At 42.6% G+C, this 72089-nt stretch overlaps 1 non-coding gene across 6 annotated transcripts; it reads left to right on the forward strand.

The window, feature by feature from the left end:
- The first annotated feature begins 11575 nt into the window (after nucleotides 1-11575).
- LOC106803738 (solute carrier family 66 member 1 like) lies at nucleotides 11576-34413 on the forward strand. 6 transcript variants are annotated; one of them, XR_015554526.1, is made up of 8 exons: nucleotides 11576-11685; nucleotides 15512-15825; nucleotides 15916-16000; nucleotides 17149-17214; nucleotides 22033-22123; nucleotides 24455-24523; nucleotides 29428-29520; nucleotides 31449-34413. It is a non-coding gene; the product is annotated as a solute carrier family 66 member 1 like (transcript). The 6 variants fall into 6 exon arrangements; XR_015554524.1 differs by lacking the exon at nucleotides 11576-11685 and adding an exon at nucleotides 11728-13171; XR_015554525.1 differs by lacking the exon at nucleotides 11576-11685 and adding an exon at nucleotides 11728-12193.
- The last annotated feature ends 37676 nt before the right edge of the window (nucleotides 34414-72089 follow it).

Below are 72089 nucleotides of genomic sequence, written 5' to 3' on the forward strand. Positions count from 1 at the left end.
TATGAACTCTACGGGAGTTGATTGCCCACAACACATGACTATAAAAATACTACCACACCTGGCATAGCTACTATAGACAGATGCCCCACTTGAGACTGGGCAGGGTTCTGGGTAGCCCGGAGTTAGTGGTTAGCCATCCAACAACTAAAGAGGTGAGTTTATGCTCTCTTCTATGTCACTGCTCCCTGCTGTTGGGTTGAGAAGAAATGGAAGTGGCCCTCCATATGGGACCCTGTATGCTCCCTAGGACAGGGCAGCTGAGGAAGCAGATTTGGGGAGGAAGAAAGCAAACACCTGAGAGGAAGCCTGGGTATCCGGGTGGGTTTGCTGTGGTAATGATCTATCCAAGGCAATTTCTCTTCTAGGTAAAGAAATGTGATTCTAAGGCATTTGGAATCCTAGGCCAGCAAAAAACAAAACAACAACAAAAATGAGAGAAAACAAAAACTACCAACTTTTAAAATTTTACTGTTAGAATATTTTTACAAAAAAGAAAAAGCCATAACCAAAAATTTCTATATATTTTCTCCATGATTTCATTGGTTTTCACACACTCTTCCCAACTCTACTCCCACCACACCTCCACCAAGTGATGGGGGATACTTCAGAAGACCATTATCTCAGAGGAACAGCCAATTCTTTAAACTGAATAAATGTAGTTTTAGGAACAGCTACCTACAGAGTCCATATTTTTCTCACTTTGATTTGGACCAGTGGAAGTTCTATAATACATCTGTATGGGATCACCAATTGGGATTTGGGAGCCAGTGATTTTGAGACTCCAGCTCCCCTGAGGGAATTTGAGATACAGTAGCAGACTCACTGCTGGAAAGAGTTGTCTATACTCACTGTCTCCTCTCCCTCACCTTCCCTTCATCTTTCACAGTAAGGGCTTACCTCTGCTGTCACTTCACTGAAAATGGTCTCCCTAAGCTCACCAGTGACTTCCTATTGGCCCAATCAAATGGGCACTTCTCAGACATCTTTCTTCATCTCACTGGCACAGGAAAGTGTTGATCAGTCCCATCATTCTTTTATTTTTTCTCTAGTATTATTTTATTTTACCCCAGAGAAGTAGGTTCCATTTTTTCTGACTTTTCACACATAACTGAGCCAGACAAAATTTTAGCTACAAAATATTGAGGCCAGCCCGGTGGCATAGTGCTTAAGTTTGTGCATTCTGCTTCGGCAGCCTGGGGTTCGTGGGTTCGCATCCCCAGTGCGGACCTGCGTACCGCTCATCAAGCCATGCTGTGGCAGCATCATACATATAAAGTAGAGGAAGATGGGCATGGATGTTAGCCCAGGGCCAACCTTCCTCAGCAAAAAGAGGATTGGCAACAGAGGTTAGCTCAGGGCTAATCTTCCTCACATGCACAAAACAATTAATAATAAGATAGATACATGTTTTGTATGGGAAAACATTGGAAGACTTTTTTTTTTTTTCCCCCTATGTGGTAATATATGTAACATTGCCAGGTACAAATGATTTAGGAAAATGAATATTTTTTTTTTTTACAATATTCAGAAGAATGTGTTTTATCTTTAATTGCTTACAATGAGAAAGACATACCGAATAATGGCTTTTATCAAGCTCTGAAAGATTATTTTTTTTCCTTGCAGCTTACTGAATTGAATTGAACTACAAAATCAAAAAAAAATCAAGTTCTAAAGGCACTAAAAGCAAGATATTTATGGACAGTATTTCTGTCCCTATTTCTCTAAAGATAGCACTACAACTCTTATATCTTCACTCTATTTCTTAAATTTATGTTTAAAATATATCTTTGTAGCTGATCTTCCTTTCCCAAAATGGTATTTTCCATAATGCTGACATATAAAATGTTCTTTTTTTGTACTGTACATTTTAGAGTTTGGCACTATCATGGGGATAAAACTGGTCTTTTCCTCTCCTTAAAGCCTTGGGGTTTTAAGAGCTAAATCATTAAATAATCAAAGTACTGAACATAAACTTATCCTTACTACCAACCTAAGAGTTTATTCACTTAATTTTTAGAAACTTTTCTAAGATTTAAATAATCTCTTTGTAGAGCCTTCCCTCATCCTTGCACATAGTAGGTACTCGATATTTATTTATTGACTTGCATCCTTCAAGGGATGATGCTACATCTAAACTCTTGATTTTATCTTTCATTTGTCACTTTTCAGTCTGCTCTATATTAAGGTTATTTGTATGTATTTCATATCACTGATGATCCTGTCAGTTTCTTGAAGTAGGAATCATGTCCTGTATATTTTTGTCTACTTCATAGCACCTAGCACAGTTCCTTTCATGCTGCAAATGTTCAATAAATATTTGAGCTGAGGGGAAAAAAAAGGCCAATACAGGACCTTATGAAAACCTATAGCAAACTTCAAACTGGCGAAATATTAGAAAAATTCTCTTTGAAATCAGGAACAAGGTATGAAGACCTGTTACCACCCCTGTACTCAGTATTGATAACTGAACTGGAGATTTAGGTTGGTGCAGAGAGACAGAGAAAGAGAGATGGAGGGAAGGAAGGAAGGAAGGAAGGAAGGAAGGAAGGAAGGAAGGAAGGAAGGAAGGAAGGAAGGAAAGAGGGAAAGAGAGAAAGAAAGAGAGAGAGAGAACGAGAGAGAGAGAAAGAAAGAAAGGAAGGAAGGAAGAAAGAAAGAGGGAAGGAAAGAAAAGAAAGAAAAGGTATGATGATTGGAAAGAAGGAAAAAGTGTAATTGTACACAGATGATATAATTATCTACATACAAAATCCAAAAGGATTCTAGATAAGACATTATAATGCATATGCGAGTTTAGCAAGGTTGCTAGATTTAAGATCAACATGTGTAAGTCAACTACAGTCCAAAACACTACAAAAGATGTAGAAATACATTTTTTAAATTAATTTTTAAAAGATAGCTTTTATAATAGTAGGGATAGATAGAAAGCATTAAAAATAAATCAAACAAAAATGTGTTAAGAGTTTAATGGATAAAATTATAAAATTTTGTTTATAAGTCTTTAAAAGTTGAGAGATATACCATGTTTGTCTTAAAGTTATTTGTACGTCTTTCATATCAGTAATAGGAAGACTCAATATCACAATATTGTCATTTATATGAATTCAATGTCATTCCAATCAAAATCTTAACTAGAGTTTCCATGGATGTAGACAAAATGGGAACTGACCAGATTATTGTTTCTAGTCAGGCTGGTGTAACAAGGACCAGATTTATCCTAAACCAGAAAAACCGAAAAATGGACACAGTGTGTGAAAAAATGGTTTTCATGACATTGGACCTTAGGCAATGAAGGATAGTAATTCCTGAAATATGGGAAACAAATGCAATGAGGCTGATGCCTGCCCCCAGATTATGGCTGTGAGAGAGTTTCCACACCAGGTTGCAGAGATGCAAATTCCAGGGCAGTCAAGTGGACTCTCTGAGTTCAGGAGGTGGAGCTGATAGTCAAGAGAGATGAAGGTGGCTGGAATGTGCAGACTGAGTACCAGAGAGGAGAGAGCTTTGGTGGCCCCCCTCTCTAGGACCTGTGAGTATAATAAACTTTTTTTCCTGAGCCTCTCCTGTGTCTCCTCTTGTGGCTACACCTGACTGACCATAACATAAAAGAACATAGAACACAGGAAATCCCTGGCTCCTTCATTCTCTTTCATTGGTTCACTTGTCTATCACTCCGCTGATTACACACTAACTTTATGATTAAAGCTGTGCTAATTAAGACAGTGTCTTATTGACAAAATGATAGACAAGGGAACTAGTGAAAAAAATGAAAGAGCCAAAAAAAGTCCTATCAATATCTGGAAACAATATATTTCATATCTAGCATTGCACACGAATGAGAGAAATAAGAACTATTTAATAAGTGGTGTTGGGACTAATGATTAGTCAAATGGTAAAAAGGAAAATTGGAACTTCTGCTCACATCATAAACAAAATTTATTTATAAGTAGATTAAAGATTAAAATGTAAAATTTTTTTCTTTAATTTTTAGAAGAAAATAAAGAAACATTTTGAACTTGAGGTAGAAAATATTTATTAAGATAAAAAACATAAACTATAAATAAGTTTGACAAATTCAACTATACTACAATTAAAACTTTTGCTAATCAAAAGATAACATAGAGTAAGAGAAAGGGCAAATCCCAGCCGGAAGAAAGACATCTTCAACACGTACAACTGGCAAATGATTAGTAGCCAGGAAATATAAAGAATCACAAAGAACAAAGCAAACAACCCAATTTTTTAAAAATGGACAAAAACGATGGACCGTTTACAGAAGATGAAACACAGAAGGTCAATAAAGACAAGAAAGATGCTCACCTACACTATAACCAAGAAAATGCAAAAGAAAGCCACAATGGGAAGCTATTTTTCACTCATCAAAGGCAAAAATCTAAAAACTCTCAAAATACCAAGTGTTGTTGAGGAAGTGGAGTGAGAGGGACCCCATTGACTGCTGGTAGAGCATAAAATGGTGCTGTCACCTTTGAGGAAAATTCAGTAATATCTTGTAAAGTTGAAGAGGTACATACCCATGACCCAGTAATTCCACTCCCCATCAAGAGCCCTAGAGAAATACTCATATGTATGAGCCAGGAGACATACAAGAATGTTCACAGCATCATTTCTGTAAACCCTTCATTTCAACATCCCAAAAAGAGAAGGAAAAAAAAAAAAACATAAACAGAAGACCGGGTAGATAAATTGTAGAATATTCACAAAATGAAATAGTATACAGCAGAGAAAATTAATGAATGAGAGCTATAACTTTCAATGTGGATGAATCTCACAAGTGCAATTAAGCAAAAACAAGCATGTATAGACCATGAATATTTGAAGAGACTACAGTTGCTTAAGCCTTTCTCTACTTCCTTATTTGTAATAAAAGATCAATATTACTTGGCAATTGCTTCTCAGAGTAAAGAAGACCTTGCAGCTTGGTGTGGTCTTGTGATTTAGTTCTGGCCAATGAGCTGTAAGTGGAAGCAATGACTAGGACTTCCAGGAACTTCTTAAAGGAGTGTGTTTAGCTGCTAATAACCCTTTTTTGCCCTTCTGCCTTCTTCCCTTCTTCTAGCCAGCAATGTGAACACAAGGCTGAAACTCCAGCAGCTAACTTTAGACTACAAAGTGACGTTGAAAATGGAAGCCATGAGCTAGGATGAAACAGATTCGTAGGTACCACTATATTGGCCCTGATGGCCTACCTCTAGATTTCTTTTATGTGATGGGGGAACAAACTTATATTCTGTTTAAGCTGCTTTCTTTTTGGTTTTTCCTGTTACGTATATTTGTTACATCTGATACAGATGTAAATAAGGTTTAAAAACATGCAAAGCAGTTAGCATGTAGCAAAGGAATGGAAAGCATGCAGTGGTAAACAAATAATTTAGGATAGTGATTACTTTTGGTGTGTGATGGAGGGGGAGGAGATGGGACATGTGTAATTTTATTTTATTCTTTATACCTAAAATACTGGCATAATACTATTTATGGAGCCGTTTGGAGATCTTGGAGTATAAAACATATGGAGTTATCATTACAGACTCTAGATTCGATATGCCTCCCTTGATTTTCGTTTCCCTTCAGTGACCTGAGTTGGACGAACAGAAATAAACCTGTTGATTCTCTTGACTCTTTTCCTTGAAGGCCCAAACAGTCACCCTATCTACGTCCTCTCCTCTTCTCTTGCCCCTCATAGATATTCAGAGAAGCCTTCCTTTGGCCAGAAGTCTTTCCAGTCTTATATTTTCATACTTCCAAGTGTCACCTCAGCCTGTATTCCTAGAGAGAAACGGGAGGAGAAGGAGGAGAAGACTCTATCACATCTGCACCTTGGGGAAGAGTTTGTTTCTACTCCATTTTAAGCTTTCCTTGTCTTAGATGGCATCATTCCAAAGAGCTGAAGAAGAAGGGGCTTTGCTACGGGGCCAGCTGTGCTTAGTGTTTGTCCTATCAGGCTGCTGTCTCCCCACCATGCTAAGAGGATGTCAAATCCATTGGGCATTTAGGCGCATGCCAAGAGCAGAACAGCTTCAACAAGGACAGTGTAGCAATTTCCCTCTGGAACATTTCACAAATGGGTTGATGGAATTAGACAGCATGCCTTTCTTAGACTTTATAGACACGACCGCTTATATACAGATGAAAGTGGTGTTTTGGGGAAAATGCCAAGTTGCAAATATGAGGTGGAGAATATATTCCATTAACCTTGTATCTATAGGCTGTCTATTAATTTCAAATGATAAAGGGATGTCAGATAAAGCCAATTAGCATAAAACACTCTTAGTCAGCTTTGCAAACCTTCAACAAATAGCAACAAGGGTGAAGGACATTTGGGGATGGAGTTTTTCCAAGAGACTATTAAAAGTGATTGTGTCTTCGCTTTCTTTCATCTTGTATATTCTATGTGCGAGTCCTAAGGCAACCACTAAGTGATTTCCTAAATCCACTCTCCTTCTTGTCTTTTCTCTCCTTTGTGATTTAACTCCCTGAATTTCTTTTCAGAGAAGAGAAAAATGGGGAGACATTCTTCTGGGCAAGGAAACAGACGATTTCACCGGACATCCAGAATGACCAGGAGTCCTTTGACCTGCTGGGAAACTGCCACTTTTAAATTCATTGTGCAACTGTAGTGATGAGGTTTCTACTTGGGGTTATCTTAGTGCTTAAGAGTGAGCATTGAGGTACAATAGCAGGTAAGCACTGTGCAAATCGGGTTTGTGTGGCGGTGGCTCTGTTTTCCAACTACATCCCTGGGCATACTATTGCAGGCAAATATTTAAAAGTTCACCTTATGCCTGTCTCTGGGCTGATCAACGTGGAAGACACAGGAGGCATCTAAGACACGGAATTCTCTACTGCTATAAGGAAATTAGGGGCAAGGATCATGCCTTACTCACCATTGTTTCCCTAGGGTCTGGCATATAAAGGGTGCTCAATAGCAATTTTTGAGTGAATAAACCTATATACATCAAACAATTAAACAATGAATGATAGTACCAAATAAGATAACTACCAAAATATGATACTAACCATAAGAGCTATAGAAGTTCCAAGAAGAGGAAGGTCATGCTCAGAGAATGTGACACAGAAGAAGTAGAACTTGAGGAGACACTAGAATAATGGTTACAAGAGAAGAACAGAGGGCATTCCAGGGGACACGACTGAAATGAGCAAAGGAATGGAGGTAGCCATGAATAAAGGATGCTTGCAAGATGAATAAAATAGGCTGTGTTGGAAGTATAAAGTACTTCTTTTGGGAAATAATAATGTTAATAACAACAAGCACTTTTCTAAGCACTTTACATCTAGTATATCATTTAATCCTCACAATAACCTTACGAGGTAGTTTTTAAAATTATTTCCATTTTATAGATGAGGAAAATGAGGTAGAGAGAAGTTAAGTAACTCATCCAAGGTCACTTAGCTTATTAGTGGCAGAACCAGAATTGAACTTGCTATGGGCTGAACGTCTGTGTAGCCCCCAAATCCATATGTTGAAGCCCTAACCCCCAATGTGATGGTATTAGGAGGTGGAGTCTTTGGCAGGTGATTAGGTTTAGATGAGGTCATGAGGGTGGGGCCGCTGTGATGGGATTAGTGCTCTTATAAGAAGAGACTCAAGACAGTCTTCTCTCTCTCACTGTCTCTCTGTCCCTGCCTCGTACCCCACCCCTGACCCCTTTTCTCTCAGTCTTTCTCTCCGCACACACCACAGAGGAAAGACCACGTGAAGCCATAGTGGGAAGGGGGCATCTGCAAGCAAGGAAGTGAGCTCTCACCAGAAGCCAAACGCTGTCAGAAACTTGACCTTGGACTTCCAGGCTCCAGAACTGTGAGAAGTAAATTTCTGTTATTTAAGCCACCAGTCTGTGGTATGTTATAGCAGCCTGAGCTGACTAAGACAGAATCCATGCAATCTGGTTCCACAGTCCGTACTCTTAAGCAGCAGGGGATAAGAGATTGCTACCCTTATTAAAGCAAAATGCACGCCCACCAAGGCTCAGCCCTGGAAGATGGGAGGAGGTGGTGGGTAAAGCATCCCGACCTTTCCCATGGTGTTTCCCCTTGCCTGCGGAGTTTCCTTGTGTAGATTACCATCATCTTCTGGCCAGAGAATGCTCCACTAATTTAAGGGGCTAGCTCAAGTGTAGACAAAACCCCTTTTCTGTTTTAGTGCAGCAAAATCAGCTGAAATTCACAAAAGGAACTGACAAAGTATGAAATGTAAGCAAAAATAAAAGGAAATACAATAGGAGAGGCAAATAAAGTTGGGCCTATGAAGTATGGATTCCTGATCATATTCTATTCTGTGTATTCTCCAAGTTTATACCAATCCGAAGTTACTAATGCTGCAGATCCAGAGGGCAGGCAGGTGCAGCCTCCTGAGCTCCCAGCCACAGCCCCAGGTCTGTGTCAAATACCAGCCTCCACATCTCAGTCAGCCACTTAGAAATGTCCATGGACCCTGGTCCTGGCCAAGAAAGTGGTCCTTTCTATTGTCTACTCATGACCCTTCCGCTGGTGGCACAATGGCTGTAATGACAGAAAAATGAGTATTTTCATTCAAGTGAAACCAGCCGCCTTTACCAAGCCAGGGTACGAAACCTTATAGTCTCAACAGAAAATACGTCCTTCCCACCCATAAACTCATGAAGGGAAGGTAGGGTGGAAACTGATCACAGGGCCTACATAAAGTGGCCAGCTCAGCCCATTTTCACAATGAAAGTTCTGTGTCTTGGGAAACCCCTCAGTTCCAGGTAAACCAGGGCATCCAAAATCATCCTACACACTTAATTTTCTCCAAACAATAGAGGAGACTTTGATGTCTTTGGCCCCACAATATAGGGAGACAATGTTAATAATTACAAAAACTATAGCTAGCATTTGTTGAATATTTACTATGTACCAGGGGCTTTCCTAGTGCTTTACATTTTAATTTATCACAAAAGGTAAATATTTGTAGTACTTAAGGCATTGGTACCTGCTCTAACAAACTCCAAAATGTACAATGGCTCAAACACAATAGAAGCTTCTTTATCCATCCGAGTCCAGAATGAGTATTTCTGGTTAACCGGCAGTTCTCTAAATGGAGATCCAGGGGGCCCAGGCTCTTTCAACCTTGTTGCTCTTTCATTTCCAGTGTGTGGCTTCCTAGGATGTTCTGGACACTGACATCTAGCTGGCAAGTGAGGAAACAGGTACAGAAGCTGCACTTACTTCCAAACCACGTTAACAGAAAGTAACACACACCACTTCTGCTCAAATTTCATCGAACTAACCACATAGCCCCACCTAGATGCAATGGTGGCCAAGGAAATGTAGTTCCTGGCCAGGAAGCCACTTCACAGAACAATTCTACACTATGGAAGGGGGACAAGAATCTTCTGTCCTTGAGTATCCTTATTATCTCCATTTTGCAGTTGATGAACCTGATGCACAGAGAGACACTGCATCTCACTGTCTGAGATCACAGTGGTAGAGTGCATTGTACTCCTTGAAAACAATCTGTATCTTAAAAATTACTGCATATTCCTGGGTATTTGCCTTGTTTGTAATTGTGGATACCTATTGCTAAATCAGGCACTATTAAGTGCAATGGGAGGAAAATGTGGATGCCAAATTCAGCTGAAAAGTAAAACTTAATGAGGACTGCCCCATCTGTGTAGCCTCACATCCCCCACCTCTGTTTGGAAATGTGTGGTTGGTTTTGATTGTCATGAACAGTGGCATACTACTCTAATTTAATGATCATGCTAGAGTTGCTAAATGTTCTATGATGCCTGAGATAGCTTGACACTATGAAGAACTGCCCCATTCAAAAAGCCAGTGGTGTCCCTGTGTGACAATAGACGAATGCTGTCCCTTCTATGGGAGGCTCACATGTCAGGGTGGAGAAAAGATGTGTGTGCCGAGAACAAGCTAGTAGAGTGTTTAAGATGGAGCATGGATTCCAGGTTTGGAAGGTTTCTGCCGAGTTCTGTCCTGCCACTTACCAGCTGGGTTAGGGGAAGTTAGGTTATGAAAATAGCTCAAGAGAAGGAATGACCATCTGAAGTGGAATAGGGGGCAGAGAGGAGAGAGAGGCTACCTGGGAGAGATTGGCTGTATATGGATACAGGCTAGGGTTATGGTGAGGGATGAAAGTGAACCTCATTCAGCAGAGAGGCAAGGAGTCAACCACAGACTCCACTCTGGATGCTCAGTCTTGAGTGCAGGCATGTATAGCATGGCTGGAGGGAAAGGTGGCAAGTGACTGCAGCTTAAGGAGGGTGGAGAGAACAGTTACTGTGTTATGAAGTTAAGCCTCTCAGCTTTTTCGTCACTGTTGCTTTTGGTTTCTCTCTCCACAAAGTGCTGGTGTGAACTCTCGCTCAAGTGGGATGAGGCGTCTGGACTCTGATGATGAGGATGATGACTGCAACATCTGTGTGCCAGACAGGCGGAGTTTTAGGGGCTTTTGTTATGTTCTGCACCTGCCTACAGGCCTCTCATTTAACCCGCCTCTGGAGCAGTGTCTAGCACAAGGTAGGAGGTGACTTACTGATTGTGAAGGAGAGCATGAATGAGTGTATGAGCGAGTTCTCAGGATAATCTGTCCTCTCAGTACCCATTACTGTCTCGGTTTTCAGGATGAGGAAGCTAAGACTGCTAAGGTTCAGTACCTTTGCTAACGTGAAAGAACTATTATAAATGGCACGATCCTAATTTCGTCCCCAAAGACTCCAGCGTGCAGAACTGTGTGTAAAAAGTGTGAATAAGAAAATATTAGTTTCCAGTGGCTGCTGTAACAAATTACCACTTGGTGATTTAAAACGACAGAAATTTATTCTCTCATAGCTCTCCCGGTCGGAAGTCAGAAATCAGGTTCCCTGGCTGGAGTCGAGGTGTTGGCAGGGCAGCCCTCCCTCCTGGGCTCCGCTGCTTCCTCGCCTCTGCCAGGGTTGGGCGGCTGCGGCTTTCCTTGGATCTGGCCACGTAACTCCAACTTTGCCTCCTGCGCACACTGCCTTCTCTTCTAGGTCGAATCTCCCTCTGCTTCCCTCTTATAAGGATATATGCCACTGCATTTAGGGCTAACATGATAATCCAGGATAATCTCCCCATCTCACTCAAGACCCTTAATTTAATCACATCTACAAAATCCGTTTTTGTCATATAAGGCAACATTCACAGGTTCCAGGGATTAGTGCCTGGACATTTGTGTGCGTGGGGGGATTCTTCAGCCTACCACTGAAAGCGTAGCTTTTAACCGTATGTAGTAAAAAATGTGTAGGTGTGCAAGGGTGTGAGCGCATTTGTGTTTCCAATGTGTATGTGTGTGAATGTGGATGTGGGTGTGAGTGTGCGCTAACGTGTTCGTGGGAATGTGTGAATCAGGTGTGACTGTGTTTGAGTGTCATGACTGTGTGAGTTCGGCGGACAGGCGGCTGCACAAGCGTGTGCCCTCGCCGGCGAGTGCCCGTGTCTGTGCGCGGTGTGAGCGCGGCGTGCGCCGGGACGCGGGGCGGGGCAGGGGGGAGCGCTTCCGCCGCCGCGGCCTGCAGGGGTCACTGTCTGGTCGCCGCGTGGCACCATCCCGTGCCCCTGCTCGACCTCTCCGCGGCCGCTTGGGTCGGTGGGCCTAGGAGCATCCAGCCCGGAGCGCGGGGGCGCGGTGGAGCCGGTGGCCGCGCGGTCCAGGTGCGGGGCGGGTGGGGCAGCGGCTGCGTCCGGGATTCGGGCGGAGCTGCGCAGCGGTCACCAGGATTTCCGGGCGGGTGCCGGGAGTTTATCCAGGAGAAGAAATGAGGCTGGACCAAACCTTAAATCCTGCTCCGGGCGACGGCAGCCGTTGCGTAGATTTCTGCCCACTACTATGGGCTTGGAAGAAAATGGGGCGCACACCAGGAGTCTGGAAGAGGACCCTGGACATCCGAGTCCTGAAATCTAAACTTTACCTGGGAAGGGGGCGGTGTCGCGAGTGGCGGGACCCCAGGAGGGTGGTGCCTGTAACCCCTGACCTTGCTGGGTGGGGGCGTGCCTTCCTGGGGCGGCCCCGAGGGGAGGGCGTGTGGTTCCCGCCCCGCGTGCGGGTGGACGGCTCGCCCTGGCTCGGGCCCTCGGGAGGAGGCTGCTGCGCGCGGCTGGGCCTCTTTTCAGTTCCTCTCCGTGTCTGAGGTTGGGCCCCGACGCGGTACGTTTCTTTGAGGTTGGTAACCTGCCCCTGGGTTTGCGCGGGTAATTTGGGTATTCTGATGGGAGGCCCAAGACCAGCTTTGTGCAGAATGACCCCCAGTCCACTCTGAATCTCGCTCGTGAGCGTCTGAGAATACCGGGGTGGCGGCTTGTGGAAAATTCAGATTCCCAGGCCCAGATGCGGGTCCAGGGGGACCAAACTATGAGAAGTCTGGTGTGGAGACATGGAGTCTTGAGCCCGGTAGGACTCCTGGAGCCCTATCGCCTATGTCGATCACTTGGCGAGGGGGGAAGAAAGGCTGCTTTCCCCGGGGAGTCTAGGTCCTGTGTCTGACCTCTGGGCAACGGTGTCGCCTAGTAGGGCTTGCAGGAATTGAAATTTGAGCGTACCCTGCCCCCTGCTTACTGGCTCTGTGACCTTGGGCAAGTCACTTCACTCCTCCAAGCCTGACTGTTCTCCTGTTTCTGCAGGAACTGGAGAAGATAGCTTCTGGAAGTATCTCCTGCAGGGCCTGGCATTTAGCACTTGATAAATGCTAACAGCCTTGTCAAGTTACGTGGTTATGTTATCGAATAAGCCCTCACACGGGGAAAGGTGGAAGGCGGAGAAAGAGGAGGGGATGTGGAGTTAGGTCTCTTTCCTGGCCTGTGAGTACTTAACAACTGTAGGTGTTGAGGGAGGGGCCGTCTCACCTGGTGGCCTTTAGCAGGATCTGGAGGGCTGTGGGTGCCTTCAGGGGATGGAGGTATGCAAAAAGTGTGTGACTCTGTGTTGAGTTATTTAGGCAGGAAGGCTTTCCAGCACCAAAGAGGCTACATGGCTGGTTCTCTGCATCATAAACTGCCCAAGCAGTTTCTAGGCTAATACTTCTCAAACTTCCCTCCCTCAGAATACTAGGAGCTACACCCAGTGACATCTGCCTGCCAAAATAGGCCAGGGGTGTCTCTTCCAAACCACGGGGAAAATTCAGTTAACAAAATGGTCTTGCCTGTAAGTATTTCCTTACATGTTTCCTAAGGCTCTGGTGGCTGTCACACGTGTTGGCTTGTGAGTGTGGGCAGAAGGCAGAGTGAGTAATCAAGGAACAGATGACAATGTTCAGAAGCCACTGCCTGCATGGTGTGACAGCTGGCTTTTCTTTCATGCTCCAGCTTATGATTTTTATATTGCAAACATCTAATTTAGTCCTATTTCCTGCTAGCAAAGGTACTTCTCATTCATGCAATAAAATTAGATACCTTATTTTTCATGGTGTTCTTCAGAGACATTACCATGACTTTGGGGCTTTGCCTCCTAAACCAGTTTGGGACCCCAAGCTCTGGAAATGAGGAGTAAAGCCTGCTTGAGAGATGTCGTGATCCCTTCTGGACCGCTTAGGAAAGACACTCAAACTCTCCCAGCCTCAGCTGGAGCATTTACAAATTAGTACTAACAATTCCTACTTTTGTGAAAATTGGAGAATATAGATACAAAGTATCTAAAAGTGCCTGACACGTAACAGGTGCTCAAGAAACAGCCTGAACAGAGATAAACAAGAAAGTGCCCACTGACACAGGGTGTGAACTACAGCAGTGCTTCTCACACTTCAGTGTGTGTAGGAGTCATCTGGGGATCTCGTTAAAGTGCAGTTTCTGATTCTGTAGTTCTGGGCTGGAGCCTGAGAGTCTGCATTTCTAACCAGCTCCCAGCTGCTGCTGCTGCTGTTCGTCTGCAGACCACAAGTCAGTGTCAAGGAACTAGACTACATTATATAGCAAGGCACAGGTGGTGGGGGCTTGAGAGATGGGCTTGGCCAACCAGCGCCTTAGCAGATGCTCTAGACACGGGATAGAGGATTAATTAGAGGAGAGGTCAAGGAATAAGGACGAATTTTTCATTTGGGAATGTTTCTTTTAAATTGAATTTCACTCCTGAGTTCACCAGGCTGACGGTTTTTGTTTTTTCCTTCTGTTGACTTGTATTCATATGGAAATTAATGTAGTTCTCGGCATTCCTTTTACAGAGTCCCGGATACTCCATGTCATCAAGCATGGTGGGACTTCTAAGACTTGACTCCTGTTGTCTATAGGACATGGCACCAGGGGAGGACCCAGCCTATTGAGTCCCACTGTGTGTCAGGCACAGTGCTCACTGCTTTACATGTGTTTTCATGTTACTCTTCACTTTATAAATATAGGGATCGATGCTCAGGAGTTATACTTAATAAAATCACATAGACGTAAAATGGCAGAGCCTGGATTTAAACCAGTCTAATTTTTATCCCCAAATCCAGGCTCTACCCTCTAAACCTTATTTCTTTATCATATGCCTCTTTTGCAGAAATAATTTCCTTATGACATTTAAGCAGCTGAGTATCATTTGGTGACTTATTAAAAGTAGCACCATGACCCCCATTGATTCTGCTGAGCCATGTCGGTTTTGCATGGCGGATCAGAGAGAGAGGGGAGAGCAGAGTTGGGAGAAGGGTTGGTCTCTGACTTTGAAGACTCTGAACTTGCTGTTTCCCTTATTCTCACACTGAGAAAGACATTGATGTGTACCTAAATGTGGGTGAACCTAGCCATGGATGTCTCAGAGGTAGCAGTCTAAAAGCTTCTAGAGAAAAGAGAGAAATTAGCAAAGCAGAAAAGGTGCCTACAGTCATTTAACAAATGGCTTTAGTGAAGTGAGGAACAGAAGTTCAAAAAAGTTCAATTCTCCTCAAGCAAGTAGCAGAGATAAGATTTTTTTTAAAAAGTTTGAGTAAACAGGATGAATAGGAGAGCGGAGAGTCGTAATGGACCAGCTCTACTAAGAGCACACAAAACCACGCCTCCATTCAGAAAGTCACGCCTCCCTCACAGGTTCCTCTGCACTCACGCTGCAGAATGTGTGACTCTGTGAAAACTCAAATGCCAGCGGGCCCGTGGGGCGCTTGTCCTGCCTTGGAAGCTGAAGCTGCTGCCCGGCTCCCCGCCACTGTCGTGAAGAAAGCTGCTTCAGTCGCCAAATGCCCTCATTTCCGAGAGAAGCCCAAATTCTCTGTTTTTATGTGAAATCTCTTTGTCTTTAAATGTTGGCAACAAATTAAAAAATATTTACAACTAGAGGCCAAAAATTATCAGCTCCAGGTGACATTTGAGCACAGTTCTCTGTTATTGTGTCCTCAAAATAGATCTTTTAGGTTGTCGGGGGCACCTTGCCCCAAATCCTGGTTCCTGAGCACCTCTCCTACCCAGGCTGGGCTGTGGGGCAGCCGCTCCACTTGTATAACTTGAGATAAGACCCTGTAGCAACAGGCCGTCTGATGACTCTCTCAGGCACAGGTTGTATCTTTATATCCCTCTCAAGAACTGGAATCGCTAGCCCGGAGCTTCGTGCAGTGCTGATGAGGCGTGTGTCGGGACACCTTGGAGTGAGGAAAAGTGGAATCCGGATGACTCGCTTATGCTAGACTGTGGCCCTAGACATGGCATCACTGACTGCTGGAGAGAAACCTTAGGTGCCTGTCCTGCATTGTCTGGCACGGACAGCTGTGTGCTTGGCAATTTGTATGTGGCGGTCAGACACCACCAGCTCTCCAACCTGTACGCTATTATGAATTTGAGACTTTGAGAGAAAAGAGGACATTGTGTGCTGGAAAGTATTTGATCAGCATAGCTCAGGTGAGGAATAAGGTATGAAATATTTTTTGCTACAGAAATTCTTTATCTGATACTTCTAACTTGTCTTAATTGGTGTCTTCCGTTCAATAGACACAGTTCGCTGTTCTCCTGTGGTCTGAGGAAATTGTGAAAGCGAGTTCTTTCAGCAAGTGAGAGGATCAGTCCAGAATTTCCAGTGAGTAGTGTTTACTTTTTTGATGTTTGGATAGCTTTGATCATTCGTATAATGATTGCAGCCTGCCGAGATTTAGAATCTCTGGGAAATACTGATGTCACAGCTCCACGTCCCTGTGGAGGGAGTGCCGTGGGGATCTTTACAGAAACGTGTTTACACTTTAACTGCCAGCAAGTTTTAAAAGATGACATAAAGTGTCCACAACAACAACAACATCTGTTAGGCCGCCCTGCCTGGCGGCTGCTTATTTTGTAAGGGGGTGCTCGTCAGTCAGAAAGCTGGACTGACCTAAATACAAGAATATTCTTTGATGCATAATTTACATCTCAGATTTATTTCTGAGCACAATAGAATGGTGTTAGATCCACACATTTGGAACGTTAGTAAGAGCCTACTGATGACGTATTAGGTGTTATTTGCCTCAGCCTCAAATTTACTGGCTGTGATGGACTGATACTGGTGTGTGAGTTGTGTGAGATGTGTGACCTTTCTCCTTTTACACTGTTTAGAGAACAATTCAGGGGAGTTTATAGGAAATTAAACCGAAGACTCATGTTTTCTAATAGTTTTGTTTTTACAGTAAAAGATTACTGAGAAGTTGAAAATGGAGAGTGAAATGTGTGTATGTATGTGTATCTCAAAGCTAAATGTGATTTCAAAAAGAAAAATACAGCTTTTGATTATTAACTTCAAACAAAATCCTATGGGATTTTATAGATAGGGGCTAAATTTTCATACCAATAAAGTTGATAACATCTGTTAAGGTGATTAATAGCTTCTTGCTGCATTTTGTTTGTGGGAGAGTGAAATTCGTGAGAGATACAGTGATGAAACATGGGCTAAAACTTCTAGAAAATCTATTTTTCCTCCTTGCTCTAGTCTTTTCTTTAATATATGTGTTAAAAGAAGTGGCATGTTTGGGAACGGTCAAAAAGAAGAGGTTTCAATCTTCAAATTCTAAGACAAGCTTCCAAGACACTTAGGCATGAATTGTTTTTCCTCCCTGAGTCTGGAATGTGAGTAGGCTCTACCTTTAAGCTCTCTTTTGGATACCCTTTCATTTGATCACACTCATTTTCAAAACACATTCCTCAGGACCTAAGCATGTAGCACTTTAATAAATAAGATAGGCGTCTGTATCGTTTCAGATTCCAAACCAGCAATCGTGCTCCCTGCTGTGGGGGATCTGGAAGTTGGAAGTGGTGAACAGAGAGGTAAGCTGATTTGCTTGTGTGATTTTTTTCTCAGTATTAGCATTTTAGAAGCTAACCACTACCCCAAATGCTACTAAATAAAAAATCAAACACACAAGGGTCTCCAAATGCATCACCTTCCCTAAACCAGCAGATCTTCAAAAGTGGCCAATTGTTTCCAGGCCTTTTTCTAAATTTGGGAGAGAGATGTGAAATAAAACTTTGCTTTTTAGGAATTTAATGGCCAAATTCTATTCTAACCCTTCAAAAAACCTTCTCAAGAGTCCTTAATTAGAATTGATTTCTCTGTCCTCTATATCCTTCATACCATTACAAAAATAGTCTATTCTGTTAGAGAATAGAAAAACAACAGAGAGAATCAATGAAGCAAAACTTGGTTCTTTGAAAAGATCAACAAAATTGACAGCCTTTAGCTAGACTGACCAAGAAAAAAGAGAAGATGCAAATAACTAAATCAGAAATTAAGTAGGTTGTTACTTCCAACCTTAGAGAAAATAAAATGGATTAAAAGAGAATACTGTAAACATCTGAAGGCCAACAAATTAGATGGCCTAGATGAAATGGATAAATTCCCAGAAACACACAAATAACCAAAACTGACTCAGAAGAAATAAAAATCTGAACAGATCTATAACAAGAGATTGACTCAGTAATCAAACCTCCCAACAAAGAAAAGTCTAGGACCAAATGGCTTCACTGGTATATTCTACCAAACACTTAAAAAAGAATTAACATCAATCCTACTCAAACCCTTCCAAAAAACTGAAGAGGAGAGAACACTTCCAAATTCATTCCATAAGGACAGTATTACCTTAAAACCAAAACCAGATAAAGACTCCACAAGACAAGAAAACTGCAGACAGTAGCGCTTATGAATATAGATGCACAAATCACCAATAAAACACTAGCAAACTGAATCCAACAGCATATTAAAAGGATTATACACCATGGCCAAGTGAGATTTACCCCAGGAATGCAAGAATGGGTCAATATAAGAAAATCAATCACTGTAATACACCACATTGACAGAATGAAGGGAAAAAACCACACTATCATCTCAACTGACACAGAAAACATATTTGACAAAATCTAACACGGTTTCATGATAAAAACACCCTGAAAACTAGGAATAGAAGGGAACTTCCTCAACATGATAAAGAACGTTTATGAAGAACCCACAGCTAACATCATACTCAGTGGTGAATAGCTGCTTTCACAACTACTGTTCAGCATTGTGCTGGAAGCTCCAGCCAGTGCAATTAGGCAAGAAAATGAGATAAAAGACATCCAAATTGGAAAGGAAGAAGTAAAAGTATCTCTGTTTGCAGATGACGTAGTCTTATGTATAGAAAATCCCAAAGAATCCACTCAAAAAAACTACTAGAGCAAAGTTGCAGGGCACAAGATTAACACAAAAAAATCAGTTGTGTTTCTTATACACCAGCAATGTACTATCCAAAAAGGAAATTAAGAAAACAATTCCATTTACAATAGCATCCAAGGAATAAAATACCTAGGAATAATTTTAACCAAGGAGGTAAAAGACTTGTACACTTAACTCTATAAAACGTTAGAGAAGCCAGGGTCCTCACACTGGTTTTAACATATCTGTTTATGCTCAGAATGTGACAGGAGAGAGAAATAAACTTTCACTTGTTTTAGCAATTATTAGGTCTTTGATATAGCAGTCAAGCCTTTATTCTAACTAATACAGGAATCTCTAGTTTGCTTATGTAGCTGCTTCCAGCAGTATGTCATCCATGGAAGTTTATATTACAGAAGGAGTCAGGATGACTTGGAAAAACCAATCACTATCTTGTCTTGAAATGAGTCACTGCGAATGGGACAGCCAGTCACTCTTTGCTAATATCCAATAACAAAAGAGAATGAGGCACGTGCCAAAGGAACAATTCATTATAAAATCAACACGTACTGGGTGCCTGTCATGTTCTAGGCAGGGTGCATGGTGCCAGGCGTAGAGTGGTGAGCAAGAGTGACATAGTCCGCGGAGCTTGCGGTCTGGCTGGGAGGCAGGGTCCTGTGGGAGCACTCAGTATGAGTACTTTACCTACTTTGGGCCCAGGGAGGGAGAGGGGTGTGCAGGATGATGTGGTGCTTAGAAAACGCTGCTCAGTTCTGCCTGCAAACCACACAACTTTAAGAAGTTGAGTGTAACTGCAGAGACATGATCTAAGCTTCTACTATGTGTGAAACTCTGTGCTAAGCCCAGTGAGGGATACAAAGATAAATTGTACACATAAATGAATTACAAACTAAATTTAATAAAGAATGGACTGTGGTTAAGCCTCTTAAAGAGACACAAATAAAAAACTATGGAAGTGAGGAACGGTGATCATGGTTTAGAGTTCCAGAGAGGAGGAAGCTATGTAGAGAAACAGCTCCAGAAATCTGCATATGGGTCCGCCTGAGTCTTGGTTAGAATATTAATCCAAAGTAGGGCAACACTCCATGAGGCCAGGCAGAAAGTGCTGCCAGGGAGAGAAGAACTACCTGGGAGCTATTAACTGAAAAACTGCTGGAGCTCACATGGGGCTGGCAGATGCTTGAGCTCTGACTGGGCAGGGCAGGGGGATCTTGTTGAACACCAGGAACACTCAGTACAGATCCCAGAAAGGCCATGCCTGAGACTAGGGGTAAACCTGCCTTAGAGAATGTCTGAAATTAAGAAGACTGACCATACCAGGCCATGGTGAGGACGTGGAGCAACTGATTCTCATACATTGCTGGGGGGAGTGTAAGATGTTTCAAGCACTCAGGAAAAGGTTTGGCTTTAAAAAAAAAAAAAAAAAAGTTAAGCACACATTTACCTTGTGACCCAGCAATTCCACTGGTAGGAAATGAAATTATTCCCATACGAAGAGTTGTACACAAATGTTTATAGGAGTTTTATTCAAAATTGCCAAAAATTGAAAACATCCCAAATGTCCATCAATGGCTGGCTGCCTAAAAATTTGTGGCTTAGTCATACAATGGAATCTACTCAGGATTAAAATAGAATGAATGACTGATATACTAACAAAATGGGCAAATCTCAGAAATATACTGAGCAAAAGAAGCTAGCCCCAAAAAAGTAAAGACACATTGTATTTGTAATAAATTCTAAAATAGGAATACTAATCTATGGTGTGAGAAAACATTAGTAGTTGCCTGGGCTGGGCATGCAGGGTGGTGGTATCACTGGAATGGGGCACAGGGGGAACTTTTTGGGTGACAGAAATGTTCTATATCTTGATTGAGGTGGTAGTTATATGGCTGTGTATATATGTCAAAATTCATGGACATATCCACTTAAATTGGGTGCATTTTATTGCATGGATATTATACCTCAACAAAGCAGTTTATTTATTGAGGTGAAATTCACGTAACATAAAATCAACCATTTTAGAGTGTAAAACTCAGTGGCTTCCGGTACATTCACAATGTTGGGAAACCATCACTTGTATCTAGTTCCAAAACATTTTAATCACTCCAAAGGAAATCCTCATACCCATTAAACATTTCCCCCTCATCCTGGCCCCTGGCAACCACCAACCTGCTTTCCGTCTCAATGGATTTACCTATTCTGGATATTTCATATAAATGAAATCATACAATATGTGGCCTTTTGTGTCTGGCTTCTTTCACTTAGCGTAATGTTTTCCAGTATCATGCATGCTGTAGCATGTATCAGTACTTTATTCCTTTTTATGGCTGAATAATATTCCATTGTATGCAAATACCACAGTGCCTTTATCCATTCATCTGCTGATGGACAGTTAGGTTGTTTCCACCTTTTGGTTCTTGTGAATAGTGCTACTATGAATATGCATGTGTATGTATTTGTTTGAACACATGTTTTCAATTATTTGAGGTCTGCACTTAGAAGTGGAATTTCTGGGTCATATGGTAATTCCATGTTTACCTTTTTGAGGAAATGCCGAGCTGTTTTAGAAAGCAACTGGACCATTTTACCTTCTCCCCAGCAATATGCAAGTGTTCTCATTTTTCCATATCCTCGCCAACACTTGTTATTTTCCTTTTTTGTTTATTATCGCCATCCTAGTGGGTGTGAAATGGTATCTAATTGTGGTTTTGATTTGCAGTTCCCTAATGACTAATGATGTTGAGTGTCTTTTCATGTGCTTGTTGACTATATCTTCTTTGGATAAATGTCTATTCAAGTCATTTGCTCATTTTTAAATTGGGTTTTCTTGTTGAATTGTAAGAGTTCTTAATATCTTCTGAATATTAGATCCTTATCAGGTAGTATATGATTTGCAAATATTTTCTCTCATTCTATGGGTTGTCTTTTCACTTTCTTTATAGTGTTCTTTTATGCATAAAGGTTTTTTAATTTTGATGAAGTCCAATTCATCTATTTTTGTTGTTGTTGCTCATGTTTTTGGTGTCATCTACAAATCCATTGCCAAATCCAAGGTCATGAAGATTTAACCTTATGTTTCCTTATAAGAGTTTTACAGTTTTAGCTCTTCTATGTAGATCATTGATCCATCTTGAGTTAAATTTTGTATATGGTGTGAGGTAAGGGTCCATCTTCATCTTCTGCATGTGCATTTCCAGTTGTCCCAGCACCATTTGTTGAAACGACTATTCTTTCACCATTGAATGATCTTAGCACCCTTGTCAAAAATCAGTTGCCCATAAATGTATGGGCTTATTTATGACTTTCAATTCTATTCCGTTAATCTATATATCTATTCTTTTGCCAGTACCACACTGTGTCAATTACTGTGGCTTTGTCCATAAGTTTTGAAATCAGGGAAATGTGATTCCTCCAACATTGTTCTTATTTTTCAGGATTGTTTTGACTATTTGGGGTCCTTTGCAATTCCATATGAATTTGAGCATCAACTTTTCCATTTCTGAAAAAAAGGCAGTTAGCATTTAGGTAAGGATTGCATTGAATCTGTAGATTTCTTTGGGTGGTATTGCCATTTCAACAATATTAGGTCTTCCAATCTATGAAAATGGAATGTCTTTCTATTTATTTAAATCTTTAATTTCTTTCAACAATGTTTTGTAAGAAAACATTTTTTTACATAGTATTCAATTTTTTTTTTTTTTTGAGGAAGATCAGTCCTGAGCTAACGTCCAATGCCAATCCTCCTCTTTTTGCTGAGGAAGATTGGCCCTGGGCTAACATCTGTGCCCATCTTCCTCTACTTTATATGGGATGCTGCCACAGCATGGCTTAACGAGCGGGTGCGTCGGTGTGCACCCGGGATCCGAGCATGCGAACCCCGGGCCGCTGAGGCGGAGCGCGTGCACTTAACTGCTGTGCCACTGGGCCGGCCCCCCCATAGTATTTAATTTTTATATTTAAGTTTTATAGACTTGGAAACAATTTTTAGGCAAACTTCAGTCTGAATCAAGATATTCTTTAAAGAGGAAAGACTTTATTCTGAAATTAAATTGTATTTTCTTGGAAAATAGCACCATTGATTATCTAAGCTTTAATGATGGAACTGCAGGTACATTTGCTTGCTACCACCATCTCTTCAGTAGAGGATAAGAAGGCTTCAATAAATGGGACATCATGGATTTGACATCTCCTACAGGAATGTGTGTCCAGTTCCTGGGAATACTGGAACATGTTTATAGGACTGGTTTCCATTGTCTGTTTTCTGTTTTCTACTCTACCATAAGTTAGGGATCTTGGGGGGCTGGCCCTGTGGCCAAGCAGTTAAAGTTCCAGGCCCTATGCTTTGGCGGCCCGGGTTCGTGGGTTCGGATCTCGGGTATGGACCTACTCATCAGTCATGCTGTGGAGGCATCCCACATACAAAATAAAGGAATACTGGCACAGATGTTAGCTCAGGGTGAATCTTCCTCAAGCAAAAAAAGAGAATTGGCAATGGATGTTAGCTCAGGGCGAATCTTCCTCACCAAAAAAAATAATAATAATAATATCTTGGATTTCAAGTCCATAATTTAATACTCTTGTCCATAATATTCTTATATATTTTAAAATATTTAAATATTCTTATTTTAAATGTTAAATATTTTTAAAGTATATTGGGCTTGCTGTTGGACAGATGTTCTCCTTGTGTTGTATATTTTGAATGTACTAGAGATCATCATTATAAAACATTTTGGAATATTACAGCAAGGTTGTTGATATATTGCACTGAATGCTTTTTTCTTGATTAAGATATACAAATGTTTTATATTTAGTAAAAAAAACTGACACTAAATCATATGTGCTTTATCTCTTCACTATTCTATGTTGAATTCCCTTTGAATATGTTTTTTGATGAGAGGAAAATTTAAATCATCTGTGGTTAGATATTGTATTATGATGTTCTCTCCTAGTCGACAAGGGGATGCTTTTCCAAAGAGTCCAAGAAGTTTAGTTCTGCAGAGCAAAGTTGTCTGTCTTTGCTGAGTTTATTTACAGTTAGAAGTCAGGCACCAACCATATCTACTATAGAAATAATCTCAAACAGTAGAGAGCTGCCTCAAGGGAAACTGTAAAATGTTATACATACCTAGAAAAGTCATCTGTTTATAAAATATTGTAGAAAGGGACAGAATCTAGTCGGTCCTCAGAGGCATTGGAAATCTGAAACAGGAGGAAATGCATTTTGAAGATCACATTAGTGTACTATTCACCACCACTTCCTGGAGGAATGACTCAGCATTGAGGTTCATGGTCCCAGATCTGAGCGCCGGGAATATTCACTCTCAGGTAGTTGATGTGGTACTGAAAGGCATGCTAGGAGTCGGGAGACTGAGGTTGATGGCCAGTTCTACCACTCGCTCGTGATCATCACTGAAGCTCACTTTATAGAAACTGAGGGTCTGAGAGGTTAAGTAATTGTCTGATTTCCCACAGGTGACAAGTCATGGCTTCAGGTTTTTCAGACCCTAGAGCCCAAACTTTTTTTACTATTCCACACAAGAGTCAAGTAGATTTTCACACTTATTTCACTATGTATACTAGAACACATGGGCAATTCGATTAGAAGTGATTTTGTTTAAAAAACATGCTGGTTTAAAATCTAACCACTGGTATAAATTTGAACCTGTGGTCTTATTTATGTTTTAGTGATAGGTCTAGTCTCTATAATTACCTGACTTACTATCTTCCCCCATTATGAGGCCAAGAAAACATATCATGTACTGAGAACACGTATATGAATTTCCATACAAATGGTCAAAGAAAAGCAGAGAGAAGAGGCAAATTAATGTTTTAGGATTGCCACTGTGTTTCTTTTAGATCCTGAATCTGTTTGCTGCCTGCTGTAGATGAAGAAGGTTAGAGAACAGTCCTGGAACCTTCACTGGGGTGAGCTTCTGGGGTGTTTCATTGCTGTCCTTCACCAGTTTTGTTTGTAATTGGTGCTGACTTGCCTCATTGAGTTCTGTGCTCCCAGTGTCTATTTGTCACTTGTCACTTTGCAGCCAGCTCTCCGTGGCCTACAGAACTGGACAGGTGGAGGGAGCACTTTCTGTGGGCTTTCTGCTGTGCTGGGTCAGTGGAGGCCTGACAGGTTTCAGAGGCTGCTACCTGACTCACCACACCTTCTCAGGATTTATCTTCAAAGAGTGAAGGTTCTGTGTTATCTGTGCATGGAGGGCTTCATGTATAGGCTTGCCAGATTTGGCAAATGAAAACAGAGGACACCCAGTTAAACGTGACTTTCGGATAAGCAGTGACTAACTTTTTAGTATAAGCATGCCTTAAATCTCACATTAGAATCCCGTATTTTATTTGACAGCCCTCTTAATGTTGTAGCTTGTTTAGAGCAGAATAGAGGCCAATCTGTTCTCAGATATTCTTTCTGTTTTAATCCACGTCTAGTTTTAATTTCTTGTCTTCATCCAGTTTTAATATTTTCTTGCGTCAAGGTAGCTGAATGTGATATGTAGCTGTGAGGGGCTATCTTATCGTCTTCTACACTGAGGCTGAAGAATGACCCCGTGCTGCCGATGGATGGTCCACAATGAGAGGAATCATTAAAAATAGAGTTGCTGGCTACAGGCAAACATCTCTGCGACAGTATTCAAATGGAAAAATAATTAAAGTGAAGATTTTCAAGCCTTTAAAATATCTTGTGTTTAATCATGTAAATGGCTTTGTCCTGTTCATACACCATATTACGGATGTTGGATGATGGTGGCTTTGGATTTACATTCAGGGATGTCCATCCTTATGTACCTCTCCAGATTTTCACAGCTATCTTCTATGTGAACATGGATATAACCATGCTCTCACAATTCACATACTACAAGTTAAAGAATCAGAAGGAAAAATGTAAGATCGGGAACAGTTCATTCTAATGTTTCTATTTGTAATTGACATTTTCTCATTTAACAACCAATAGAACATTTTAGGGTTATTTTCAATGAGATAAGGCATATCATTGATAAGACATAACATTTCCTTAATCATCCCAGTGAGTCCTTTGAGAATTTTTGGATGTGGCCCATTTAGATACCATGTTATTACCTTTTATTTTAGTTGGTCTGTGTGATTGAAAAATAAACAGAAATGATAAATCAGAAAAACTTTGGCTTCTCTAGGTAAGAGAGGTTGGCAAGAAAAGTCAAATCTCTTAGAGAGATTTCTGTAGGTGGTAAATAGTACCACTTTTTCTCTCCTGGCCACTCGAGAAGCACATCCTCCCCAAAGTAGTGCCTGCCGGCAGTTCCCGAGTGTGACTGTTCGTTGGCGCTGTTGTGACCACAGCCTTCACACTACTCGATAGGACAGGTGCTGCTTCTGTCTCCAGAGGCTGGCACAGAATAGACCTTAACATATTTATTGATTACTGAATACCATTTCTACTTTTGCTTTGAATACTGTTTCTTTAAATGACTGTTTGTTTCTTCATTTGTTTATTTATGAGCCAGCACAAAAATGAAAATTGTCTTTAGCTGCATATCAATGAAAGTGGCCCCATCTCTCTCCTGCAGACTGATGGGGCACATTTCCACGTGGCCTCCTGGTAGCTGTAAATGTTACAGGGTGAGGACAGCTGCTCAGATCTACAGAATCAGCTCTAGATCCCCCTGGGGATGTTGTGAGGAGGGTGGGGACACCTCCCAGCTGTGTGCCAGGCACCATGCTGGCCCTTTCACATGTGCTCTTGCTCTCACTTATTCCTCACACCAACCTCCGTTTTACAGACGAGGAAGCTGAGCGTCAGTGGACTGGACCAAGCTCACACGCTAGTAAGTAGAGGCATTAGATTTCAAAATCAGCACGTGGTGACGCCAGGCCTTCATCTGATGGATTCACGGTTTAGATGGTGCCACATGAGTCAAAACCTTCACAAGAAGAGAGTCTGCCTCTGTCTGTTCAGGATTGAGGCCCCAGCAGCCAGCATCTAGCAGGCCTCAGTGACAGTGCTGGATGGGATGGATTATAAAATACGTGGACGTCCCCTGGAATGCACGTGGTGCTTACAGGGCACCCAGCCAGTTTTCTCCCCTGTCGCCCCTTTCTGCCAACACCAAACCCACTTTAAATATATTAAATAAAGCATGGCATCAAGAACTAAAGTAAAGGGACTACTTGGTTAAAAAAATCACTAAAATAATGAGGTGTGTGTGTGTATATAGACATATATATATATAGTCACCACCATAACTAGTTCAATCATTCTAGACCTAACCCTGAATTTCTGTGGCCAACTGTCTAAAACAGTATGACAGGCCAGCTCTCTTCAGTTTACTCCCTCAGGCCTAAATAAAGCAGCTCATACCATTTATGAGGTTTCCGGAACAGAGTTTTGCTTAGCTGCAATGTCTTGTGTGGGCAAAATAGACTGAGTATGGAGGGATGTTAAACTTAGGGTCAATGCAGGGTTCAGAAGAAAATTAAGTTTTGCAGAGAAACATGTGCTCGATAGTCTCTCTCACCTGGAGTGTTATGGGATAAAGCAAATCCCCCAAATACACAATGCGTTTGAAGGTAATTTTTTATTGAAGTCTGTTGTCTTCACATGTGGCTGTAATATGGAAAAAACCATGCGTTCTACCTTTGCAGTTATAACTCCACAAACGTTTTTAATGCTTCATCAGTTTGATGTTAAACAAGTGGGAATGATTTACCCAGAATCTTACAGTCAGATGTCTGTGTGCCTGGTGTCTCCGGGTCCTGACCCTAATACAGATGCAACATAACTAAAAAATTAAAAATAGAATACAAAGGACTTAGGGTGGACGACAATCTGATTTACAAGGGACCAAGTTTTCTATTTAAACATAGGTTTTTGTATGTTTCTTTTTGTGTCTTGGCTTTGCCTTTCACATTTGCGAAGATTCTACATCCTGGCATTTCCTCGTCCCTAAACCAGAGTATTCAATTTGATCACCACTCCTGGAAGTTCTCATGCTGTTATCATTACCTGGTGGGGTGGGAGCGTAGCCAGCCAGTGCCCGTGGAGGAGGAGCAGTTCTGTTCTGTATGCTTCACGGTTTATGGACCAGCCGCTTTTTGGTTTTTCCTTGGAGAGCTTTCCAAAGCGTACTTTGGCTGGCACTGCTGACTTAATTTGAGTGATCCTGATGCAGATAGAGGAGATGTGTCCTTAGGATGTAATGACTTAATTTATAGCATCTTGGAGCAACAGCATGAATTATTTGGTTTTGCTTTCCTGCGGCCTAGAAATATAGGTGTTTGTTAAACTTGGAGATTAAACGACTTCTCTTTCCCCATCAAAGAAGTGCTGTTTGACATGTTCCAGTGGGGCCCGGGTTTCTGTTCATCACTTTGCTTTTTATCTGTCTCAATTGCAGGGCTCTTTGCTGCCTCTCCTCCTCTCAGAGGCCTGGGTCACCCTCGCTGTACTGCTTTTAATTTCTGTTGGCTACTGCTGCCCCTAACACCACTTGTAATCTCCTCTGTCCTATTCTGCACTCTCTCCCTACTTCCTCTCTGTAGTGTTCGTCTTCCTTGTCTGCTGTCCCCTCCCAAGGCCTGCAGCGCTAGTATGGAGGCACTGAGCTTATAAATGTATCACTGGGCAGTTAAAACAGCACTTTCCGGTCCTTTAATTGACCCAGTGAGTCACCACAGTCTATCAGCCTAGCCTCTTCTCAGATGCACTTAGTGATACTCACTTCTAAGGAAAGGATGTATTTTTTTTTCCGGATACCTTTTATTGTGGAGCCATTCCAGAAACACAAGTATTCTGGAGATTAAATACCAGGTAAGTGCTATTTCGCTGCGGTAATTCCCTTCCCTAGTTTGTGGCACTTGTTCTCCACGCCTTGTTGGTCTGTTTTTAAGCGCTAGGGAGTGAAGCCTGCAGCACACATGGGTGATGGGGGAAGCTGTGTTCACTGTGCTGTCAGTGGCAACACCCAGTCTGCTATTGAGGAAGAATCGATGTGGGACTTCAACAGAAGTAAAAAAGATAATCTCATTTGAGAGCCATAAACTCTTTCTTTTAGATCCGTTTTTTGGGTTTCTTTAGAAATATTTTTTCAGAGTTTTTCATTGTTGTTGATCTTATAACATCCACAAAGAATTTGTAGATGTGCAGAGTTAGTCTAGGAAATATTTTATTTCAAAAAAGAAATGAGAATCTGCTGGGAAGCAATTCCCACCCCCTCCATGTTCTCCCAATAAAAAAATTCAAAAAAAAATTTTTACTAACTTTTTGAAATAGATCTCAGAAACTTCAAGCTTTGGGATTGCACAGGTAGCGAACATTAGTATACCAGAATTGGTCAGGGCTTGGTAAGATCCAGATATGTGAAAATCCAGAGAACACCTTCTCCCTTCCCTGGACAGAGGCTGGGGGTAGGAGGGCCAGACCCAACGTGAGGAGACCCATCCTGCTGGTGGGCTGCCCCCATGGCCCCCTCCTACGGGCAGAGGATCGTATATTGATCAGAGAAGGGGTTCTGTGGGGCTGAACCACAAATCGAGATGGAAACCACCCAAATAAACTTATGTTGAAGTTATTCAGAAAAAAATTTTAAATTGCCATTATTCAAAACAACTTAGCATATCTGAGTGGGTAGATAAGTGATTTTGCTACCTGATTAGGAAATACCACCCATCCTAGAAAGAGATGTTTAGTATTCATTGGTCCAAAATAACAAGGACACAGAGAAAAAAATACTTCCATCCCAGTTTCCTTAGATGACTCCCAGCTTCCCTTAAAATATTGAGATCCTCATGTATGTTCAGATTGCCCCTTAATGCTATCGTTCTTTCTGTGTTACTGCTTTTAGCATACTCGTGCCATGATTGAAATATCAGGCTTTGTTTGTGGCCATATATCTTGTATCTTCTACTTGGGATCTCCATCCTCAACTATAGGAAATGTAAGTACATTATTTGTTCTGTGTGCTCTGATCAATCAAACGTGCTTCTTAACTCTTTTCTCCACCTTTGGAAGATGCCTTGGAATTCTGAGGAGTGCATTTGGGACGAACAACGTGGAAGTCACAGTGCCAAATTGATCCTTGCTCAGATTTTTTTTGTTGTTTGTTACGCTCCTTTCAACTTAGCAGAATATAGATCAGCCAGAATTGTAGTCTAAATGTGTTTTGCTGGGCTTGCATATTAACACCAATATAATGAAGTCACAATAAATTATACAAAGCATTTTGGATATGGATATGGATATTGTGGTTGTTTCAACTTATGAAAAAGTCACCATTCCCTTGCACTTTGCAGCTAGTGTACTTCATTGTGGCACCCTAGAAAGGATCCAGTTTGAAGATGTGCACTTTCTCTTCCTGATTTTTTAACCATCCATGGTTTATTTGAGTTTCTAGTTGTATATTCTCTCATTCTGTCAGGTCCTGGAAGTTGAAACCTCTAAGTTTCTGAATGCTTAATGGGAATAAAATAATATTTTTCTCTAAGTAATGCATTTGAATTTCCACATGGTCCAAATATTCTTACATATTTGTCAATATTTTGAAATGAAGTATTGGGAAAGGTAAAATATTTGTGTGTGCATATATAGATATATCTATCAAGAGGAATAAATAAACCAGTAATCAGCAACAAGAAAGCACATTGCAGACTCTGAATAAAGAAGCTTCATGGAAACAACACTTCCTTTGGGGGAGATTATGATGGTCCCTCCCTGAGAGTTGCCTCAGAGGTGAGCCCAGGAGGCAGCAGTAGATAAGCATTCCTAGTAGATAAGCATTTACTAACCCAACGCCATATTGGAGCTGAGTGATGGGTGCTAAATAGCACTTAAAAGGGCATTAACTGACACCAGTGTCACACATAGAAGATATTTTAAATATTTAAATCTCAGTACTTTCTAATCTTGAAGGAAATGCATGAGAAGGGGAAAGATTTATAGAACTAACTGTAAATATTTGACATGTCTGGACATCAAATATAGATATAAAACCAAAACATAAAGGACATGTTAGGAATTACATATGGTGAATAACAAGAATGTTAATAAGAATTTCCATAAACTGGGAAGAAAAAAAGTCAAGTAGAAAAATTTACATGGGACTCAAAAACAGATTATTAAAGAGAAGAAATAGAAATAATTAGAACATACATGAAAAATAATTTAACCTCTTTAGGAACTGAATAAATGCAAAACTAACAGACTAAAAAAAATCGACCTTTTTAGTATATGAAATTAGCAAATATAAAGAAATTGTAGAAATCAAAGCAGATAAGGGCAGGCCTCATTTGCACACTCATACGATGGGTGCCGAGTAGATATGCAAATTGCTACAGCCTTTCTGGAAGACTCTAGCAGTTTGTATCCAGAGCCTTGAAAGTGTGAATTTCACATCTAGATATCTATTCTAAGGCTATTACCAGAAAAATAAAGATGTATGTACTAAGAAATTTGTCACAATTTGGGGACAACCTAAATGCCCAATACAGTAGAATATTCTGAAGCAACTTAAAAATGTTGATAAAGAATTTTTAACGACATGAAGAAATTCTTACAATATATAATAGTGGAGAAAAGGGCAGGATAAGTATTATATCTACTGTATATATAGTCATGTACCTCACGTAAAAAGACAGAAAGGAATAAACCAGAATATTATCTCTGAGTATTGAGATTATGGGTGATATTTTAGTCTTCATGGTTTCTATATCTTCCAACAGTTCCACGATGAGTATATATTATTTTTATAATCAGAAGATGTCATAAATGCTAAAGAAATACAATTTAAAACTTTGGTGATTTGTGAAGCTATGTATTGTGTAATGAAAAGAAAAGAACAACTAATGTCATTCTTGCCTCTCTTGTTAGTTCCAAAGAAGATCTACTGAAGGGACTTCATTTTTGCTGTCTGCGTTGGCCATGACGGGAACTGCGTGTGCAGACTTCGTGTGGTTTTGAAGGCTCCAGCTGCCAAGCATCCCTGGAGCAGCTGCTCTGTGCGTCATCTTCCTTGGCTTATTGGAAGCTTTGGCATCTTAGTTCTTCACTTTTTTGTATCGTTTGCCATCAGAGTGCCATTTGGGGATAAATGTGTACTTTATATCGCCTCTTCTAAGAAGGGTAAATAGCTAATGGTATAGCCATTTCATTATTATGTTTGAGATACACTTATAAAGAAAGCTTTCTCTTTTCCAAAGTCTCCTAGGTTATGAGCATTTTAACAGGGGATCAAATTCAAACACAGGTTCCTTGGTTATCTTTGGTTCATCAGATAAAAAAATTTAAGCCAATATTAAGCACTGAGATTGATGCATCTTAGATGTTAAATTCTAGTTAGGTTATAACGGCAGGTTTTAAGAAAAAGAGCCGCACGGTTTCTGAAAATCTCTACAGAGAACACTTAAGATATTTATTAAAATGACAACTGGACTCTGCCTTGTGTCGATAAACGTGAATCTTATGAATCAATAGTTTATGGTAGATAAAACATATGAAATAATTGGCTAACAAATTTAATGAAAATTAACAATAGTGCTTAAACCTACATCCTTTGAACACGAGGAACACAGGAGGGCACTCTGTTCTCAGTATTTAGCTTATTAAATTTATAATAGTTATGTAGGCAAGTGAAATATTATCTTTCTGTGTTCTCTTACTCACTGGTACTTTGAGTTTCAAAAAACATAGGGGTGCTTCTTGTTGATGAGCTTGAGAAAATTGGCGCCGGTTGTCATTTGGAATTGCACAGTGAAGGATCTAAGGCTTGTGTTCTGAGTTGTCACAGTATCAGATAATTACTTAAGAGTTCTTGGCAGGAATTTTACTTTTATTTTTTGGACTCGGCCATTAAGCAAAATCAAAATAACTTCTTGCACTTTCACAGCTCTTTCTGATTTAAAAATCATACTTTGCCGTAGATCTCTGAGTACTCCCAAAAGGTTTTTGTGAAGCAGAAAAATAAGAGCCTCATTTAAAATTGGATGCTTTGAGGCAGACAGCCTAGGAATATACTGTGAGTGGGTGACAAGGTTGGGACCAACTCCTGAGCCCCTGTCCTCAGCAGGTACTGGAGTGTGGAAGGCAGTCCCAGAACCCGTACAAAGGGGATCCTTACATCATTCTCCTTTCTTCACCTTTCTAGAAGATGGAGGGCAGAGAAGAGCTCCATGCCATTGCGAGACTGTAGCAGGGAAATTGTGGTTAGGCGACAGTGTATTTGTTTCAGTTTCTTTCAAAGGAGGGTGGATTTATGATCTCCAGTGAACAACGCAAAATGCTGTTTTTATTTTGATTTGATCATATGGATGCTTACTCTCCTGCTCCATATATTGGAATGCACGGGAGGGTATTGTCCTCCAACTGACCTTTCCCAAAATCGAATCTTGAGTCTAAAAGCTGTAACCTAAAACCCCAAGTCATTGGCCTTAAAGAAGTTTCCTTGAGAGAAGAATTAGGCAATTCCTTTTTCATTTCTAAATGTATGTGCCCCGTGCATGCATTCAGAAAGTGTGCTATCCTTGGCCTCAAGCCTCCTGGAATTTTGGGATGCGTGGAGAAGCAATAATCTCTCTGTTCCAACTTGATTGGAGCCTGAACCCAATCTGACCCAAAATTAGTTTTCAAATCCGAATGCAATTAAAAACAGATGTTTCCAAGTAGACTGAAAAAGACTGTGAAAAAAAAAATCAGGGTTCACTGCCTTTAGAATTGGTTGCATTTTCTAGGTACCTGTAATGAACAGGAAGAGAGAACAAATAAGAGTTGTTTCCAGAGAGTTTGCTCCTCCTTCCTTCCTCCACAGCGAGCCCTCCGAGTGCTCCGAATCCATACCTTTCGAGGAGGTGTGTTATGATTTGCCAGGCTGGACTGTCCTGTCTGATCCACTTTCTAATCTGTTCTCAGTCAGGACAAATTTGCATCTCAGGTTAGGCACTTAATAATTCTTATTGCTGAGAACTAATTGCTACCAATAAAGGAAGGGACACATGAAAAATCACTTGTTATCCAAAAGTACTAGAACATTAAAGACACTTACACAGAAAGTTTCATTTAGCATATGCTTTCAAACTCTTAAAGCTAGCCTAGTGGCAATTCAGGAAACATTAGTGAGTTTTGGAAGGCTTTTTTTCCCCGTTGAATCAAAACCCAATTAAATCGTGCATGGTAGGGAAGGGAGGAGAAAGCTTACTTGTGGACAAATAGTACCCATGAACTTGAATGCATTAAAATGGATTCATAAGTTCTTCTAAGATGAGAAACATGTGTCCAATTACTGTGAGATTCACCACTCCTTACAAGTTCAGAGCAGACAGTCCTCATCTCCTTGTTTCAAAATGAGTGTGTCTATTTTCAGAGTAATTTTCAGCATGAAGTCTGGTCCACCATTTGATTTTTAATCTCCTCTTTTATCCCTGGAATCTTGCATTCCTGATGCATTTCATCTTTTTTGTATGGAATAATATCCTTCAGAAATCTTTGATGCATTGGTGAATAAAAAGAAAAAAATGAGAGGTAAGTGCTTGCTCTATTTGTCATTTTTAATACGTTTGGAGCCACTTGATTTATGATGAAGCATTTCTTGGGAGAGGCGAATGTTTAAGGTGGTATTTTGAGCTCCATTTAAGGCAATTTAGTTGTCATCAGGCCTCCTCACCCCATAACCTTCATAAGACCTTGCTTCATAAATTGGACCCAAACAATTGGCTTGTGTTTCGAGTAGACAAAGCCTTATGGAAATGATACTTGCTAAGTGTTTTTATTGGACATCTGGGTAGAAGTCAGCCTTTGTCAGGCCAGTCCCAGACCACAGCTAGCCTGACTCCTACACCCTTGGCAGCAGTTTCTACTCTTAGAAAACTCTTTTAAAACTCTTTTAAATTGAGAGGAATGAGATTTGGATTCGTTTTTTCCCCGGCTTTCTTCTTTGATTCCTGATTCAGTGAGTGGGATTAAGGATGTTCACCCCATTCCTCTCTTGTCTTCAGGTCAGATCTCTGCGTTTAGTGCCTCCCTTGGCCTCCGCTCTCTGGCAGCGTGCCCTTGCAGTGGTGGAATCTCTATAGCCCCTGCTGTGTCCGTGTCATTCCTGGATGCTGTGGCTCTGCTAAGCAATGGCAGAGCGATTTCAGGCCCTGGAGGGGCTGAATTGAGTCCGGCCAGCTTGAAAGAGTGACTGGGATTCTCTCTACCCTCACTTATTCCTCTCAGTGAGTCGTCTCGATTGATTGGAACTGATATTGGGTGCCAGTGGCATAGAGCCTCCTCCTCATTGTCCATCTGACCCTGGATGAGAGAGAGAGAAATTAGTACAATTTCACTCCCTTTCTTAATAGCAAAACTTATCCTTTATTTAAAAGAAATAAAGGCAATGAATACAGTATCCCTTGGGAGTGATTACCAGTTAAAAAAGATTGAGGAGCTCTCTGTAGTATCTTTCATTTGTACCGTAATATAGAATTTTATGTTTAGAAAACACTTCACTACCACGAACTTAATTCTAGAAATTTCTGGGCCAAAGGAAGACTATTTCTTCGATGAGAAATTCAGAGACAGAGGCAGGAGGTGATTTGGCCAAATACGAAGCAAAAACAAATAAATAAATAGAGGAGGGGAAATGTTCAGAGTATTCAAAAGATGAATTTTATTCTTGTTTAAACAAGAATTCTCAAAAGAGAATGGATTTGCACACAATTCAGGGTGTTGACAAGAATAACACATAGTCCTGGCATGTGGTACTCTCCATCTTCTTATTGCTTTCCTGAGTGTTGTGGGGCTATTTTGAATGTGAGAATTTAAGAAGTACGCATCCTATGGACGCGTTCATCTAACTCCTTCCAGTGAGGACACACAACAGAGATCTTATTAAATGAAATCTCCACACAAGCCCTCGCTGTGCCTAGATGTGACTTCAGCTGTGAGGAGAAATGAATTGCAGGAGGTGTAATTGCAGTATACTGGTGATAAACAGTGTTTCTAAACCATTTTCCAGTTGACAGAGCCGTCTCACACATGACATCTCAGACTTGCTGTTCTTTGGAGGGAAGGCTTTTGGCAAATTCAAAGCGCACAGTGTGGTCTTTGCTTTAGCAAGTCCCTGTACTAGTACCATCTGGAGAGCTGCAACCACCAACGCCTAGAGCCAGAGAATTCAGGCCTAATCAGCTTTCGTCTCTTTGCACCTCAGTTTGCTTGTCAAAAATGGAAGGGATCAAATTACATCTTTAATAGCCTTTCCAGCTTTAGAATTCTTTGTCTCTTCTCTAGTCAACTCAAGAGTTTTACTTGTGGGTTCCTTTTAATTCCTCTGGGTGTAGGACATAAAGAAAAGCAGGCAAGCCAGGGAAGGAGACGAGGGAGGCAAATATCAAGAAAGGGAAACAGGAGTGAGAAAGAACTTGGAGAAGAATGAAAGGAAATAGGCTTATAGGTAAGTAATGGGGCGAGAGATCTGTGGGAGGCAGGTTAATTTCCTGTATCTCGGATTTAATATGAGGGGGAAATAGCTGATGATTTGCAGTGTAATTCTGTAAGTAGTGTCAGAGTTAATAATCCTTTTAACTTTTTCCTTAAGAAAAACATACCAGGTGACTGCACACTTCATTCTGTAGTGCAGGCAGAGAGCACAGCAGCCCAGGTTGGTGGTGCTGGAAGGGGAGCCATTGCTGATTAATGAAGAGGAATTCCAAAGCCTCTGTCCACCGTGTGGTGAGGAACTTACGTTTTGTTGATACTCTTTGGGTGCAGGGATGAGTTCATGCCTTTTCCTCCCTGCAGTATGTTGATTCTATAGCATTCTGCCCCAGCCAGGTCCATTGGTCCATCCAACACGAAATAAAGATGTGTTTCCCATCGAGATCTTCTGCAACTGGTTACATTTTAGTTGATCTGAAAATCTGCAGGAATTACTATCTCTGTTTCTGACTTTATTCAGTTGTCAGCCATGGTTCTTATTTTTTAATGTACAGAATAACAAAAACACTCAGGTGTGTTCTGTGGGGCCCCCTGGTGTCTTAAAGCAGACAGGGGTTGAGTGGGGATCAGGCATCCCTTTTGTTGTGGGTAAATGTAAAATGTTTCATTTCCTAGGGGGCTGTGAGTAACATATTGATAAACTATGGAGTCAACTGGTTCTGGAAAAGATTGCAATGCATTCTCAAAGTGGAATTGCCTGGTGTGAGCAGGCGTCCGTAAACGTTGGGTCAGACACTGCAGAGAGGACTGACCTGTGGGTGTGGGCGTGGGTGTGGGTGTGGCTGGGAGGGGACCCCAGTGCAGTCGTTCCTCGCCAGGCCTGTGAATTGATGGGGCTGTGATGACTATTACAGCCACTCTCCAGACAATGTGTCTCTGAGGCAGTTGCCCTGAGCTCTTTGTCTGGAAAGAAACTATTATTCCTCAAGCCTTAGGTCTGTCAGCTGCTGCCCAGAGCTTAGTAAATCCTACAGGCGGCTCTTGTGCCTTCTTTGTTTATGAAAACCACCCCTCAGTACAATCTTTCATTGACAAGGCAGCTAATTCGGGGTGGGGGGGTCCCTCTTAGCTTATGCAAGAGGGCTGGTTTGTTGGATCATTGATTGGAAAAGGTAAATAAAATGAAGAGTCATTTTTTTAAAACTAATACATACATACCATAAACATTTTCTTTTAACTTAAAACATAAAATTGTGTATCAGGAATCGTCTGATATAGGAGGACAAAACTCTTTTCTTTGAATCTGGGCCTGATTTTGCTGTTGTCTTTCACAAACCACATTTATAATGCATCATCTACAAATCTCAGTTTTTAGTTTCTTAAAGTTATGGCTTCATTAGACGACAGCAAGAACTTAAAGACACTTGTAGAGTGACCTGAGAGCAGAGGCCTCCAGGTTGTGATTGCATCTTTTCCCTGAGTTTCACTGTTGTCTCCCTCACACATCATCTACAGTCCTTTAGGAGCTCACTTCTGGCAAGACTTGCCAAAGCAGCCATCTTCACTGCCATATAAGTCGTCCTTCCTTTTGCACTCATATTTCATTGCTTCACATAATATTTAGTTAAATTAAATATTAACTATTTAATATTTAACTATTTAATGGGTTATACACAGGTGTGGGATCAAAAACAATTGATTCTTGGGGCCGGCCACGGGGCCTAGTGGTTAAGTTCAGTGTGCTTCGCTTTGGTGGCCTGGGTTCGGTTCCTGGGCGCAGACCTACACCACTCGTCGGTAGCCATGCTATGGGGGTGACCCACATACAAAATAGAGGAAGATTGGCACAGTTGTTAGCTCAGGGTGAATCTTCCCCAGAAAAAAACAAACAAACAAAAAATACTGATTCTTGGTGAACTTACAACTCCCCTAGTCAGAGTAGGGAAGGGCCTGCTCTCTGTTGGCCCCCAGTGTTGGGGGCAAGGAGGAGGGAGGCTTACGGAGGGTGTGAGGGACCACTCATCTGCAGAATTTGTGAGTGGGAGTCGTTTAGCAGCTTCTCCTCAAATAAATTCTTACCATGTAGAGTGCAATGTGACAGTCCTAGTTGGGGAACAAAAATAGAAGTCCAGTTGCTGCTAAGTGTTATGTGCAGTGGAGACATCAGCATGGAGGAGAGATCGCTTCTGGCTGAGATGAGCAACCTGAAGGCAGCTGTTATGGGCTGAACTGTGTCCCCCAAAAGTTCATGTGTTGAAGTCCTAACCCCTAGTACCTTAGAATGTAACTGCATTTGGAGATAGGGTCTGTAAAGAGGTAATTAAATTAAAACGAGGTCTTTAGGGTGGGCCCTAATCTGCTATGACTGGTCTTATAAGAAGAGGAAATTTGGACACAGCCATGGCAGAGGGAGGATGATGTGAAGACACAGGGAGAAAACGGCCATCTACCAGCCAAGGAGAAAGGCCTGGCACAGATCCTCCCCTCACAGCCTTAGAAGGAACCAGCTCTGCTGACACCTTGCTCTTGGACTTATGACCTCCAGAACTGTAAGAAAATAATTATCTATTGTTCAAGCCCCACAGTCTGTGGCACTCTGTTACGGCTGCTGTAGCGGACCGTTACAGAAGGCTTCGTGGAGGAGGGAGCACTTGGCGTGGGCTGGGTAGGTGATCAGTGGGCCACGATAAGGGAAAGGAAGTTGCAGGCAGATTGAAGAGCAAGGCTTAGAGGTGGGTAAGGATTTGAGGTGGAAGAATAAGGCTGTCTGGCTGGAGGAGAGTTATTCTGGGGCAGTAGGAGAAGAATAGGCTAGAAGAGGCAGGTCAGGTCCTCAGGGCCTGCAAGCCATCTGTGGGCAGAGGACTCACTGAAGGCTTTGGAGCAGTGACATGATCAAAGCAGCATTCTGGAGATGTTATCATGTATGGAGTCGTCAGAGAAGGCTGCTTGGTACCTGCCGAAGTCCCTTGTGGTCATCCGTGTCGTGAGCATGACCGGCTCCCAGGTGGCTGACGACACTGCTCGGGAGTTGGGCGAGTCAGGACTCACCGCTATGTAAGAGTGAGGAAGCATCGCTGCCTTGTCAAGCTTCCATCCCTTACCACCACCCCTCCCCACGAGAAACAAGAGACTTGTCGGGTGTCTTGACAGGGTTTGCTTCTTCTAGTTGAACAGGGAATGGACAGCATGAGTGACAGGATCGAGGACGCCTGCTTAGCTCTGGGCTTCTGATGAAAGTCCCAGCTCAACTCAAGAGGGAGGCACTAGGCTGTAGTTCATCTTTGGGTTTATGTAATGCCTCTTATTGAGGTGTTGAAGCTGAAACAGCATTTCATCTTGCATGCAAGTCTTAAAAGGCTATTTATCTGTGTATAGTAACTCCTAGAGAACCTATCAAATCATTGGTGCTTAGTATTTTTGAATAAATGCAGTAATAGTCATTTCCACGGTTTTTGATAAAGCTCGTAGGCTGTTGCGTTAGAAGAGGTTTCTCAGACCTCCTCAACACTAGCTGTTCCAGGGCCTTGTGACGTTCAAAAAATGATTGCTCAGAAAAGGCTGTTAAGAACAAGGTCCCACCAGGAGAGATTCAATTCAATGGGTCAGGGATAAGCCTGGGTATATCTATTTATAAAAAGTTCTGTGGATGCTTTGACGTATAGCCAGGGTTGAAAAATCACTGATTACATTCAGCTTTTCAAACTTTTATACCAGCTTTGAGAGGAAGGTTAAATGTGATACCAAGGAATTTTAATCCTGGTGCTTCTAATTTTATCAGACTTTCTTAGCTTATCTAGAAAAAGTCTTTGCCAATCCAAGATTCAAACTAGTGACTTCAAATCAACCACTTATGCTTTCCACTCTAATTTGAAGAGATCCCCTTCCCTTCCTGCTGACTCCCTCAAACCAAACAAACAAAACAAAACCACCTGAACGAAAGACAGAAACTGTTTGCCTGAACAAGCTCCTGCCCAGAACCAACCCAACTAACCTCAATTAAGCTGAAAAACCAAATTCTTTACAAAAACAAAGCAGCTAGGAACATTGTCCATAAACTTAGGTGTGCAAGAAATGGAACTTTAGTTTTCTATAACTTAATTTCTATTTCAAGCTCCTTCCTATTCCGTAGGGGGCAAAATCTTAGTTTTAGTCTATTAAAGAGAACTGGGAATTTAAGTGATAGCGAGGCACGAGGGGGATGGGGCGGCAGGGAGGTGGTCCGTCTGATCCGAGCTGTCACCTGTTCCTCCTGGCATCCCTGAAATGTCCTCGATTCCGTCTGGTCCTTGCTGTGTGTCATGCCTCATACCCCACCGCAAGGCTTTAGGTCTCCACCATTTCCATGCATCTCCAGGCACAGGAAGATGAGGCAGCTGCTTCCACCCAGCACTGGGCAGGGGTCAACCATGTGGCTGCCTCTGGCAAATTCATGTTGATACAAGAGGCAGCCATTTCTGCCCAGGATCTTGCCACTACCCACATTCTGTCCAGGAAAGAGGAATCAGCTTCCGTCATTCCACTGTGTTTTCAGTTGCAGGCCCCTTCCCTCAAGGCCCCCAGCATCTACTCCTTGCCGCTCCTCCCTCTGCTGTAGGGAATCTTCTCAGATCTCTGGGGCAGCAGGCGTGCACTTACATAATCAAGCATTCTCACAAATCTGTTATATTGTTTCTGCACAAAAATCCTTTCAGTTTTCCTTAGAGGATTGGACTTTTGAACAAATCAGAGAAAATGCCTTGTTTTCCTCTTTAGGCACCATCACTTGGTCCCCGAGGCAATAAGCCCCCAGCTGAAAGCATCAGGGTGATACTAAGGACTAATGGAAATAGAAAGTTAGGTCTTCTCGGAAATTTGTTTGATTCAGGCTTGGCTGACATTGTGAGCAAAGCTTCAGTGATCAGTTTAATGCAGAACTTTGAAGAATGTTGGCACGGAGCTTGGTGAAGACAAAGCACTGAGTTCGCCAGAACATCTTAATGTATAATAGCTGGAAACTATAAGATGCTCACTTTAAACACACTAAGAATATAAACAGAAAGGTTGGGGTGAAGGTCTTTTTCTCCCCCATGTTTATATTTATTCTGTATCTTGTTATCATTAAATCATCCTCTGACTAGTTTGCAAGAATTCCCTTGGAGAAATACTGACTCTAAACTTTATTGTTATGTTCTGTGGACTATATCCTTAATCTCAGAGACATGCTTGCTTGAAATGGGAAATTGCATTTACTCACTATAAGTTTGTGAAAGGAAATTGAATTTGATAGAATGTTTATTGCTGGGAATCAAGTTCACTCACCTGAAGTTGTGATGCACACACCAGCTCTGTGGCCTCTCTAACTTCATTCTGCTACTTACTCTTATATAAAAGCCTTGCCTTCATTTAGTTAAGAAGCATCAAGCCCTTTACTTAGCTTTCTCCCTATAAGCCTGTTTTAAAACTCCAAGACTCTAACAGAAGTTCTTTTAAAGTGCAATATGAATTTGCACTTTTCTCTACTAGTGAAGGAAGGAAATACCAAGGGAAGAAAACATTGATTAATACTTGGCACTATTATTTTGCCACACAAGTTTAAATATCTTTCTAACATGTCTTAGTGGCAGATATACAACTTTAGAGTGATACTGTTGAAGAGGAAATAGAGACACCAGAGAAAAGCCTAGAAATTAGGATACAGATATATTCAGTCTCCCAGGTCAAGTGCCCAGTTCTGTCGTGGTACCCAAGGTGCTACTACCAAGAAGAAATTAACTTGGTAAAATTCACTTACATGAATGCATTGGTTATTCTCATAATACCTTTGTCTCCCCCATTATCATGTAAGTTTCATGAGGGCAGAAACTTTGTCTATTTATGGTATCCCCAGGACATTCTACTAGGAGAATGGTAGGTAGTCAATAAATAGTTGTTGAAACAAAAAAATTAATGAATGAATGGATTCTCCCAGGATTCTGGGTAGACTTTCACTGTGTATTTTTTAAAGTACTGCTAGAAAAACGTTGTTTTAGTACATAGGCATTAAAGTGGGTGGCATGCCCACATTAGCCATGGCTGTCCTCGGATCAAGAGCCCTTCCCACGTCCCCAAACCCCACACTTTATTGGTACAAGAATTCTATGGAAAGCTTGCTCTGTGTCTGCCCATCTTTGAGTAGGTGGGCTCAATCCCTGCATCTGGTAGGACACACTTGCATATTTGCAAATGGGTGTTTTCCTATGAGCAGTTGATGTGGGTTTAGTGTATGGATTGTCAATGAGTTATGTGGGTGGGGCCTGGAGGAAAGGAGCCAAAAAACAGCCTACCGACTCATTCGTTTTGTAGCATATCTCTGCAAGGTCACATGTCTGCCAGGGGCTGAAGTAGGTGGGGACACAGCTATATTGGGTCATTATAAAAAGACCCAATTCTGCCTTAAGATCTTTCCTTTCATTACTCCATCATTGCCCCTGAGACTTTCATGCCTCAATCTGAATTGACAAGTTTAAAATTTCTTCTTTATATTTTCAAATGTTTAAAAGTTATGGAAAGAATAACAGTAACTCGAAGCTTTTTCCTTTTCATTGTACTACAGTTTTGAAACTAGGTGGTTAAGGTTAATGTGTGTTGGGGGAGGTACATGCACACTCCTGTACTACCTGGGCATTGCATTTTGCTTAATAAAGTTTTGAAACTAAATTAACACTGATGGTTTCAAATGCCTTCTCTGAGTATAGAATTTCACATTCTTTGATGACGAGGAAGTTGAGCTCCACAATCTGTTGTTTTTGTTTTGTTTTGTTTATTAGTGTAAATTACAATTTGGTGTGGAACTTTCAAAATTTTTAACATACTGTATCTACAACACATATTTTTACTCATGGTGAAAAAATTTTGGTTGATAATTATCATATGTGTTTATAATTCATTATAACTTGTTATTCAGTTTACTTTATAAGGATCAAAAAGTTTCCATTACAACATGTTGGCTACCGTAAATACCTTAAATGTACAAAGTTATCTGGTCTCATCCAGCTATGTGCTGGTTGCCTCAAGTACACATTTTAAGTGGATAGAAGTACAGATGCCAAAAAGGTCACAAAAGGGTGACATCTTTTGGACTTTAGCAAATTTAGGTCATCAGATTTTCCATGGAATATTGGCAAGACTTTGCAAGTTGGTATTCTGTTCTGGGATGGAAACAAGTATTCACTGAAACTGAAATGTAAACATTGGGTAATATTTTATTATCAGTGTTCCCTTTCTCAGGATGTTCTAACCTCAGTTATTTAAAGACTCCATCACCAGGAAGAAGGTTAGTTTGTCACTCCTGGGGACCCTGTGCCCTTTATATGTCTCATATTTCTTCAGATAAGTGAAATTAGCATATCTGGGTATTACATGTGTTTATACCATGTTACAAGGAATATATCTAAAAGGATATTTTCCTTATCAGTCACTCCAAAGATTTACTTTGATCCTTGACACTTGCAGTCTTGTTAGGTTGATGTATCAATGCTCTATGACCATAACACAAGTGTGATTTCTATACTGGCTGAGTCAAGCAGTGTATGTAAAAGCAATTACAGCTTCTAGAGCATTCGACACTGAAATGTGCAGGTATAACAAAGAACTTCCTATTTTCCTATTTAGTAGTGTGGTGGGTGTAAAGTAGTTAGCATTTTGCTTGGCACATTGTGGATCCTCAGTGAAAGTTAGCTATTATCATTGTAAACCATAGAGGCTCCTGTTATTTGGAGGCTTGTATCTTTCTCTTGACTAGTGGAGGGACTTTGCCAGTGATATGTCACACAATCTAGAAAGCTAGAGCTAAAAGGGATGATCCAATCTCTTCTATTTTATAGATGAGGACGTTGAGGCCCCAGGAAGTTAAATGACTTACACAAAGTCATACACGTCAAGTGGAAGGCCTGAGACGAACCCCCGGGCCCTCAGCCTGCTATGATTCCCACCAGCCCGGGTCAGGAACTTTTCAGACAGGTAGAGCATCCAGGTGTGTTTAAGCATGGCCCCCAGCACCGCTCTGTCATCTCCAGACACCAGAGAAGAGCAAGATTGGGTGAAACAGCTTAAAGGAAAAGGGAAACATCCCACGAGACCCAGAGAATGCTACATCCATTTGGGGCTCAATTTTAAAGCCTGAGTAAAGGTACGGTCTTTAGGAATCACTTAATTTGGGGTCATGTAGGATAGGAACAATTCATTGATTTAGATGAGTGAATTTCCAAAGGTCTGTTTTGTCTGTAAATTCAAGTAAATTGAGTAACAAGTCATCTTGAAACGTAAACACAAGATAACGTTCCCTGTTCCATTTTCTTTTTTCCTGAAAACGTGGGTGACAGAGATCTTCACATCCACATTACTTTTGGAAAACAATTAAATTAGCCAACACTTCTTATGGAGAAAGCTATTTACCCTACTCTGTAGATCTGATCTGGAGAAAGTGAGGGCCACAGAGATTATGGCCTGAAGTTGATTTTTCTTCCACTTTTGTTCCCACTGTGGTTCATTCTGAAAAATGTAAATCTGCTTAAGTTTGGATACTCACTAATTACTCTATTTTTAAACCAGCATCTCTTCAGGATATTCTTTAACATCAAGGGAAATTAAAATGTTATATTGCCATTGCTCTTTTACCTTGGGATATAGAGTTTTTCTTTTCAAAGTATGTGATTGGTCCTAATCTGACTCCTCACTTGGGTGGAATAAATTGAGACAGAGCCTCACAGGTGACCAGCAAACGTGTCTCTGACGTCTCAGGGGACAGCAGCACCTTCCAGGAACTTAATGGGAAGTTCACAGAGCTTTAGATAGGGCATGGTGGAAGAGCATGAAAAGGAAGGCTTTTGAGTGTTTTTAACTTTTAATTATTTTTATTTTGAAGTTAGAACTACACAGATGTTTGGTTTAGAATGGTTTGCCTGGATTTTAGATGAAATTTTTATAAAAATAGAATTAAATTTACTTTTGCTCACCAGACTTCCAAGTGGTTCAGTTTTGGGTTGTACAATTTGATCACGAAGTCACATATGACAAATGGATTTCCAGGAGGAATTTCTCACAAATATTGGGAAAACCCTCCAGTAGTCCACTAATGCCAGGAGATGCTATAGTAATTGGTAAATACCTTGTCTGATGCCCTGGAGTGACTAGTAGAGCAAATCACCAAGTCCTCTGTTATTTATTTATTTATTTTGTCTCACAAACTGTTGACAGATGTTGAAGAAACATATGCTTCCTATTGTTTTGCTCATATTTTAAAACTTTGGTGTAATTGTAAAAATAACGACTGTCACAAAAGCTGGCAGAAGAACCCTGAGATTTTATTTTATATTTTAAGAAGATATCCTAGATTTCCCAGACTCTATCAGATTCCAGTTTCTGCTACCTATATTACACTTGGGAGGTCTCATTATGGCAAAAATGACTGTTGGATTTCCTTTCTAGTCAATTCTTTTTTGACATTGCAAATAATAAAAGGCCTCTATATTATCGGGAAAGAGAAATCCAGTGTTTTCTTTTAAGCTGTATTTTTTGTTGTTGTTATAAGTACATACAAATGGATTATTTTTTCTTAGTCTACCTTTCAATCTATTTCTTAACAGTTAATGTAAAATGTTTATGAAATGTTGCTGATGATTTTCTAAGCCAGATTGCTGATTAAGCAACATCTCCTTTAACACACAACTTTTGGATCCTTAAAAAAAAAAACTGACAACAATGTCTGAGAAAGATGGCATTAAGAATCAATGCCAGTGATCATTAAAATAAGCCTAGCCTGAAGGAGTCGTGAAAATTTCCAAATAGTATATTTGCAGTGGAAGGATAGAGGTGGCCTTAATTTTCCCCCAGCAGACACTTAGCCAGGGCTGTCATTCACAAGGAACTGGGAAGAATTGAAGAACATATGTCATTGCTTCTGAGCACCTCGAAGTGGGGTCTGTAGAGCACCTGCAACAAGCCTTCATTGAAAATGCAGATTCAAGGTCCCCACCCAGACCTACTGAATCAGAACATCGGGGGTGAAGCCCAGGAACGTGCATTTAGCAATAGTCACATGCGTTAAAATTTTAGAAGGAGTAAGCTAGGGCTCACATTTTCTACGTGGGGAAACAGACTTGTGGGCAAATAATGCAGATTCTCTAAAGGCAGGCAGATGAACTGAGCTATAATAAAGTCATAAGACCTTTTGGGACAGAATGGCTCAAGAGGAGGAAGAAGAGCATGGTCCTGCATGCACCCCTCTCAGGGAACAGTAAAAGGGAGGCTTTACCCAGGTGCAGGCAGGTTAGCACAGTCAATGTTAAGCTGTGTCTGGAAGCTGAGTATTGTAGCCCAAGGAGGATAGTGGATTTCCAGAATCATCCCGGCTAGGGTACCTGCGTGACCTCTGACCCACGCAATTCTCCTTTCTATCAGTGACATGGGCAGCCCGCTGCTTCCAGGCTTAAGCTTCACACAACCAGAATCTCCCCTTTCCAAGCCCAAACCTGTGGAAGTAAAGATAGTGGAGAATTGGAAAGGGAAAAGCAGTTTATTGTGTGTGATTTAGGCCCGGAGGTATCACGGTATCGGTGGATAGAGACCTGGTGTCTTGATGCAGTAGCGGCTGTGTGATGGTTGGTGCAACAGTGCCTCAGGGCCTCTGCTTCGTTCCCTGTGGATGAAGAAGTTCTCCGTGATTCCTCTGCTGCATTTCAGCTCTGAGACAGATTTGATTTGCGAGCGTCAGTGTCTTATCTAATAGCGTGGTTGTTTAGACAAGCTGAGTCTAGAATCTCGCTGGCCTTTAGCGTCTCCTATAATCTAGTCAGGAATTGAAATGTCAGCATCAGCATCCCTTTTTTGATGGCGCGGTGATTAAAAGAACAAGCTGTAGAACCAGGTAATCCCATGTTGTCTCCAGCTCTGCCACTCACTCTCTGTGTGACCTGCAGCAAAGTTCTCCCATCCTTGGCTTGTTCATCGTTTAAATCGGGGTAATAATACCCACGTCGTTGAACTGTTGAGAGTACTAAATAATGTTTGTAAGATGCCAACTCCATGCCTGATGTATACTGTTAAAAATTATTAAAGAAGACAATTCAGGTGATAAAACAAACTGTAACACTTCATGAAGCGGGCCAGTCTCCATTCCGAGAACTGCAAAATGGGGCAGAAGGCAGGAAGCTTTTATGGGATAAAGAATAAAGAACAAGAAAGGAAAAAATAGAAAATATCTAATTGGTTGGAGCCATATGTCGACCTCGTTTGGACTGAGAAGGAACAAGGAAGGAAGCAGAGAGCCCAGAGCTGGCTTGGTGTTGGGGGCTGGCTGACTGGATGTACTGCGGCTCTGGCCAAGCAGAGCATCTACAGGAACATGCAAGTTACGTAAGCTTTGTTTTGCTGATGTGGTAGCCCCAGCAGGAGTGGCTCCATCTTGAGCCTAGAAAGTTATTTCGACAACATGAAGGGCCCAATAAGAGCAGTTACTATTATTTTTTAAAGCCACAAGATCAGATTTTCAGAAAGACCATAGACAGTTCTTCTATATGACAATCACAGTTTAAAAAAACACACTGTGTAATCCACTGCAGTGACTGAACTTGAATTTTTAATGTCTAGAGTGGATCATTTTTTTTTTTTTTTTTTTGGTGAGGCAGATTGGCCCTGAGCTAACATCTGTTGCCAATCTTCCTTTTTTTGCTTGAGGAAGATTGTTGCTGAGCTAACATCTGTACCAATCTTCCTCTATTTTGTATGTGGGCTGCTGCCACAGCATGACTTGATGAACGGCATGTAGGTCCGTAGCTGGGATCTAAACCCACGAACCCCAGGCCACTGAAGCGGAGCACGTGAACTTAACCACTACGCCACTGGGCCAGCCTAGAGTGGATCATTTTTTAACATTCCCGCCTCTATGTGATAAAATTATTTTCAGTAATTACCATATAATAATCAGTAATAATCATTATTTTCTCAATTCATTCTTTAGTTTTAAAACAAGTAATTAACAATTTAAAAAGAAGAGCAAATTGCAACTTTAAAGATATTCAAATTCAATAAAACATTTCATGTATGAACTAAAATGTGCACTTGCCAAACAAAACTATTATACCCTGGAATTCAGTTTCAAACTTGTTTTAAATTTGAAATACAAAACCTCAAAGCTCGTTGCATAGAAATGACAGAATTCAAGATGTAATTCAAGATCTTTGTTTCTTTGTTTTTACAATCACTGAGCGAGGGAGTCTTGTTTATTTTTTATTTGTTTATTTTTAGTTATTTTATTGAGGTCATAATAGTTTATAACATTGTGAAATTTCAGGTGTACATTATTATTTGTCAGTCACCATATATATGTGCCCCTGTACCCCTTATGCCCACCCCTCAACTCCCTTCCTCTCTGGTAGCCACTAATCTGTTCTCTTTGTCCATGTGTTTTATCTTCCACATGAGTGAAATCATGTGCTGTTTGTCTTTCTGTCTGGCTTATTTCACTTAACATAATACCCTCAAGGTCCATCCATGTTGTTGCAAATGGGACAATTTTTTCTTTTTTATGGCTGAGTAGTATTGCATTGTATATATATACCACATCTTTATCCATTCATCAGTCAATGGGCACTTGTATTGCTTTCACATCTTGGCTATTGTGAATAATGCTGCAATGAACATAGGGGTGCATAAGTCTCTTTGAATTGTTGATTTCAATTGTTGATAAATACCCAGTAGTGTGATAGCTGGGTTGTATGGTATTTCTATTTTTAATTTTTTGAGAAATCTCCATACTGTTTTCCATAGTGGCTGCACCAGTTTGCATTCGCACCAACAGCGTGTGAGGGTTCCCTTTTCTCCACATCCTCTCCAGCATTTGTTATTTTTTGTCTTGTAAATTATAGCCATTCTGATGGGCTTGAGGTGATATCTCATTGTAGTTTTGATTTGAGTTTCCCTAATGATTAGTGATGTTGAACATCTTTTCATGTGCCTATTGGCCATCTGTATATCTTCTTTGGAAAAATGTCTGTTCATATCCTCTGCCCATTTTTTGATCAGGTTGTTTGTATTGTTGTTGTTGAGTTGTATGAGTTCTTTATATATTTTGGAGATTAACCCCTTGTCAGACATATGATTTGCAAATATTTTCTCCCACTTGGTGGGTTATCTTTTCATTTTGTTCCTGGTTTCTTTTGCCTTGCAGAAGCTTTTTAGTCTGATGTGGGACTCTTGTTTGTTTTAACCTACTGTTTAAATGCAGGAAGAGGTGGTACCACCAGGGCTGGAGGTACCTGCACTGGAGCCAAAGGTTTCCAGTGGCTGCAAACTTGTTCTCAAACAAACTCCTGTGGCTGCGTCCACACGAGCTGGAGGAGGGAAGGGAGGCCCATTGTATAACTGGGAGTTCCTCGATTAACTTCAATTAATACAATGCTTATTAGAGGATGAATAATTTAAAAAATGAGATACTATGAAGCTTACATACATATTATTAAAGCCCACTAGTAACTATCATAGTTCTCTAGAACTTAGACCAATAAGAGATTTTTTGGGGGAAAGAGTATTTTATCACTGACATTGTTAAGAATTGTTGGTACATATTGATGACAAAAAGCAAATCAACTTTTAGTCAGTTTTATTATTGCTTTTAAATCCTCTACAGACAACACACCCCCTATTGCCTAAGCCCAGTGGGCTCTCTCTGTCCCGTCCTGGCATACCATTGATCCAGTTGTTTCCTTCACCTATGAGTTTCCAGAATCCTCTGAATCCCCAGCACCCAGTGCTGCCCTTTCCACGTAGTAAGTACATAATACTTATTTGTTGAATTATGAATGCTCATTATTTTAAAAATGCCCAAAGGCAAGTATTATTATCTGCCTTTTACAATCAAGCTTTGAGAAATTATATAACCAATTAAAATTCACACAGCTTGTTAGTGGCAGAGCTGGGATTCAAACCCAGGGCTCTCTGGTTCCTGTGCATTCGGCACACCACCATGTACACAGTTTCTGATCTGTGCCATAATTTGCTGACACTGGACTACTGACTTTAAAATTTATAATGCATAATTAAAGAAGTAACCTTTGTGGGTACTATTCAAGCTTGTTTTCACCCTAAATGCAAGTTGCAAAAATATTTGGCACTGGTGACTGTAGCATTCATTAGAGCCTTAAACCCATCTGCAGCTCTATTGATATTCATCAGCCCTGCTAAATCATTTACACCATCAGGAAATTAGTCTAGAATGACACTCCCTTTCAGAGAAAGGAACCAGGAAAATCCAGAGAGGCAAGGAGCTGAGCCTTGAAGGGGGCGAAAAATAGCAGGTAACTGCCCCGGGCCAGACTGCCAGGGGGACCAGGGAGCCGCTGTCATCAGTTGGTTGGAGAAATAAAAACCCAGCTGCGGTGGGATTTTCATTCATATGGCAACATGATCCAGCGCCTGGCAAGTCACTGAGCCAGCACAGCCGACCGTCTGTTTCCAAGCCTCCTGCATTTGTGTAGCCATTGAATCTGCTGTTGCCTGGATTGGAAATAAAACTCGGGCGACTTGCGTGGCTCTGGGAAGCCGAGATTGAGATAAACTCAGGCCTGGCACACAAGGACCACTGCAGGAAGCAGTGCAAAGCCCTCCTGGCCCCTGATCTTTTTCTAATCAGAAATTATCCCACGTACTGTCACCAGGGGGAGCCCCCACTGGAAACAGCCAGCCTGCAATAGTACCCAGGACGTGGTTTCGGACCTCACAGAACTTCTGGTTTGGTGATTTTTTTTTTTTTTTTTTGCTGTTGTGGTGATTGGGAAGGGAAGGAAGATGTGAACCTTCTCTTGCTTTGGCTAGAAGTGGCATCAAGAAGGGGAAATGAACTTGAAGAATTGAGTTATCTTACCACATCTTCTGTTTGAGGCCTCCAGAGTTAAGGGAACCCCAGACTGGGAATTTAGAGCATGACATCTATATCATAATTTCCACTCGTCAACCAAACATCTTTTTTTAACAAAAACTTAGAAACATAAAAATATCTCTAGAAATGCTCAGTCACCATTAAATCTCCTTGTAGCAGAGCACAAACCTTCATGCCTCCTACATAATTATAAATCACTTGACTCAACCTTTATAAATTCTCTGAAATCACTGGTTCCCAGATCCTGAGGAGTCTCCAAATGACCCATGGGACCTTAAAAAATATGTAGATATGGTTCAGTGAGTGTAAGTTGAGGTCTGGGAAACGTAGAAAAATACATACATGAGGTGATTCTGATGATCAGGCAGGTTTCAGAAGAACTGCTTGAAAACAGCCCCCAAAACACGATTTTATCTGCCTAAACCTTCAGGGGCCCCGCATTCCAGTTTGCTGATGATAAATAAATAAAGCACCTGGTTCTCCTAATTAGGCTTTTGTCCTTGAACCTGCATTTCCCAGACTTGCCTGATTTACAAACTATCTGGCATTGGGTCTCAAACTTGACTGCAGCTTGGCGTCACCTGGAGCTCTTTATGAAGCCTTGTTGCCCGGCCCCCACACCCAGTGACTCTGATCTCTTTGGTCTGGGATGGGGCCTGGGCATCGAGATACTTTCGAGCTCCCTGGTGACTCTAATGTGCAGCATGCCGTGAGAACCATTGACCAAAGGAACCTGTTAAAGTGCAGGTGCCCAGGCTCCAAGCTAGACCCTCTGAATCAGCCCCTTTACGGCAGGATCTAGGGTGTCTGAATTGCTAACATGCACAACCAGGGGGCCTTATGGTCTGGCAAGTCTGTGAACTGAGAGAACTTCCCATTTCCTTTTCCCAGTAGACTGTGGCCGTTCCCTGTCCCTGCAATAGAGGGACAGCTGTCATTCTGCTGGAGCTGTGGCCGTGGTGGCCGGTGCTGGTCAGAGCAGAGATGTACAGAGTGGTGGAGAGGTCGGGGCCAAGCCAAGGCTCCCTCCCTCCCTCTGCCACCATCCACATATGTGGCTGTTTCTATAAATCACTCCTGATCTGTGGTTCGCATTCAGGAAGTGTTCTGACTGCTTACCCGTGTAATGATGGAGTAGAGGAAAGGTCTAATTTTGGAATGACTGTGGCTGAGGCAGCACCGTGTTCCCTGCAAATCTGAGTTTCCTCAGCACAGTGGCTCCGCCGCCCTGCCTGCTCACCACAATTACACAGGCAGTTGGAGGCACACTATCCATCACAGCAAATTACTGGTGTGATCCACTCAAGAATAAGGCTGGATGGCCTTGCTGATGGCAATCCTTGCAAAACCTTCTTGATAACCAAGACAAAGGCAAAGTGGGAGGAAGGGCTTAGCAGGTCAAGGCTGCTGAATCAATTAACAAGATCTCTGCCGACTTACAGCCTGAGTGAGAGCCAGGGCTGTGAAAGCTACTAGCCCACAGACAGCACTGTGCCAGGGGCCCATCCTTGTCCCTTGGTTTTACTGGCACATTACAAGCGGGGAGGGGAATTGGCGTTGGTGGAGTGCTCTGTAACTGCCACACGCAGTGCCAGGCCCTAACCCACGTGATGGCCCGTAACGCACTCAACAGCCTGGGAGGCATCATCGCTCTCCCTTCACAGATGAGGAAACCGAGGCTCAGACTATCCAGGATCACACAGGTAGGTAGAGGCGTAGCAGGATTTAAGACCAGATTGCTCTGGCTTCAAAGCCCTTACCTCCCCAGTGTCTTAACGCCAGGTGAAACCCCACAGACCCTGGGATCCAGCTGCTCAGAGGTCAGCGTCCAGAGAGCCAGGAAGGCCAGGCAGGGAGGTCAGCACTGACAACTTGCCAGTGATAGCCTGTGAATGGCTGCAGGGTTACCTTCCAGAAGGACGGGACAGGAAGTGGACCTCCATCCTCCACCATGATCACAGGGCCTTGGCTCTTCCAGTCAGGGCTCCTGGTCTGTGGACTGGCGATAGGAAGTAATGCTGACCACTTCCCCCTGGAGGGTCTCCCAGCTCCAAAGGGCTTTCTCTTTCTGCTGCTGGGTCTTTTCAGCTCTCAGCAAACTCCTGACCTTTCCCTGGGTTCCTGGTTCCACATCTTCTGGGAAGTGCCCCATGTTTAACCTTTGGTGGTTTGTGGGGCTGAGGTGGCTGGAGACACTGTAGTGAGAGAAAGGACATTCAGCTCTGTTCTAGGTGGGGGCCCCACGGAAGCCAACCCCGGGTCACAGATCTGAGTACAGAGAGTTCATTTGGGAGGTGGCCCAGGAGGCCCTGGTAGGAGCGTGGGAAAGCGAGGCAGAAGAGAGAGAAGCCCGTAAAGGAGCGTTGTTCGCGGTTACCGCTGGGGGCGCTTGGGCTCGGTCCCACTCGGAACCCGGGGCAGAGTGGAGGAGAACGCACCGGCTCTGACTCATCACCTCCTCCACCCTGGGATAAGAGAGCTGAGGTATTGACCCTCCACCTACCCCACCCCGTCACGGGCTGAGGGCTGTTCCTGGGGGGACCAACTCCCTGCCTGACAGGAGCCACGGGCCAAGAGGAGCCCTTGGCGGCCGGCGTGTCCCGACCAGGAACGCCTAAGAGAGGAGATATGAGCCATGCCCCCAGACATCTGTGACAAACCCTAAATCTGCTCAGGGTCGGGGAGAGTTTTTCATTCAGTGGCTGCAATGGCACTCACTGTCTTTGTCCTGAGAACGTCTGGCCCATCACCTACATGGTGTGGACACACTGTGTGCCTAGGGGGACCATGGAATACATGGCACCGGGTTAAGACTGAATTTCAGGTGAACAATGAGTCATTTTTAATTATAAGAATGTCCCATGCAATTATTTGTTGTTCATCTGAAGTTCAGATTGAACTAGATGACCTGTATTTGTGTTTGCTAATTGTGGCAACACTCCCTATGCCTCCCCCCTGAGTGAGGGGTGGGTGTGGGGAGAGCCACTCTGGTCTCCAGTGCACTAGTGTCTAGGGTGTAAGACTTAAGGCAGCAGGAACATTCCTCAGTTATGTGAGCAGGAGCTAGGAATGTCTAAAGGCACAAAGAGTGAGGCTTTGAATAGGGAAAGATATCGGTCTTTGGAAATGGAAAGAGAGTAATTGCAGAGTTGTGCAGCCTATAAATAACCTTTGGAGCTCACAGCATCACTTATTATTCTTTTCAGAATTCATATTCAACTAACACTTCTTGAATACCTACTATGATGGGGTTCTTTCCAATGATTTTCACAGCCATTCTCTTTCTGAACTTGAGGACAACAGAGTCTCCCAGAGGACAGCAGTGTCCAAGGTGGACCAACCAGCAGTGGAACCTGGATTTCTGGTCCCAAGTCCCAGCATCTTCTCTGCTGTAGCCCGGCTGCGGGTAATGAGGGCATGTCTGACGCCACAACCCTACACAGCCAGTGGTTGTTTACACCAAGTCTAAGGCAGGGGGGCAGGGGCTTGGCTCAGTCAGGAGGAATGTTGGGCCCATGTGCACAATTGGATTACAGACTGCTTTCAGCCCACTAATGGATTGCAGTTTAGACCATTCCACAGATACCATAATATAGCTGAACTATATTCCTCATGTTAATGAACACCACACATTCTTTTGAAAACATTGCTTCTGTGAGAGACCTGAGTGCAGGCCCACTTGCTCCTTACATCTGCCCTGTAAAAATAAGACTGTCTCATCCCACAAGGCAGGCTCATCCAGGGATTCTTGCAGGGAAGAGCTGAGGTAGTGGGGCCTCACCTGGTAAAGGCTCCTACAGGTAGGGCTGGAGGCCCCAGGGTGTGAAGGTTCGGAAGGTGGGGACATGGGCGAGAACGCTGGGAACTCCAGACTCAGCATCTGTGGAATGAGAAGGGCTGGGGACAGCACAGACCCGATGTCCAGGTTCTGCTGATGACAAGAAGGACATCATTGGTGTAGGCCCTGGGGCTCTCACCTGTAATCTTCAGAATTCTGTGGCTTTCCATGGGAAGAGACAAGGAGAGAGAGTTGAGACAGTGATGAGGACCCCTCTGGCAGTGGCTGTTCCTGCTAAGAGTGGAGGGACAGACATTTCCAGAAAGGAAAGAGGGGGCAACAGACTCACAGCAGCCTCTGCACATACAGCCGCCTGACCCTATGAAAAGGAGGTAGGAATGGTGGTTTGGAGGAGCAGTGGCCATGTTCATGGCTCATTCCTAGGCCATTCCTCTTCACCTAGGAATTTGCAAGGACTGACTATACTTAATATTGAGGGTTGTTCCTGGATCCTGGATAAACTGATGGGCTCAAAGAGCCTGATGTGAAAAAAATTTTGCAACCATTCCTGTGACCCTAAACCAAATCCTGAAATTAACCAACCAGTCAATGATGCTGTGCCTAATGGGGACAGGGGCAGCCGTGTCAGGTACTGATGAATTCAGAGAGTCACTTTATATCAGAGAAGGATGAGTCATGAGCTCAGCCTTCCAAGAAGGTTTGTGAAGGGGGAGCCCGGGAGGGTGAATGTAATTATCTAATGCAATGGCAGTCTCAGTAAAGGATAACAAGGGGACGAGCAATAGAAGAAAGATGCCGGAGCGTCTGATTAAGGCTCCAAATGTAAAAACAATAGTGATCACTCTCTGGAGAGTAGAGACAGCGCCATCTCCTAGGGGATTGGAGTGAATCCCCCTGTGCCTCTCTCCCTCGCCTGGCTGAGACCTCCGTGATCTCACCACAGAAGAAGCCGTGCTGAACTTTAAATCCAGTATCAGGTTTGCACGAAGGACAGACGCTGGCTCAAAGTCATGGGATTAAGGGGCCAAAGATTTTGGCTTTGGCAAGTCAGGTAAAATATTTATCCTGAAAGAGGAAATAGTACCAGATGTCTTTCTTCTTGAGGGTAATCCAGGTAAGGCTGATGACAGCTTTCTGTTCCATAAGGCGTCCTTGAGGGGGAAAGGAAAATGAAAGGAAGCTCTTCTAATCTTCCTGGCACCCTCTCAGATCTGATACTCAGAAAACAGGCTTATTTGCAGAAGCTGATCAAGAGCCCAAAGAAGCGTGAGGAACAGGAGCCTCCAGCTCTGTCTGGGCCCAGGCTGCTCACAGATAGGCTGCATGGCTCCCGTCTGCCTGTCCCAGCCCATGGGCTCATACTTCTTCCACTCCGGTGCTGCAAGGAGCAGCAGGGCACCTGAGAAGCCTTTCCCTGTCCGTCACTTAGGCCTGCTGGGGGCTCAGAGCACGGACCGCGTGTCCAGTACAGTGTGGCCAGGAAGCCGAGGAGCTGCTGCCAAGTCAGCGGGAAGGACTGCATGCTGTTCACCCTGCCAGCTTCCCGGTGGGCTCAGGCGGGGCAGCGGGTCCTCGGTGGGCACTGTGTGGGCTGTGGAAGGACTGTGGCTGTTTTGATGAGGCGTGGATTTGAATCCCCCTCGTTAAAAGGCAGGAATGAGTTCCTTTGCTAGTGAGTGGGCCTAGCTGGCTGCCCAGCATCGCATCTCAATGGTTTGTTTTCTCTGCTGAGGTGTAGGGCAGGCAGCACGTAAATGTACGTCCAGGAATATGCTGTGTTCTGAGAAAGCATCCCTCAGGCCAAGCGTCCACTGCAGTTCCCTAAGGATTCGAAGACTGAGACCTGGTTCCTACCCCTTCAGAGGGGGCCAGCTAAGGGTGTGGGGCCTCAGGTGCCTCTGTTCTCAGCCTCCAGAAAGAGCTCCTGGCACCACCCTCCACGTATTCATATGAGTCTAATGAGACAGAGATTTGAAAAAAATGGTCTATTTAATAAAGATGTTGATGATGATGATAATTGTCCTTGAAAACAATTTTCCAAAGAGTCATAGGGTTTATTTTTGCTGTGGTTTGGGGACCAAGCAGAGAGAAAGGACATCTGGCACCAATAGCTGCCCCTGGGGGAGTTAGCCTCTCCCGCTCCGCATGGAGAAGCCTGCAGGTGGCAGCCCAGATGGGCTGAGGGGCAGCTCCTGGCTCCCAGCGACCCCGGTCTCTTGATTCATGATTTTCTTTCCCCCAGTCCCAAGTCTGTTCTCCCAAGATGTCAGTGAGGGAAAAGGATTGGGAATAAAACTAAAATGGACTCTATCACTATTCTGGCACTTGTTTTTTCTCAGACTGGAATCGAATTTTAGACTGAAAGGGCCTCCTGACCCCATCATCATGCAGATGAGGAGGCGAGAACTAGGGAGGCAAAATGGCTTGAGGAGGGGCGCACACCACGTTACTCGCAGCTCTGCATCCAGTGGTACCTCTGTGGCTACACCAGGTGGTGTTGCATTTCTCTTATTTGATCCTATTGGACAGAAACCAGGGGAGGAGGGAGTTAAGGTAATCACTGACTGTCATTTTTTAGACCTAGAATCCCAACATTCTAAAAGGGGGACTGACACTCTGTCCAGTGAAAATGACGTGAAGGTGGATATTTTGGCTTTAGGTGTTTCCTCCCCCACTCCGTTCCTGAGCCAAATTAGAATCATTGAGCATCTACCCAAGCACTGTAAGCATCATAACAGATCCTGTCAAAAGACTCATCCCCTATCTCATAGCCATACTGGGGTTAGGGAGAGACCTGTAGACTGTCCAGAGGAGAGGATGGTTGGGCAACTGGGAGGGAAGACAGCTCTGGGACTGGCCTCTCCTGAAGCCCCTCTCCATCTCCTCCTAATGGGGTTGGAGGGCTGCCTGTCCAACCAGCCATGTCTCAGGCTGCACCCACCCATCACAAGCCTGGTAAAAGGAGAGAAGGGGGGGGTCTCCTGAGACCGGCTGCCCCCCCAGACTAGGACCCAGTTTATACGGCAATCCTCATTGCATTTGGAAAGGTCAATGGTGCTCTACAAACCTTCATCCAAACTCTGCCTGTAGGAAGAACTAGGAGCCACAATCTTAGAGGGAATGGATTTGGGTTTTCATAGAATTTCTCCTGTACGGAGCCTTGGTCCATGGGCGTGTGAATGCAGCCTCTGATGCTGGAGACTCCCATTGCTCCATTTCAGTGGAAGCCACAGTTCAGAGAAGAAAGAACAGAGAGGAACGGTGCCTGTATTCCCCACTCACCTTGCTCAGGACACACCAGATCCAGGTGCTTACCTGTCATTTGAATGTCATAACTGCCACCTGACTAGTCTCCTTTTCCTGGATTTTCCCCTCTCTGTCCTCCTTACACAAGGGCCAGCTTCATCTTCCCCCATCAGAAGGCATCAGTAGGGGGGTCTCCACTGCTCACCAGTTCAATCAAACTCCTTGGCTCAGAATCGCAGGCTCGCCACCCAGGGGCTGACACTCCCTCCACAGACCTGCCCTCCTGCCCTGCCATATTTCTTAGAGTTCCCTGAACTGACCCTTTCTCTTTTGAGCTTTCTCAGCTCCCTGCTTTTTTTTCAGATTGGCTCCCTCACCTGGAATGCCATCCTGCTCTCCCCATGAATCTCTGCTTGCCCAATCCAGCCATCAAAGCTCACCCCAGATGTCACCCAGAGTCTAACACTTTCATTTTCCAAATGATGGCGAGGAGAAGGATGTTGGTGCATAATGTTTATCATTACGTACCAGGTCATGTGTTAGGTGTGTGGCAGTTTCTGTTTGACCCTCAAAACCACCCTACAAGGCAGGTGGTGTTATTATCCCCATTTTACCAAGAAGAAAAAGACTAAGATGCAAAGCAATGACATGACACCTTACTCCACCTTGTATCATAGGAGGTTGTATCCATTTCGCTTCTTCCCTAGTAGGTCTTGAGAGCAGCAGGAGTGTGCTATTCATCCTTTTCTGCCCCATCCTGCCAGCGCAGTGCCTTATGCACGGTACCCACTCAGTCTGCAGGGCGTCATTTCAGAGGGCGCAAGAATCCAGTTGCTCATCGTGCTGTCTTGCCCTTGGCTGTTCTCACCTGGTGGCTTGTTTGTATATTCCATAGTTCAGGTCTAGGTCAACAGAGGAGGTTCCTGAGAGAGACGGGGCAGAAGGGGCTGTGGGGCAGTCCCCCGTGTGTCCATCTGTGACCCAGGACAGCACATAATTGAGTGGCTCCAGCTCCTCAAGCCTAGGCAGGACTGCCACCCTTCTAATGGGAGTGAACGGGCAGAGGTGGGTCAGGAAGAAGAAAACAGAAGGTTAGAGTTTGTACCTCCGGGCGTCATAGCAGGAATACTAGAGACGTGGGCTGATGAAAGGACCATTGGGCTGAATCAGGACTCAGTGACTTCACCAGTAGTCCCCCAGAGACGTGAAAGGCCACCTCTCTGGGCCCCGGTGCCTATGTCTGCTGTGGAGAGGATGGGGAGGCATGGCTTCCCAGCGTGGACCCCAGGCCTCCTGTCCCAGCTGGTGGTGGAATCAGCATTCCCAGGATCACAGAGAGACCTGAAGTTAGACTTGGTGTTGCCACTTAGAAGCCAGGTGACCTCTGGCAAAGAACTTACTGGTTCTGAGCCCCAGTTTCTGCTTCTGTTAACATACCTGCATTGCAGGGCTGGTGTCAGGACTGGATAAGACGGTGGACACAGACCAGCAAGATGACCCGGCCCACTGGCAGCTCAGTGAAGGGACAAGAAGGAGCCCCGTCTCAGGCCCCAGAAGCCCTTGTGAACCCACACTGGACGCTGCCCTGCTCACACGTGGTGCTTCTCTGCTGTGCAGGCCTCAGCCCCTGCGCTCGGACCCAACTGATCCCCCCAGAGCCAGCACTTTCCAGCATGCCTCCCTCTGCACCATGGAAAGCCCGTCTGAAGGGGGCTGGAAGATGCGTGATATTTCCACTGGACGGTCCCTCGCACGGCTGGAAGGGGCAGGATATTGCTCTTTTCCTGATACCCTATAATAAGAAATGATATATTTTGATAGTTCTTTGATCCAATTTGTCCTTAGTGTGCACGAGCTAGGATTTTGGAGAACATAGCTGTAATTTGGGGCTTGTGGTTAAGTACAGCTCAGATGTCAGAAGTAATTCACCACCGCGCTGTACTCTCCGCTCTGCTGCGTGTCCCCCTCATTCCTTCGTGAAGGTTTTCTTAGGGTGTTCTGTTTCCTTCTCTATCTGCCTACCCATCTTCTGAATTCAGGCAAAGAATAATTCCACTTTAAAAATTGCTCTCAGCAGCTCTAGTTTGATTGGTGTTTTTGAGCTCATCTAAACCCAAACCTTCACTCTACAGGGGAGGAAAATGGAAGTCAAAGAGATGCAGTAACATCCAGGTAACTACAGAGGGCAGGTGGCAGATCCAGACGAGACAACAGGCCCAGTGTTCTCAGAACACCGTCAGTCCTCACGTTGTGTTCCAATCAACCTGCATCCGTGTCCACTTTTGTGATTTTACCTATCTCCCTATACCTCCTGTACTATTATTTATTCCATACGTTTTCTTCAAATTGACCACATTTTTATTTAAATAAATTTATTTTGAAGGAAAACTTTATATCATTACCTAATGAAACAGCAGTATCACTTGTCATTGGTAGAAAATTATAGGGCCGGCCCCGTGGCTTAGCGGTTAAGTGTGTGAGCTCCGCTGCTGGCGGCCCAGGTTCAATCCCAGGCGCGCACCGATGCACCGCTTCTCTGGCCATGCTGAGGCCGCGTCCCACGTACAGCAACTAGAAGGATGTGCAGCTATGACACACAACTATCTACTGGGGCTTTGGGGGAAAATAAATAAATAAATAAAATTATTAAAATAAAAAAAAAAAACGGCCGGCCCCGTGGCTTAGCGGTTGTGTGCGCGCGCTTCGCTGCTGGCGGCCCAGGTTCGGTCCCCGGAGCGCACCGATGCACCGCTTCTCCAGCCATGCTGGGGCCGCGTCCCACATACAGCAACTGGAAGGATGTGCAGCTATGACATACAGCTATCTACTGGGGCTTTGGGGGAAAAAATAAATAAATAAAATTATATAAAAAAAAGAAAATTATAACTAAAGACAACATGGAATATAATTATATGGAATTCTAACTAGATAGTGTTGCCTGGACAATGAAAACAAGCTGGAAGCCTGTTCTCTTCGATTATAAAGGACAATTGGCAAGATTCAGAGGTGTTAGAGACCTGGTAGGACTAAACAAACATGGATTCTGGACCTGATTCCAAAGTTATCTAATACATCTTTGTTATCATTGAGAATTTTCTCTCAAATACAATCAGTAGGGTATTCTCACCCTTTGAGACCATTGCAGTCCACCGTGCGGCCACCCCAGGTCCCTGTGTGTCCTTCGAGGTCAGCAGACTCCTCCCTCTCGTGCATGGCAAGGCCTTCCTAAGACGTTGTGCTGAAGAGCTGCATGCACATTTCATTTGGTCACCAGATGCCAGAGGAGTGCCTGACTCGCCCTCATTTTCACAGTAAAATACATGTTGAATTTAAGCATTAATTTTGGTAAATTTTCTGAGGGACTATCTTTTTCACCCCAGAAACAATGTCAAGATAATTAAATTTTAGATAATAGTGAATCAGGGAAGTGGATCTCAGCGGTGGAAAAATGCTATGATTTTAATTGCCAATATACAGGTACTTTTAGTTCTTGGAAGCCACTGCCAACTGTGCCTGCTGGAAGTTAAATTCTCAATAGCTTGCTATGATTGACGCAGGCATTAGTCATTGAAAAAAAAAGTCTTGAGCTAAATTTGCATCCGAAGGATGACATCAGTAACACCATGAGCTTGTTGTTTCAGGAAGTGACCACTAGATGGAGGACTTGCAATTCAAAAATAAAAAATCTAGGCCCCTGAGGTCCAGGCATTTTACCAGGGCATCTGTTGTACTTACAAACCTGCAGCTTCACAGGCGAGAAGGCACGGCGCGTCCTGAAGGTGGTATTCTTTTCTTCCCTCCCAGACTTTGGTATGCCTCTCCCTCTTTCCTCAGGACAGCTCACTCCTCCCCATAGGCCGTGTCTCCGGAGAGTTCACCTTTTAAAACTTCCAGCATGTCGTTATTCTATTCCTAGCCCTGTGACTGAGTAGAAAAATGTGTTCCTTAAGATGTGGTTTCTTTCTTTCCCCTACCTTGAAGCTTGCTGCTAAGCCCCAAGGCATCGCCTCCTCAAGTCCCATGCCTGAGTGCTAATCCGAGGCAGCCCCCAAAAGCGCCTTGATTTGTAGGACGTTCATTCTTCTCCACGAATTACACACCACCTCTATTCTCCCCCATGCTGACAGCAGTAAATCTTCTTTAAAGTTTTTTTTTTTTTTTTTTAAGAAAGCTCATATCAATGGAGTGGTTGTTCTTGTACCAACTCTTTAAATATGGCCACAGTGAGGTATATGAGCCCAGTACTCCGAGTGAGGACGGGAAGGAGTGACACCGCCAAGCAACAGGGTCAAAACAATAGAATTGTTCTAACAATAGAATACATTGAGACCATTGCAGCAAATCAGTAAGTTTATTTGCAAGTTCTAATCAGGGCCGTCCTTTCTCCCAATAGTGGGGTGTGTGTGTGTGTGTGTGTGTGTGTGTGTGTGTGTTGGTGTGGCATAAAGACAGAACAGAAGAGCTAAAACATTTACTTATTCTCTACACAAATAGGTATGTCAACAAAATCAAGCACAAAAGGGCCTCTTTGTGGCTGGGGTTTCCTGACTGTAGCCCCAGAGCCTGAGAACCGGAGCTCTATTCCCAGGTGTCCTCTCCTAATTTGCTAAATAACCTTGGGCAAGTCACTTAACCTTCCCAAACCTCAGCTTCTCCAGCCGCAGAAGGAGGGTGCCGAGAGCTGTCTTTCCTCTGCTTCTCTGAGGATTGATGAAGAGAGAAAGGCAGTCAAGGGCCTGGAGTTTCCTTAAGAAAGGTACTGCTTACCCTTGGATTGGAGTCATACAAATAAATAGAATAAATACACACCGGCCATCATGGGGCCTGTGTGTCCTGTGGGTTTCCACATTTTCCATTCCTCAAAGAGGGTTGGCAGGGACAAAACAAAACAAAAATACCTAATAAAGCCTTTGTTTGAGAACATTCTCCCTGTGTTTTAATCTGATTAGTCTGTCTATAGATGAGATGATTTTAAACATCCTGAAAGAATTGAAAGGAAAAAAGGGTTCTGCCCAAAGACGCTGTGCTCCTCCCAGCCCTTCCTCAGAGTGGACGCGTTTCCCGCACAGAGAGGACGGAGCTCCTCTGACAATTAGCCTTCTAGTTTGGTGACAGTAATTATCACCATTAGGGGCTTTTCTTTCCCTCTTATGATGAAATATATATTCATGCTGCGGAGGCCCCAGTCGGAGGACTGTTTGAGCAGAAACCAAAATGCAAGGAAAGGATCGATTTTAACCTATTTTAAAATATTTGATCTAATTTGATATTTCTAGTTTTCAGCGGCTTACAGCAAATAGATGAAAATAAATGCCTTGTCACATGTTGGGCTGCGGACTATGCCTTTTGGTTTTCAAAGACTCCTGAAAACAGGGGAAGAATCCTCTATTAGCTATGTCTGATGCCTCAGGATTTTCCAGCTGTCATTGTTCAAAGGTCTATTTTTTGGAGCCTTGAGGAATGACCAAGTGGATTATTTGCTCCAAAATGCTGTGAGTGATCTGTTTCTCTGAGTCCTTCGGCTCTAATAATGGAAGAGGACACAGCACAGGGCAAGTAGCAGGTCCTGTCAGCTATATGAGCATTATGCATTTCTGTGTATATTTTCAGGGCTAGAAATCTGCTTCTGATATTTGAAAAGGAAGTAGAGCAATAAATAATCATGGATTGTGCTGCTGTTAGCTTTTTTTCCTGAAGTTTGATTACCGTAGTGGCCCACTGCCTTGATTAAGCCTTTCCTCCCTAAATAATTAATTTGCCTTTATGCAAGTGTATTTGCCTCTTACAAATCCTAACACATAACACTGAGGGCCCAGGCTCAGCAAACCCACTTTCAAGCCATAAATAATTGCCTTGGAATAATGAACAGTTAAGCTTGGTAAAGGAGGGCTAGACATTAGTAAACTGTATTAATTCAACACAGATATTAGCTGGTTGGTGTTAAAAAATATCATAGACACAAAGACATTTATAAACCTACATGTTTGATAAGTTTAGTTAGCTGGAATACTTTAACTAGTTCAAAGGTATAGTTTGAATGTAAATATTAAACCAATTTGTTTCAATCTATTTCATTAGCATTTATGCCAACCAGACGTTTTTTAAAAATGAAGGCACCAGAATCAAGAAGAACTGGGATTGAGAGTACAAATGGATAATCAGGGTTCCTTGCCCCATCTGTGGCAAAAACTCAACACACATGGTCTATCAACAGTGGAGGGTAGCATCTTCTCCATCTGTCAAGCATTTGGGTGTGAAATACGCATGAGCACAATCCCACCCACTGGGCTGCTGGATTCTTGGCCCGCAGGGCTTTTGTAAAGGAATATACTAAGAGAATTCTTTGGTTTCCTAACGCTTGTCTCTCTCTGCCACCATTCTCAGTGGGGAATAGAATCTTAAATGCTATGTGCACCCTCCTTACCATGCAGATGGAGATGGAAGCCTCGGCGGTTCACATCCCCAGCATCATTCCCCTTCCCATGTCTACTCCATTTTCAAATATCACCTCATTCCCTTTCAACACAGTCAAGTAAGCTTGGGGTGGAGTGGGACAGGACAAGAGGGCACTCCCACCAAGGGAGTTATGGAGTGCCCTTCCATCCCCTGGGTCCCCAAGCCCTTGGCCAGAGCCCTAAAACTGACTCCTTCACACCAACTCTCTCTGGCCGGGAGTTTGACTTCAGTGTCATCTGATACTGTTCTTAATCCTCATCGGTTCTCCAGTATCTCGGGGTTCAGCTTTGTCATGACCTTGCTTTCAGCTCGGGTTTGAGGTTACTGTACCCGAAAGGCTGTATCTGCTGGAAGTGTTCTAGTCATACATGCAAAGGAGGGCAGTTTCCAGTCACAGCTGGGACAGCTGATCAAGCGCAGCCCCCTCCCAACCAGTTACCAAGCATCTGGTGCTAGACAAAGCTGCACTGGTGTTTGGGATTTCCACTCTTGTCTAAAAGAGGCTCTTTTTTCCTGCACGCACAAAGTCAGGTGACGCTTCTGTGCGTCTCATTTTTTTTTGTGGTAGTGGATATGGTATGTTCTTTTGTTTTGTTGTTGTTGATGTTGTCTTTATGAACTGAAATCCCAGAGGAGTATGTACCAGGCAGAATCACAGATCAGTACCTTGAAAAAGCCCACATGGGCCTTTTCCTGCAGAACTTCCTTTCTGCCATTGCATTCAATCCTTAAAGACGAGGATGGGAGCATCGGGGTAAACCATGACACAGACAAACTTCTTGCATTGGCTATATTTCCTATGTTCCAGGATTTTTCAACAGGTCGGCTCTCAGAAAGCCATTGTCTTAGAATTCTTGGTAAACTTACCATTATTCTTAAATTGATTTTAGCTGGTCTGTGTCACGAGCAAGGCAAGGAGAGAGGCTGAATAAATTTCCCCTGGATGAGCTGTATCCTGAAGTGGTATTCCCAGCAAGAGAAAGAGACAAACAGAGAGAGTCAGAGATCATCAGGATTGATAGATAGCATTGATCCTGTGCCTACCTGGCGCTGGACAGCTGGGGAACAGCTGAGGATCAGAAAGCAAAGGGCCTGGGTAGTTTGGAAACTTTGTAAATGGTTGTGTTAAATGGAGGTAGCTCATGAGCCTGGAAAAAGGGGGAAGGGGCAGGTGAACTCTTCCAGGCCCATGATTTCGTGGTATGACTTGAATAACTGGACCGATGAAGGAAGGAACAAGTTGGAGAGTGCAGAGTAAGAGTATATTAGCTGGTGGTTTGCCTACTGTAAGACAGAGCACTTTTTTTGTTGTTTATTTGCTTGCTTTTTTTTTTTCCAGATTGTATGTTCGAAATTTTCTTTTTTGATCTTTAAATAGTCCTGGGGGAAACACTTACAAGGCAGACAAGATGTTTGCAAACTTTTGGTATATTTCATTAAAAATAAACATTACAGAGGTGGTTGTAGACCCAGTCAGTTGTTGTAATTAGCTAAGGAAATCCACCCTGCCCTCTGCGTGATTAGAGTGAGGTTGCTCACTGTAGTTTTTCTACCTGTAAATTGCAGATGCTACCTTTTACCAACTACCTGAGTTGGTATTTAAAAGAACTTTTAAGCATTTCTAGAACTCTATGTTATATTATATTAAGATTTATAGCTCTGTACGTTTTGTGCAATGATAGAAAGTTACTGCTCTACATCATCATTATTCTGAAATGTTGAGGTCTTTGCAATAATTCAAGATTTTGACAATGAAGGATTTAGCCAAAGAATCTGGCATATTGCTCTGTTCTTATTCTGGGTAAGGTTTTGAATTAAGCCAATTGAAATTTTAAGAAAAGATGCCTATATTTTTCCAATATCAAGTGTGATTATTACATTTTTATACTTCTGCTATATCTCTTAACCCTTTATAAACATTTAAAAACATACTTTTTCTGTGATTTCTCCTCCATAGGTTTTTGTGACTATTATTAAGGCACCATTGGTCTCATTGACTAACTGCCATTCAATATTTACCCATAAGTAGGCAGACATGAAAGGCCAGATTTGTTCCCACAACAGAGACGGTTGTGTGATAAACATTTGTAGCACATTGTTTTTTCAGGTTGAAAGCAATTTCACTTCCACTAGAAGGAATAGCTGAGTCTCAGATATTTCTTTAAATCTTAGTGTAGTGTTTCCATTACATCCCTAAATAGGATGAAAAAATACTTTGGAAATCCATAGATTTCCAATCAAATAATAGTTTTATGCTCATGATTTGGAAACACAATCTGATGGTTATGCAGATTACTGAACAGATGAAAGAAGCACATTTTTAAAAATTCACATTATCAGGGGAAGGAAGTAGTATTTATTGAACCTGCTATGAGCCAGGCACTGTGTTAAATGCTTCCCTAAATCGTCAAATAAAACACCAATTACAAGCCCATGGCATGGTGTAGTGGGTTGAATTGTGTCCCTCCTGAAAGATGTATTCAGGCCCTAACCTCTCCATGGCTGTGAGTATGACCTTGTTTGGAAATGGAATCTTTGCAGACGTGCTCAAGTAAAGGTGAAGCCACACTGGATTAGGGTGGGCCCTGATCCAATGACTGGTGTCCTCAGAAGAAAAGGGAGAGGGAGGTTGCATATGGAGAAACCAAAGACACACACAGGGAAGAAGGTCCTGTGATGACAGAGGCAGAGTAGGGTGATGTAGCTACAAGCCAAGGAACGCCAAAGATTCCCAACACCCACCGAAGCTGGGAAGAATGGCATGGAGCAGAGTATCCCTCAGAGCATCCAGAAGGCACCACCTCTGCCAACACTTTGATTTTGGACTCTTGGCTTCCTGAATGGTGAGAGAATGAGTTTCTGTTGTTTCAAGCTACTCAGTTTGTGGTACTTTGTTACAGCAGCCCTAGGAAATGAATACACGTGGGTACTATGATATTGCCTCTATTTCATACAAGAAACTTGCCCACAATCATCTTGTTAGTAAGTGGTGGGGGTGGATTCAAACCCAGGCCTGAAGCCAGGGCCCAGATGCTTTTCCCAACACTTGCCAGATCACTGTGCACATGACTCTGCAAACTTGATTTCTTCTCCTTTAGTCTAGGCTCTACAGGAATAAATGTTACAGCCTCGTGTCCATAAGTGGGAGACCATGCTGTAACACACTGAGCTGTTTTCAGTACTTGAAATAACCAAGACCCCATAGACTGCAGGCGATTCCTGGCCTATCATAGGGTGTCCCTGATGTCAGCAAAGTGATGTGAAGTTATGCATAAATCAGTTAAATATTTGAAACATGCCAGCTAGGCTAATTGAATTTTCCATCTTTGATGAGGCCTATAAAGATGTTTGTTACTGTCATTAACCCCGATACACATTGAGTTCCTAGGACAAATAGCAGATCCAGGGAAAGCTACTTTTACTTTCAGATGTCAGATATTCTGTTTTCAGTATGTACAGCCTCTCCCTAAAGATTTAGTTCTCGTTTTCTAAGGCATATATAAACATTTAATGTCCACTTAAGGCTTCTGAACCTATGCACGATATTAGTTTATTTGAAAGCAGCTGTACATAAAATAATAAACTTAATGTGGACCTTTTTGGTATTATCATTCACGTTTTGAAGTTTGATTACATTCAGAACATTTGATCTTGACAAAGAAGACCAAGTTTCTTGCTCCAGGAGTTCCTGCTACAGGCAGTTGTTTTTCCTCTAAATGAGTGGATCATACATGGTACAAGGAACCCAGACCCCCAGAGTTCTCAGTGCCAGTGGAGACAGAAGAGGACACCCTGGCACCAAATGACTCTTGGAGGTGTGCTTCGTCTCCACCTGGGCAGGGGACAGGCCTGCTGATGGTGTAGGAGGGCAGTAGGGGGAGCTCTTTTGGTAGCTTCATGACCTCCAAGAAAACCAGGTTCTTCTTTTCCCACCAGCGAGGCTCAGAGGGACCCAGGATTCTTAGGCCAAAATAAATCCCAGTCCTTCAAAAGCTTATAGAAAGAGCTAATCATAAACTAACTTTTCAGACATGGCAACTAGCTTCAAACTTATGTATTATAATCAGGTTGTATCAGCAAGTTATATATTTCAGGTCCGTAAGTTTCAGTGGCTTTAGGCAAGTTACCAAAAAAGAAAGTCTTAGAACAGAGTGGCACTTGCTTGGAGAATCTCAGGTTCCACAAAAGGAGTTTCCTGAAGGTCCTACCAGAACCCTGGAGGTACAGAACTTTTAATCTCTAGTCCCCAAACCCAGCTCATCCTTACATGCACCATGGACTCTCTGCCAACCGCACATTTGACCAGACAGTATCTCTTTCCAGACAGCTCCTCCTGTAGCACCATTTTTTTCCTACACACCCAATATTTCCCTCAGGAGGGCGGGCAGTTCTGGCCTCTTCTCCAGCAGTCTGTGGACCAGCCTTTGTTCTGAGCTGAGGACCACTGAAGCGCTGCTCTGGGTCGGGGACACCCAGTGGGGCAGAGGTGGGAGTGGGGATGTTGGAGTTCCCAGGAAGAGCATTTGTGGGGTACCTCGGAATCCTGGGGGGTGAGTGAACTTGTGAACATGCCAACACTCTCCAGGTGCTTCTGATCTGCTTCCCCCTCTCCCACCAGCTGAGAATGACTTCCACTCCCTCCATAGCAAACCTTGTTAGATAAGGAGCTCCAGAAAAATAGACCCTCACCGCTTAGCACCTCTATAGTTCAAGGGAAAAGTTGAGGAGAAATAAATCCTTTCTTGGTCAATATTTTCTTCTCTCACCATTTTAAGATAAATATTGGGTAAGCGAATGGTTTGCTTCAAGACGCACATGCGTTTCCAATGCGGCGAGGGGAAAATGCTGCCTGTTTCATTTCCCTCTTCCTGAATGTTTATCTGCATTCTCTTTCTGATGTCACTCTCCACCTGCTTGCTTCTTGCCTTCTGTGTTTTGATTTAGAGAAAGGTTTTTGAACATTTATACGAGTACAGAGAATACTAAAACAAACACTTCTTATACCCATTTCCAAGGATTAGTAAACATTTTGCCATATTTTCTTCAGATCTTTCTTTAAAAGTTTAACTGAGCTGTAATTCACATACCATATAATTCACCCATTTAAAGTGTGCAATTCAATGTTTTTTGGTATATTACATTATTAATTTTAAAAAATTGTGGTAAAATATTTAACACAAAATTTGCCATTTTAACCATTTTTAAGTGTACAATTCAGTAGCATTAATTACATTCACAATGTTGTGCAATTATCACCACCATCGCCCCACAAAGGAACTCTGTAAGCATTGAACAATGACTTTCATTTCCCCGGTCTCCAGACCCTAGTCACTTCTAATCTACTTTCTGTCTCTGTGAATTTGCCTATTCTGGATATTTCATACAAATGGAATCATATAATATTTGTTCTTTTATGTCTGGCTTATTTCACTTAGGAAAGTGTTTTCAAGTTTCATCCATGTTATAGCATGTATCAGAACTTTATTCCTTTTAATGGCTAAATAATATTTCCATTTATGTATATACCACATTTTTTTAATCCATTCATCTGTTGATGGACACTTAGAGTGTTTCCAACTTTTGCTATTGTGACTAACACTGTTAACAAACATTGACATACCAGTATCTATGCAAGTCCCGGCTTTCAGTTCTTTTGAGTATATGACTAGGAATGGAATTGCTGGGTCATATCATAATTCTATGTTTAGCTTTTTGAGGAACTGCCAAACCATTTTCCATAGTAGATATACCATTTTACATTCCCACCAGAAATGTGTGAGAGTTCAAATTTCTCCACATTGTCACCAACACTTGTCATTTTCCTTTTATTTAAAATAGCCTTTCTAGTAGGTGTGAAGTGAAATATCTCCTTGTGGTCTTGATTTGCATTTCCCTAATCACTAATGATGTTGAGCATCTTTTCATGTGCTTATTGGTCATTTGTATGTCTTCTTTGGAGAAATGTTTATTCAAGGTCTTTGCCTTTTTAAAATTGGGTTGTTTGTCTTTTTATTGTTGTGTTGTGGGAGTTATTTATATATTCTGAATGTTAAACCTTTATCAGATATATGATTTCCAAGTATTTTCTCTCATTCTCTAGATGGATTTTTTTTTCACCTTTTTTTTTTTTTTTTTTTTTTTTTGCCGAGGAAGATGGGCCCTGAGCTAACATCTATGCCCATCTTCCTCTACTTTATTTGGGATGCTGCCACAGCATGGCTTGACAAGCAGTGCATCGGTGCGTGCCCGGGATCCAAACCTGCGAACCCTGGGCAGCTGAAGCAGAGTGCGCACGCTTAACTGCTTGTGCCACTGGGCTGGCCCCTCCACTTTCTTGATAATGTTCTTTAAAGTACAAGAGTTTTTAATTTTGATGAAGCCTACTTTACCTATTTTTCTTTTGTTGCTCTTACTTTCGGTGTCCAGATCTTTTTTAAGGTAAGAAATAGAATATAACTGCCTTCTCTCTACTCTTCCCCAAGCCAGTTTCCCTCCCTCCCCATAGGCTACCACTATCATGAATTTGGTGTTCCTTTCCTATCCATATTTTATACCATATATATATGTACAATAAATAGCATTCTTTTGTATGCTTTTAAAATTGTATATAAAAGGTATCCTTTTTCTTAGTGCACTTTTTCCTTTGAGCCCACATTTGAGATCTATCCCTGCTGCCCCTTACTCACCTGGTTCATTCATTTTCACTGCAATGATTATATTCAATCAAATGATCAGGGAATGATATTCAAAATATTTAACAACTGGCATGGCTGTGGCCCCCAACCAACACACATGGGTGCTCATGATAAACAACAGCACCTCTGGGCACCTATGCATACCTAAGTGTACCTGTGCACATCTGGATGAATACCCAACCAGCTTCTACATTTTATTTACCCGTTCCATTTTTGTGAAACTTAGATTGTTTTCAATTTTTCACTATTATAAAGAATACTGCTAAAAATATTATTGTAGCTGTCTCTTCATGCACATCTGTGAGAACTTCTCTGGGATACATACTTAGGAGTAAATTGATGGGTGGTCTGCCACACACATGTTCTATTTTATTTTCCCTATTGTATCAGAATTGTAGCTAAAGCCTAAAGCTGAGGACAAAAGATGTTAAGTCCCCACATGCTATGATGTCATAGCAGTTGTGACCAGCTACCTCCCAGGGAGGCATATTGAGAGGCACCAATGCTGAGAATAGGTCGTTTCTCTAACTGTCCCCCACCCCAGTCAAGCTAAGGGGAGAACAGGCAGTGGGGGGTCTTTTGGAGAATGCCAAGTTCACAAAGATAGAATATTCTCTCTCTTCACACTTCCACAATATCCACCATGAAAGCCAAGGAAGGAAGAACAAAGACAATCAATGATAAAGGTTTTCTGGGCATCTATCAGAATCATTCTCCTTCCCTTCCATATTTAAACTAAGTCAGAGTCTGGTGGTCCTCTCTTATGGAAATTGGGAGCTTGGACTCGCAGAGCGCCTAATGATGCCAGGGTGTAGAGAAAGAGGCAGCCGGCATTCCCACCATGTGGCATGATAAATACACCACTTTTGGTCACATGAATTGAGGGGACATCATAGAGGGTAGCAGTACTTGCGCCTTCTTGATGGTACTCCCACAAAAGTGCCATCCTCTGAGGGAAGGTCATGTTCTGTGGAGACACTGAGGCAGGGTGGAAGAAGTCCAGGCAGATT

Source organism: Ceratotherium simum, chromosome 15 (assembly GCF_057802395.1).
Source record: "Ceratotherium simum simum isolate JZ-2026a chromosome 15, ASM5780239v1, whole genome shotgun sequence".
Classification (NCBI taxonomy): Eukaryota; Metazoa; Chordata; class Mammalia; order Perissodactyla; family Rhinocerotidae; genus Ceratotherium; species Ceratotherium simum.